Consider the following 72,089-nt stretch of genomic DNA (forward strand, 5'->3'; position numbering starts at 1 on the left):
GTGAACTGAGACCACAGAATATTTTACGATTTAAGAAGGCAATATGATTGATCCACCACAATCTAGTTAAGCCGACATGCATTCACTGCCCAACAACGTGATGTTCCTGGGTTTCCAGGATTTCGAGTCAACATAAAAAAAAAAAAAAACAAATAAATTAAACTTGCTGATTAATGGGTTCAAGGAACCAACCTTGTCTCAGCTCAAATTTTATTTTAAGCTCACGTTAAGATCTTTAAAATAGCCAAGGCTACTCAGTTTTTCTCCCCAATCACTCTTATCTTGCCTTATTTCTCCTCATTTCGAATGTTGCCTTTTAGGCTACTTATTTTATTTCACATTAAACATTAGGCCTAGGTCTACAATCTTCTTGAATTTCCCCTTGGGGATCAATAAAGTATCTATCTATCTATCTATCTATCTATCTATCTATCTACAACTAGGCTCCATCCATCCATCCTAATATTATATATACACAGTGGCGATTCTAGACATTTTTAACAAGGGTGGCACTAGTGAGGCACTGATTCAAGGGTGGCATGAGGCAAAACATCCAGATAAACAGAAACAGGCTCAAGATGTGAAATTAGCACAAATACATTAGGGAAACCAGATGCAAACACCATACTCATAAATTGAAGGACAAAAAAACACAAATACCTTACGCTCACATAAAATGTCTTTGTATTTGAATAAAATGTAATACAAACATATTAAAGTTAATTATCTAAGTCGTCTGTCACTGGGCTGTGCTGTTCTAAAACAAATTCCATCATGGGGACATTAAAATATAATCAATTTTATTATATTACTGTAAATGAAGATATACAAAATATACTCATCCAAGACATTTCCCCCACTATATGGCCATCTATTTTTGTAGCTGTTACAATAATTTGACCTGCTTTTTTGTCTATTTGTTTATTTTCTCAAGAAACTTGAGGTTGGTATGAAGGAGTCTATTGTGTATGTGAGCAATTTCATCTTCCTTAATCTCAATATTATGATAACAACAAGTCTGGGCAAATTATTAATTAAATTTTCACGTGGGGTAACTTGTTGCAGGGCAACCATAACCGGATCCATGTCTTCCGATTAGATGATTAATCATCAGTTTCTCAGAAACTTGAGGTTGGTATGAAGGAGTGTATTGTGGATGTGTGCAAACATTGTGCACGTTGCACATGGTGCAACTTCTTGCAGGGCAACCACATAACCGGTTCCATGTGTTTGAATTGGATGACTTTCATGTGTTTGAATTGGATGACTAAAGTTCTCAAGAAACTTATCTACCTTAATCTCAATATTCTGATCACAACAACTCTGGGCAAATTACAAGTCAGCACCAGTGATCATCATTAATCATCTAATCGGAAGCATTCATTGTTTTGCACTTTTATAATCACATCACCAAAAGTAGGTTATTGGTTTTACCAAAATAATTTGGCACTATTTTTAAACTACAAACCTATAAAGTATTTTGATACAAAATATGATGCCATTTTTTTCCAACTAAATAAAATAAAAATGACCACATACTATTTTGTATTTTACATACATGTATCAGACATACTGCCTATCCCTGGCTGTTGGCTGCAGCAACTCAAGCTAGGTAGTACTGATTGTTTTGTGTTTGTTTTGTGTTTACAGTGGGTCCCCGTTAAGTTTGGACGGGTTCCTTCATGAATCACGATCCCCATTTTCTCAGCAGAAATGGCACAAACTGCAGTTGACACAAACAACCACAAGGTGTCACTTGGGTGCCACTACTATTTTTGATGCGACTGACTTACTGCTTCCATGACGCAGCGGGGGCACGGGAACTTCAATTGATCACGGTAGTTTAAGCTTACACTTGACAAAACATTCTAATATGAAAATGTAGATGCAATTGTTGTAAAATGGTGCAGCTCCTTTAAGAAAGCACCGTGTGCAGGGATGGAGAGAGAGAAAGCGAGAGGGGATAGGCCTATGTGTGTTAGAACTAAGCGTGTGGGAAAAGTACGTGCTGTTGAGACTGGAGCGAGTCATATTCAAAATAATGCAAAAAAAAAGCAATTATCCTCATTCATTGCAACCAAAGCATGACTGCTTGCCGACGTTCAAACGAAAAATATATCAAAGCACCTTTTGCGTTTGAATGTAGCACGAAAAAATGTTTAAACAGCTGGACAAATGATTTAGCTAATTGATTATATAACCTGTACACCAGCAATTGTTGAACATTTACCTGTACAAGTACATTGACAGTAGCCCAGCCTAACAGCATGTTGTAGGCCTACTGTAGAAATTTCACTTAAATTGCAACCGCAACATGCCTGCTTGCCAACGTTCAAACGACAACGAAAAAGATAATAAAACAACAAGAGGGTTGAGTCTGAATGACACTGAGTTTTTAGACACTGAGTTTTTGTAGTTAAGAAATATTTTCGTATAAAAAAAATGGTCATTCTTCAATCTCCTTCACTGACGCCTATGGAAAAGGCTTAACGTCCCAAAACAACGATCAATGATCATCAAATTTCTCTCTCACATTGCTCCTCATAACCATCTATAAAAAAGTGTTTTTTCTTTTCTTTTTGAGCACATCCGAATCCCAGGACATAACGCACTGGACCTTATAATAGGCTCGAGATATAATTCCAAAGGGGGCAGATATGGGCCACTGCACTTAAAACTTAAAAAGATGAAGCTTTCCGAACTTTGAAATTGCGATCAGTGACTGGCATCGGGTGAACGAAGCTTTTCGAAGTTGAACAGGCTATTAAAAACTATTTGCGCACCTCCATGTCACAGGAGAGACTGGGCTCTCCCTTCTATGAAAAAGACGTTAGGCTACCTGCAAACTGGCCTATGATTTCATTGCTGAGTTTGCGGCAAAGCAAGAAAATGTTTTTTTTCCTGAGTCAGGATATGGCGAGTCAGTGTCATTTATTTGTCCAATGTTAGCCTATAGATACAGACCAGTACATCTTATCAATAGTTTGAATGTCGTGTGTGTTTCTGCTCATTGACAAATACCGTTCAGCACAATGATTCATGCCCAATGAATTCCCCCTGTTAAAGTGTTCGCCTTTGTTACACTATTTGGTTTCGTGATGTAGCCTATGATAAACACCATATGGCCAAATATGTGACTCAGCTAATGTTATAGGCTATACAATTGAATTTCCCCTCTTAAAGGCAAGCTGGTGTAGCTTATTAGACTAGGCTACTATTAAAATACACCGACGGTAGCCTTGGCTATGTGTAAAGTAAGCTATCGCATGATTTCATGCACGTAAGTGAAAAGGGCCTTGCATCTGTCAAGTTCGCACAGGGCCTCGCATCCCCTTGCGACGGCCCTGCAGCTCCTCCTAAGACAGCGAGGAAAAAGTTAAAATACGCGATAAACCCGGGAAAAGTTGACAGGTTTGTTTCGGTCCCGGTGATTATTTGTGAAATTGTGCAAACGACAGCCTTTTCAAGGCATTTCAAGGAAGGAGTCGTAGCATGCAAGCTCCCAAATTGACCCAGTAGCCTAAGGCATCAATACATTGTTGGGACTGGGGAGGATCATGCGTTTTTTCTCAATCACTTTGGAGGGTCATAGAAAAAATTCTTGCTGGCGAGGGAGGGTCACGTCTTTTTTGACTAACGCTCCCAAAACTCCTCCGGTAGCCCCTTAATTAAATAAATAACGAACAGTCCCTAACTGATTAATAGCCTAGGCCTACACCAGCAATTGTTGAACATTGACCTGTATAGGACATTGACAGTAGCCCAGCCTAACAAGCAAATGTTGCAACATACATCAAAAGACGCAATTAATCAGAAATAAATAATGTAATCTGCATCGCTTTATTTAACAAACTGCAAGCAACAAGAGCATTGAGTTCGCTGTAAGGCCAAACCCAAGAGCAAAGCCTATCTGTTAAGGCAGTCGATAGGCTTTATAACGAGCTGTGTGCCTGGAAAGACGATAGATGACGGCTCTGGTCATCCCATACCCTCCCCCCACTTCCTGTAGCCTACCATTATGAAGGCCTGTAGCCTAAAACGACTCGTTTCCGTTTTGTGACATTAAGCTTTTTCACGTTAAGCCCCCCTCCCCCATCCCCTTCTTTCACAAGTAGTGGGGGAGCCCGGGGCACAAAGTAACACTTTTTGGAAGACAAAGGAGGGTTCTCCGCGCTTCTGTCGTTTGGCCACAATCCGTTGCAACCAGGCCAGGACAGATATTTTAGAGAGGAGAGACGCCGGTGCAGCTCAGATGTCTTCTTAATTTTCTTTATTCTTCAGTAAAAGCTGCAGAACATTATTAAACTTTGACTAACATTTCGATGTGTCGCTGTTTTTGACTAACGAACATCGAAACGTTAGTCAAAGTTTAATAATGTTCTGCACCTTTTACTAAAGAATAAAGAAAATTAAGAAGACATCTGAGCTGCACCGGCGTCTCTCCTTCTCTTTTTGGCTTTGGCTAAATATTTCTAAAATCATTTGAGTTTCACTAGTCACATGTTTTAACAAGCAACACTTGTTATTGAACTAATAACAGACGTGTGTCGAAAATTGACTTTATTTTCCATACGGAGAAATAACATATGCAGAGTCTAACCAAGGTCAATCTTGCCAAAAAAGCCCTCAAACCTGAAAACACATGAGGCAAAAGTGCAAAACATCACAAAACTAACTAAACTAACACGCGCATATTTTTGTATTGCAATCATTGTAGCCTACAGTTGTAACAGCGCGTAACAGTCGTTTTACTCCCCGGATGCGCTCATTATAAAGAACGTTTAACGTGTCCCAAAAACAGCTATCAATTAATCACCAAACGTATTATAAACAAGTATTGCCAGGAGCAACACCTTGCAAAAAATTATAACAATAGGCCTAGGCCTTTATATGGCTCTGCTCCTGCCTAGATTCGAACTCAGAACTACCTGAAAGTTGCAGACCTGTTCTGGAAATACGTGCATTAACCCACTCGACCGTCAGACAACGCTATCTGCTTCGAGTAGGCCTATTGGGTAGGACTGTAGCCTACACTGGTTGCTGTGGCACAGTCTTGAGTGACCGAATTCGTTTTTCTTTGTCATATGAATGCTGTCATTTTGTTAACATTACTGTTAAGGAGATGCTGTAGGCAAAGTCTATATTTCAACCTCGTTAGTGTAGTAAAAAAAATCAGAACTATTCACAAGGTTTCTGGGCAGCATATTTATGTTCTGTTAGCAAGCAAACTTCTCATGACTACCAAAGTAGCCTACTGCCAGCTGACGAAGCTCTCATTTTAAAACATTACTGAGAGACAGACACTGTACAATCAAGAAATCTTGCCACTGAATCCAAAACTATGTTTAACATTATGTACAAGGCTTAGGCTACAGTGGACTAGCATGTTGCAGGGGCTGCTAAAAACACAGAGAAACGCACTGAAAACTCGGCCAATCACAGCCCTTGCTGTCGAATGCGCCGTCTGGTTCGACCGTGGAACTCCACAGCGGACTATGCTGCCCCCAAGCGGCTGCAGTTGTACTTACATTTCACCATTCACCATGATCGTGAATGAAGTGTCAATTTTTAACTGGGACCCACTGTATGTTAGTTTTGATCCAATTTGACAGCTTTGCTATGTTGCCCACCCAAAATTTCTACCAGCCCACCCAAATATAGTAGCCTAGCCTAGGTTAGAACCAGCCCTGCCCTGCATGGAGACATATTTTACGATAATAATGGAGAAAATGTTAGCAAAACTTTAGGTTTTTGTTAACGGAATCTCCCGACCCTCATTCATCTATTTGCGCAACAGCCCACATTCTGCCTTCAATCCAGCGAGACAAGTGAAATAAATGTTGTTGTTTTTTTAAAGCTGTCATCGTCATAGGCACGATATTTAGGCTACCTCTGTTAAGCCTAAACAAAGTTGCGTATTAAGGAGTATTTCCTGATCGGGGAAACCTTTCGTTCCGCAGTTCAATTGTGCCACAGGCCAATAAAGGCAAGTGTGTTTGCCACTTACATTTCTGACGTCTGACACTTCACACTGCTGCCAGTGCATCAAGAAAGGTCCCGCCTTACACCATGTTAATGGCCAATCGTAGACTAGGATTTGGGGTGGCACCTGGGGTGGCCAATCGAATCTCAAGGGTGGCCTGTGCCACCCGGAGCCACCCCTCTGGCTCCGCCCCTGTATATATATTATACATACATACATATACATAGCCTAAACATTATGATGCTCCGGACCTTTGCTTGAGGAAATTTTCTGTAACGACCTCGCTGAAGATTAATTGAATACCCCTGGTGTATACTGTATTTTCTGTATTTTGTTTTTGTTCTTGACAATTGTCAGTGTCTCTTGAGTGATCAGAGCTAAATGTTTTGGGCTAATTTAGATGTAATATTGAGTCATTGTCTTTGATTTACCGGATTGACCCTAAAGCACTCCTTGTTTACAAATCACTTAAAGGACGAATTGATCCATAGCTCTTGTTGGAAATCACTGTGTGCTGTTCATAGGGAAAAGAAAATGTGGCACAGCCAATTCTAGTATCAAACCATAGGGATTTCTATTGGCTGACGCCGTGGACGTCATCCAATCACAGTGCTCTATTTTGTTTGAGAGTCACAATGTTTGCACACATCCACAATACACTCCTTCATACCAACCTCAAGTTTCTCAAGAAACTGATGATTAATCATCTAATCGGAAGACATGGAACCGGTTATGGTTGCCCTGCAACAAGTTACCCCACGTGAAAATTTAATTAATAATTTGCCCAGACTTGTGATCATAATATTGAGATTCAGGAAGATGAAATTGCTCACATACACAATACACTCCTTCATACCAACCTCAAGTTTCTTGAGAAAATAAACAAATAGACAAAAAAGCAGGTCAAATTATTGTAACAGCTACAAAAATAGATGGCCATAGAGTGGGGGAAATGTCTTGGATGAGTATATTTTGTATATCTTCATTTACAGTAATATAATAAAATTGATTATATTTTAATGTCCCCATGATGGAATTTTTTTTAGAACAGCATAGCCCAGTGACAGACAACTTAGATAATTAACTTTAATATGTTTGTATTAAATTTTATTCAAGTACAATGACATTTTATGTGAGAGTAAGGTATTTGTGTTTTTTTGTCCTTCAATTTATGAGTATGGTGTTTGCATCTGGTTTCCCTAATGTATTTGTGCTAATTTCACATCTTGAGCCTGTTTCTGTTTATCTGGATGTTTTGCCTCATGCCACCCTTGAATCAGTGCCTCACTAGTGCCACCCTTGTTAAAAATGTCTAGAATCGCCACTGTGTATATATAATATTAGGATGGATGGATGGAGCCTAGTTGTAGATAGATAGATAGATAGATAGATAGATACTTTATTGATCCCCAAGGGGAAATTCAAGAAGATTGTAGGCCTAGGCCTAATGTTTAATGTGAAATAAAATAAGTAGCCTAAAAGGCAACATTCGAAATGAGGAGAAATAAGGCAAGATAAGAGTGATTGGGGAGAAAAACTGAGTAGCCTTGGCTATTTTAAAGATCTTAACGTGAGCTTAAAATAAAATTTGAGCTGAGACAAGGTTGGTTCCTTGAACCCATTAATCAGCAAGTTTAATTTATTTTTTTTTGTTTTTTTTTATGTTGACTCGAAATCCTGGAAACCCAGGAACATCACGTTGTTGGGCAGTGAATGCATGTCGGCTTAACTAGATTGTGGTGGATCAATCATATTGCCTTCTTAAATCGTAAAATATTCTGTGGTCTCAGTTCACTGTTGAATGGGCCTAGCCTACCCTATGCTTGCTCAATATGCTTTGTCTAGTAGAGGTGCTTCAAATTGGCGCTTTTAAAAATCGCCTGTCTCAGAATAGAAGAGGTCGAGGGCAATTCTGTGCAAAACTGTCACATCCATATTTAGCCTAGTTGGCGTTACGGACGTGACAGTTTTGCGTGGTATTGCCCCCGTATCGTTATATAAAGCTCTGTTCTCGCTGTCTAGCTTCCTCCTCTTTGAGCAATCGATGATTTGAAAATAACTTACTTATCGTTAACTTAGATATCCATCTGATTGTTTCTCGTCCCGTCTCCTCTCCTCGCTCGTTTCAGGCTATCAGTCTCTTCCCCATAGTAGACTACTTTACTCACTGACTCGACTTTATCAGAATTCACAGATTTCACTGGCTGAGTAGCAGCAAGCGAAATGATGGTTCCTGAAGCTCCTGAAGTAAATGCTGTTATCCTAACCAACGAAACATTTAGCGCAGCTTTGAAATCTTACGTGAAAATCTAAATTAGGCTATTATGGTCTGGGTCCGGATAGGATCACGTCACGGTCCGGACTCGGATCGCGGTCCACCATTTGGTGATCCCTGGTATACACCATACAACAAATATTGTTGGTGAGTTAATCATTTTGGCCATGTCATTTTTTTACTTTTGATGTATGTTCAGCCCATCTGTAAAATATCTTCATAAAACCTAGTGGAAATTTCGCCTCTATCATTTCTATGACAATGTGATTTTGTAGCTTTCGTAGCTACACAGTTTGATGTTAACTGTATAAAGGTTGAATAATTTTAGTGCAATAGAGGCCTACCCTTTATAAAAAGCCCACCAATAATGCTCACCACAATTGGAAATCATTTAAAATAAGAGAAAATTACCCCAGCTTCATGGATGTTTTGGAACCTCCAGCCCTCGTAACAAAAGCCTTCTTGACCTTTGCGGATTCCACAGCTGTCCATCCGCAGAGCGTTCCACAGTGCATAACGTAGGCTGCAAATAAAAAGCAAAATCAATCTATCAGTGTGGTAATAATAGCTCTGAAACTGACACTTGCAGTCATTGATTTTGATTAGCTGAAACGTGTTCCTTTCTGTTGTAATTCCCAAGTTACACAAAGTTACACAAGGTTACACATCCTTGTGTACACATCCCTACGCAAAGAATGGTAAAAAATGAAGTTGTTACAAGCTGTGGCCAATGTTCCATTGTGTGACAGTCTACAAGAACTATTTATTGGTGTAGGGGTGTCTTTATAAAACCATCAACTGTGCATAAGTTAAGACAACCAGAGGAATACAATAAATAATCTGTTGGAAATTGATCTTAATGCCTCAATTAAAAAATTAGGAAAAAATCCAACCTTTAAACACACCAATATTCTTTGTGAATGAACCAGGTATCGTAAATTAATAAATGTTATTCCTTAAAATACAGGGGGCATAAGTAAGGAACCCCCTATGTTAAAATCCCATAGAGGCAGGCAGATTTTTATTTTTAAAGGCCAGTTATTGAATGGACTCAGGATACTATGCATCCTGATAAAGTTCCCTTGGCCTTTGTCATTAAAAGATAGATAGATAACCCCACATCACATACCCTTCACCATACCTAGATATATCATGGTTTTATATTAGGCTAATAGCTGGTTTGATTTGCATGCTACAGATTCTATTAATTGCAAAATAAATGTTGACTGGTAAGTTATTCATGACTGCAGATGCTGACTTGCCTATTTCACGATCCCTGGACCGCAGCAACGCTACTTCCTAGTTTACCTGGGTTACAAGAATGCCCTTTCACTCCTGTTACAATATGCTGTAATTTATAGCAGGTTAAACAAAAGTGAGAACATATTGTGGGGAAAAATATACTTACCATTTTGGTACGCTGTTTGTTCAGCAATTTGATCTGATGGTCTAGCGTAGTCTTCCAGAGCTGCCGGCCTCTTTTCAGTGGAATTGAGCTGGAACCAGTTTAAACCAGTGGCAATAACGTTAGCTTCGTCATCTTGACTGACATCCCAAAGACATTTTAAAATTCCGTGCATTTTGGCTACAGCATGGCTTAACACCATTCAAAACATACAGACTAAAGCTGTATAAGGCAAAGTAAGCTAGCAACGTTAAATTGTCTAACGTTAGCTTTATATATAAGCGGCACAGCCAGTGATGTAACTTACAAGTAGCTAACATTAACTAGCTAGCTAACTTTCTGTGCTGCTTCGTCAGGTTGTTCAATGATATATTGAGTCTAAAAATATGCAAGAACGTTAGCAAATTACCAAAATGTTAATGTACCTTCTCTGAGTTTTCGTGGTGGCAAGTTCTGCACAATCCTTCATACCCACAGACCGTTTCAATTGGTTACACTGGGCGCCAAATCTAGACTGCATTTTCTGGTAGGAGTCTTCTGCACGCGAGTTTGTCACGTCCGACCATCATAGACCTCTGGAGTCTAACTTGATTTCTCTAACTTGCTAACAAGTCGCAAGTTAGCTCTGGGGTAGCAAAAATCAAATTGTGCCGCCTTCACGTACCATTGATTATAATATCTACTCGAAGGTTGAAGACAAAAGTGCGTTCAGGAAAACGTCTGCCTCTCCGATTTCGTCGTCTCCCTGGCCTGCGCGAGAATTTAACAGGTGATCTCCTTGTATGGGCATAGATGGTAGCTTTTTTGTAGGCGAACTTCAGAGGTCTGTCAGAGCATCGTCATGTGTGGTGGTCACATCACATGGTTAGGCCTACTGTTTGCAAATGTGAACTTGAAAATATGTGCAATTAAAACAAATAAGCCAATGAAAATCATTTGAGAATTGTTGTACAACAGCTAGCGCTCTTACAGATCAGACTAATTTATAAAACAAATAGTTCTGGATGAGCATTACATTAGTTCACTTAGAGAGCTCTCTGATGGATAAGCCTGAGTAAAATATGAGATATATAAATTGAGCAAGTCTGAGTATTGTATAAGCCTTTGCTGAGATCTCTTTTGTAAATCAAAAAAGGACTAAACTGAGATGACTAGAATGAGAACGGTTCAAGCTTGTGAAGAGATCTCTTTTACAGAACTGATGGAGCCTAATCTGAGATTTACCAAAATGATCTGAAATGAGAATTGCATGAGTTTACAGAGAGCTCTCTGGTGGATCAGCCTGAGTAAAATATGAGATGTATAAATTAGACAACACTGAGCATTATTTAAAAAATGGATGAGATCTCATTTGTATATTAAAGGGAGTCTACACTGAGATAACTTAACTCTTTTGCTCCAGAGACAAACCTGAGAAGCGGGAGACAAAAGCAATAATCTCATTTTTATATCACTGTGATCTCATTATTGTCTAGGAGAAACAACTGAGAAAGAGAGGAGCTCTCATTTTAACATTTTCTTTCCTCTGGGCTAGCAGCACACTTTATATCTATCCCCATTTACCACTAAACATATACAACTCTTACAAAGTTTATCTGATCCCCCATTATCCACAAAACACACATGTGGGTTTGGCGGCCAATATGGACGCCCAGGGGTATGACATCAGTCACATGACTGTCACATGACACTACATCCAATATGGATGTCAAGGGGGGCGTGGCATTGTTTGACAACAGACACATGACTTTACATCCAATATGGCTGCCCAGGGGTTTGACACCAGTCACATGACTGTCACATGACTCACAAAACAATAACAATAACAAACAACACGTGGTGACAACCACATGGCTAATGTGCATAAAAAGGAGGCGTGGTTATGACGTGATTTATGACATTTCAGGGGGCGGGGCTTATTTTTGACAGATAGTTCATGATAATATACTACTTCTGGGTTTTTTGCTTCCCTAAGCATGGGGTGACCCCTCAGGAAAACGATAATGGGGTTAAAAGTTAAAGTTCTCCTTTATACTTACCAAGCATGGGTGCGTTTCCCGTACAACTACGGAGGTTAGCTTTTTACTAACGTGGTACGATGCATCGTTCAACTAACCAACATGTAAGTTACGACTGTTTCCCAAAACCGTCGTACTTACATAGTACTTTGTTAGTTTGAACCATGTTGCTTTCAACCAACATGGTTCAGACTACAATAGTTGCAGATGTGTTCGGAGAATGTCGGGCTATGTCGGTTAGAGCCGAACGCATGAAGTCACGTAAAAGTAATGACATTTTACATTGCATGAAGTTTCCTGGGCCCAGCAGTTATAATATCATTAATAATAATAATAATAATAATAATAATAATAATAATACTTATTACAACAATAGGCAGTAATTTCAATAGGCCCTAGGCTATGTATGCTTTTTAAAAATATAGGCTATTAATAATAATAATAGGCATAATAATAATTTGAATAATAACGTCACAGTCTATTGAACGTAGCCTACTAATTAGCCTAATCAGTGAAGCATAAATCGCCAACCGCCGAGCAAATGTGAACAAATAAGTTACACATTTAATGAAACACACCGAATAGCCTACATATAAATACTGGCCAATATTTTCATTTGTTGTAGCGTGACAAGGTGGCGTGGAAGGATAGACCTCTGCATTTCGGATCTTGTAGTCGTAGGTTCGGGCTTGGATAATGATCAATTAACAATGGTGTTGGAATCTTGGATAGGCTCAATCACTAAATATTCCTATGATCGTTTAGAACCTGTAGTCCTAGTTTTAACTACTGATTGGAGACCATATGCTTACTAGCCTAGGCTTAGGATACATGTATATTATGTTCTATGAAAATTGGCATGGTTAGATTAGATTCAACATAGTATACAGTACTATACAGTTGGTTTGCAGAAGGTGGTTTAGAGTAATATAAATGAAATATAAATATGTGCAGTATCTCAGCACTTACCTTACAGTAAGAGCAGAATAAATATGGATATGTAATATGAACAATGTTGAACAACATGTTGTTGTGTAAGTGCTTTGGGTTTCACTCTGTTCTAAAAGCGCTATATAAATGAATACTTTACTTTATCATTGCCCTTCATTTCACTGGAATATTTTCATGCCTTTATGCAGCATTTGCCCAATGTTGCCCTTGTTATGTGTTTTCACTGTGACACTGAAAACTGAATACTGTTACCACACACAAGTATTTCATGATATTTTAAATGCACAGATACAGTTTTTTTTACCATTACTTTTCATCCATTGTAGTTATGAAGTTGTGTGTTGAATCACAACCACAAAATCACAGTTCACATAGCACAAATGTTTCAATGCTCAAATGGTTGAAGGATCTGCGCCAGCTGTACCAACATACACACACACACACACACACAGTGTTACTGTAGGTGCTGCTCATTTTGTTGCCTTCTGCTGCTGAGATAGTAGCAAAGTCTATACTGTTGTTTTCAAATGCATGTCTATATTCCCTGTGAGTGCACTGACATTTCAAGACCTACTTTATTCCATCAACCCCCTATGATAATACAAGCATGTCAACTGCTCCATCTAGGAGCCCAACAGCGAGGCAGAGGCGCGGTACAACAACGCCCATAGCCGGAATGCGTTGTTGTGGAGAGGGTCTTGGGCATGTGGAAAGGTGTGTGAGCAAATCCGCTGGTGGCCTGAAGCTCCATCCTGCAAAGGTGTGCAGTGTAGTTTTGGTGGCGGCGCTTCTGCAACATGGCCCTTCAGGATCACATCCCACTGCCGGCTGATGAGGAGCTGTTAGTGGAGGAGGTGGAAGAGGTAATTCCAGTGGCTGCTGCACACCTTCCTGCTGGCCTGGAAGCACACTGGGAATTAGTTGCACATATGTTTGGCCTAAACACCCAAACCCCACAATTCCCTGCCACATTACCTGTTTTTTCCCCCTTTGTTTATGTTTTTTACATTTCTTTTAGTTTGGTGGGGGTGAGGGGGTAAATGTACCATCACTTTCTCCCCATGATCCCTCCCACACACACACACACACACGTTCCCTATGAGCCATGACATCAAAATACATACACAGATTGAAAGGTCACAAAGCAAAGGCAACTTACCATTTTTCCGCCTCCCATGACAGGCCTACCCATACCTGGGCCATGAAGGACAAGTTAAATCAGTGAAAATCATGTCACATTTTGACACTGACCACAGCACTCTGCATGCTCACTTAAGTCCCAGAGGTCTTAAAGTTCTCCAAGCGAGAGGCTACTCAACTTCACAGCAGCATTCTCCAATGTCATTGTACCAACATAATTCAGCTATGTGTTCAAATATCAAGATCATATAATAACTGAGAGTAGCCTAACTTATACACCAACTAAACATAGCTTGTGATCAGACAAGATACAACACAAACCCCACTCCACAGGCATACTCACCTCACACCCATCGACTCAGTCTTGAACCCCTGACCTCTCTCATGTAAAGCACACACGCTACAGTCTCTGCCACAGCACAGTCACTTCACCACATCATAATGGGCTGTAGAGTCCATATACCGTTAGCTATGTGTATGATTAGCAGATGCTTCATCCAAACACACTTAACATACGACTACAATGTAACGTTATCCTTTTATAACAATTACAATGCTAGCCTCACATAACAATACCGTTGGCATTCAAAAGCTTTATCACCAGATAACTTAACTTAACGGGTGTTCGAAAGAATCTGCGCTGACACATTAGCATTAGGCTACATGTAAATTCACGAATAATAACAACACAGATGATTGCGGTCACCATAGCACTTCACCACAGGCCGCTCTGTTGTAGTGTAACGGTGTTAATAAAGTGCTCCATATAGTTATTGTTAAATCCCGCTAAATGGGTCAAGACTTTTATTTTGGAATTATTCTGTACAGTAGTTGCATTGTGGGTGTCCTGCAGCAGAAGAGAAGTTAACTGCTGCAGGTAAGCTGGGCAAATGAGGGTCCGCATTAAAAGTCATTAAAAGTGTTATAAATTGTATTATATATGTCCTATATCTATTGTTAAAATCATTATGTATGTTCATCCACATAACTCGCGTTTCAGCGATGTTTTGTATTGTCTTGTAAGTTTTATTTGGTTTTGTATTTTCGGTTGACCTTGAAGCACGATCGTATGGCTTTAGTGCAAATTTTAATATCACATTTATTTTGTTCAGGCGGACCAGATCTCACTGTATTCCCTCATGTTATATTTCCTGACCCATGCAGGTAACCGATTGTATTTGTTGTTTTGATTTTATGTTTCGTGAATGTTTTATGTTTCACTCGTAGCATGGCTAGCATTCGCGAGCTAGAATGACTAGCCATTAACGTCTTTGTAGCGTTCTAAATGCAGTACCGCTGTATCACCACAAGAGTGGAGTGTTTACCTTTTTATGAGCGCTGTTTTGCGTGTTTACTAATGAAAATAGATGAAGTAGTGTTTGTATTTGTATGTGGTATATCGAATTCACTCTCTGATTGAATGTTTGCATATTCTACTGTTTATATTTATTTTATCATACTGGATGATCACCCCCATGTAAGAATATAATTAGATCTAATTAGAAATATAACAGATTTCAACAGATTAGATATATAAGTAGTTTACTTATACAGTTACATACATTTACACATTCACACTCATGTTTTTATGCCACATTATTCCCTTTTGGAATTTATTTTGTATTATTTTATTGACACACCTCACCTCATACTGGACCTGAAATGAAATAACCATATGCTTAGATACTTAGTGTAGTAGCCTAATAGAATTGTGTCTGAGAGCAGAAGAGAAGTTAACTGCTGCAGGCGGACCAGATCTCACTGTATTCCCTCATGTTATATTTCCTGACCCATGCAGACCAATAAACCTGCTTCATCTACCATCATCGTTTCCGAGTGTATCACCAGTAAAACACAACGCAAGTTACAGTAGTGCCGTGATCCCGTGTTCTCCAGTTGGTCGCAGATCAACGCCTCTTCGGACCGGTGGGCCTGTTGTCCTCTTTTGGCTTAACATCTGTTGAGTGCATATGGTTCAGTATACCTGCAGCATGTGAATTATGTAATTATATGATTGTGATGTGAGATGGTAGTATTTGTATTATAGTGTACATAGGTTTTCTGCTTTCTACTTTTCTACTTTCTACTTTTCTATATTACTCTTTCATTGTAATGGATAGCTCACAGTTTACCAGATCTCAGTACTTCCAGACTCCGGGTAGTGTTAGTCGGGGTAGGGGTTTATTGGGGGCGCCTCTCCCTTTTCCAGAGCTTAGCTCAGATGTAGGTTGTAGCGTAGGGATGGCAGCCCATGCTTTACCTCCTCTCATTAGGGATTCACCACACACTGCTCCCACACAACAGGATAGCTCCTCCGCACACCAGCTCCCGTACACGTCCACTCCTCTTGACCTTGTAGGTCAGATGGGTAACATTGTGCAACACATAGGTCAGCAGCTCGCAGACAGTATTCTCACACACTTGAGCAGGCCTAGCCCAACAGCAGCTACAGCTAGTACACACACACAGGACAGTCACACTCCAGCTCAGGAAGACCCCTATGACTACTGGCTGCGCCTCAACCGTGCTGCTGATGTCACTGCGGAATGTCTCAAAGAACAGGGTAAGCAGCAAGACAATCTGTCCATTGAGGTCACACGAATGTTCATTCGGAACTGCCCGAACTCTGATTTGGCCCTCACATTTCGTTCTAAGACTATTGATAAGTGGTCTGCTTCTGAGGTGCAGGAAGTCTTGAATGAATACCACTCAGAGAAATTCATCAGAGCAGCAGGGAAGAGGAAAGATAAGACGGTCCTGGAGAGGGAGGTGGCTGTGAACAGAATAGAGGTGGCTACTAGCCCAGCGCCCCTGTGTAACCCGCGGTCTCCACAACAGTCTGCACCCACAGATCACTCTTCTCTGGAGAGGATGATTAGTATGCTGGAGAAAGTTCTCATGAGCAATGCCCAGTCCAGACCGACTAGTAGGAAGCCCAGTGGCCTACCTCGGATTCAAGGCCTTAACGACACACCTTGCTTAGTCTGTAAAGACTCCTCTCATTCTGCTCTGTCACACTGTAGGGAAAACAGACTGTGTTTCCAGTGTTTCTCACCTGATCACCCACGTAACAAATGTCCACACAGAGGCGGGAGTGCAGCACCCATCAGCCAGCCGTCAAACTGACTGATCTGCGTGTAGGGGAGGACCACGTAGATCTTGAGAGTGAGCCTCCCACCTCTAGTTTCGAAGCTTTTTCAGATTATGAATCCTTAAGTCAGCTGTACAGTAGTGATATTTCTTCAGACAAGACAGTAATTTTTCAGAGTTTACAGACAGTTCCAAGATCAGATAGTCTGTTCTACACATCAGTTTCAATTAAGAATGGCCCCACTTTTAAAGCCCTTATCGATAGTGGATCCATGGCATGTACTCTTAGCGAGTTTGCTGAAGCTAGTTTATTGAGATGCAGTCCAGATATAACAAAGCAGTCAGCGCACAACATTGTAATTGTTGGCTGTGGAGGCCATCGTGTCAGTCCCACAGCGATTTATGACCTTCAAGTGTCGATGTATGGTTGTTCCATGACGGTCCCTACTCTAGTTGTGCCAGGTCAGACTGAGGAGATGATCCTGGGCACCAACGCCATCAAGAGGCTCTTGAGACAGCTGAAAGGGACGACCGGCTACTGGAGACTTATGTCCACGCCCAGCCATATCCAGAGTGATGAGTGTCACGAGTTTTTGTCCCTTTTCTCCAACACTGAGAGGTGGAGAGGTGAGTCTGTGCCAGAGAGAGTAGGCACTGTGAAGCTCCAGAGAAGTGTGACATTAGAGCCGCAGACAGAACACCTGGTTTGGGGAAAGCTACCCGTGTCTTCAGTGTTGTCGGTGGGCAGCACAGTCATCGTTGAGCCGACAAAGTCAAGGTCAAGACCAAAGCAGATAATGGTTGGCAGAGTAATCACACCGCTTTGGGGAGATGGTTCTGTTCCGCTGAAAGTCATCAATCCAACCAACCACAGAGTCGTGTTGAGAAAGAACACCAAGATAGCTGATGTGTCCCCTTGTATCGCTGTGGAAGAACTACCACAACCAGAACAGATCAAGTCAAATGTGCAGTGCGCTGAGAATGCCTGTCCCGCTTCAACGCCCAGATCCAGTGACGAGATTAAACATGTCCTGAGCAACCTGAATCTTCCTGACGTCGACTTGGAGTCTTGTGAGGTGTCAGCACACTGGAAAGACGAGCTGCTTCAAGTCATTGAGAGATATGAGTCAATCTTCTCAAGAGACAAAATGGACTGTGGAGAAGCCAGAGACGTTGTCCATCGCATCCATTTGACCGATGACCGACCCTTTCGTTTGCCGTACAGGCGAATACCACCAAGCCAGTATGCTTCACTAAGAACAGCTTTGAACGAGATGGAGGAGAAAGGAATCATCAGTAAGTCACACAGTGATTATGCATCTCCACTTGTGTTGGTCTGGAAGAAGAATGGCGATTTAAGGATCTGCACTGACTTCAGGTGGCTTAATGCACGAACTGTCAGAGACGCTTACCCGCTGCCGCACCAGTCTGACGTGTTAGCTGCTCTGGGTGGAAACGTCTTCTTCTCCACTATGGACCTGACGTCAGGCTATTATAATGTGCCTCTACAGGAAGAGCACAAGAAATACACCGCTTTTTCTTCTCCCTTTGGCCTGCACGAGTACAACAGACTCCCTCAGGGTCTCTCCAACAGTCCAGCCACATTCATGAGAATGATGATGTCTATCTTTGGAGATGAGAACTTCAGTAGTGTTCTGTGCTACCTGGACGATCTGATGGTGTTTGCGCCGTCTGAGTCTGTGGCCCTCCAACGCCTTGAAATGGTCTTCTCCCGTCTGTCCAGTCATAACCTGAAGCTGGCCCCTAAGAAGTGTTTCTTCTTGAGACGATCCGTAAAGTTCCTTGGCCACATCATCTGTGAGGATGGAATCCAGACAGACCCTGGCAAAGTCGAGGCCATCAGCAAAGTCCAGAGAACTGATCTTATGGAGATTGATGGACAAACCCCGTGTCCAAAGAAGATCAGGTCGTTCCTCGGTATGGTGATGTATTACCAACACTTTATCCAGGGATGTTCTGCCAAAGCCAAGCCGCTCTTCCAGTTGACTGCAGGTTCCAGCAAGCAGACTAATGTGAGAAAGGGAAGAAAACCTAGGAGGAGAATCAGCTATGCCAAACTTGCTCCCTCTGACTGGACATCTGCGTGTCAGACCGCTTTTGATACCTTGAAGTCAGACCTGATGCAGAATGTAACTTTGGCTCATCCCACCTTTGACCAACCTTTCATTCTGGCCATAGATGCGTCCTTTGATGGAGTCGGGGCAGTTCTATCTCAAGTCCCTCCTGGTGAAGATGTGGCAAGACCAGTAGCCTTTGCCAGCAGAACACTTTCCCGCTCTCAGGTGAACTACCCTGCTCACAGACTGGAATTCTTTGCTTTGAAGTGGGCTGTTTGCGAAAAGTTCAGCCATTGGCTAAAAGGACGTCACTTCACAGCCTGGACGGACAACAATCCTTTGACGTACATCTTGACAAAGCCTAGGCTAGACGCTTGTGAGCAGCGATGGGTGGCTAAACTCGCATCATACAGTTTTGATCTGAAGTATGTTCCAGGCCCCAGAAATGTTGTCGCTGATGCTTTGAGCAGAGAGCCATTTGTCCAGTCTTGCATAAGTCACCGTCTCGTCACAGAGCCATACTTGTCTCTTTTGAAGAATGTCAGTGGTGTTGTTGATGACACTGTTCAACATGCTTTCAAGTACACCACCAACCATCAGATGGTCCTGAGATCAGGAAATGGTCCGCAGGACGCACACAGTGATGAAGCCTCAGCCAGTGGTTCAGTCGGAGCTCCAGAAGTTTCAGCTGTTTTAGACGCACACTCTACAGGTGGCCTGTGTGAAGTCATGGGGGCGAGCCCAGCTGTTCCTCAATTGCAGCATGTTGACTCCATTCCCCACAGCAGTCTTGTGAACCAGCAGGGACAAGATGGAACCATCAACCGAGTTCTCTACTACATCGAGAGACGTCGAAAGCCTTCTAAGAGCGAAAGAGCAGATGAGCCCTCCAGTGTACGTCAGCTCCTGAAGTACTGGGACAAGCTGGTTATCCGTGATGGTGTGCTGTCCAAGGTTAGAAGAGACCACAACATGAACAGACGACTTTTCCTCTTTGTGGTGCCGAACTCTCTCAAAGCACAAGTCCTCACAGGGCTTCATGATACAGCTGGTCACCAGGGGAAAAGCCGAACGTTGTCTCTTGCAAGACAGAGATTCTTCTGGGATGGCATGAAGAGAGACATTGACGATCATGTGAAGAACTGTCATCGTTGTGTTGTTGGGAAGACACCAGAGCCCAATGCTCGTGCTCCGCTGGAGAGTATTCGTACATCAGAGCCGATGGAGTTGATCTGCATCGACTTTTGGTCTGCGGAGGTCAATGATGGGAAGTCCATGGATGTGCTCGTCGTGACTGATCACTTCTCTAAGATGGCCCATGCATTCCCATGCAAAAATCAATCTGCCAAGCAAGTAGCTCGGAGACTCTGGAATGACTTCTTTCTCGTTTACGGCTTTCCCAAGAGAATTCACTCTGACCAAGGTGCAAATTTCGAGAGCAAATTGATCAAGGAACTGTTGACTCTGTCAGGTGTCGAGAAGTCACACACGACTCCATACCACCCCATGGGCAACGGCGTTGTTGAAAGATTCAACAGGACCCTTGGATCTATGATCAGAACTTTGCCGCCTAAGTCAAAAGCCAGATGGCCTCAGATGTTACAGCTGCTCACCTTCTGTTACAACTGCACAGAGCATGAGACAACAGGATTTGCACCTTTCTATCTCATGTTTGGTAGAGTCCCTCGTCTCCCAGTTGACATCCTGTTTCAAACTGTCCTTTCTGATGGTGTAGTGGTGGACCACAATGAGTTTGTGTCTCGCCTGAAGAAAGACCTGCGTGAGGCGGTGCAGATAGCACAGAAGCACAGTCAGAAAGAACAGACTCGACACGCCAGGCTCTACAACAGGAAAGTCAAGGGCTCCCCACTTGCCATCGGTGACAGAGTGCTCATCGCGAACAGAGGTGAAAGAGGAAAGAGGAAGGTAGCAGACAAATGGGAGTCTTTTCCATATGAGGTCGTGGCTGTGAATCCCAACATCAATGTCTACAAGATCAGAGAAGTCAACTCAGACAGAGTGAAGGTAGTCCACAGAAATCTTCTGCTTCCTGTGAACTTTTTGCCTGTTGGAGATATGCGAGAACTCCCTTCCAGTGACAGTGGTGAGGCGGTCCCTGAGATAATCTCTCCAGATGAGGACGATGGCTGTGTTGACCGGACCTCACAGTGGGTGCTCACTAGCCCTGCTGACTTCGAGGTGGAGGATTGTCAAACTCCCAACACAGACTCGCCGGGTGTGTCTGATTGTTTGTCAGAACTAGTTGACTCAGCTAGTGACGTCGCAGGTGAAGAGAGAAAACAGGATGTTCTCCCTGCAGGCAATGGCTTTGGTTCACACGATGCTGAGCTCCAACCAGTAGTATCCACTCATGAAGACACCATCACAGATGAGCCTGCGGTATGCACTCAACCCCAGGGTTTTGACGACACAGTTACTCATACCAGACGAGGCAGGGCTGTCAAACCTCCTATAAGACTCATTTGTGAGATGAATGAACAACTTCTTGACACTCCTGAGTCCACAGTAAATTCTTTCATTTCTCTAGTTAAAAGTTTGTTTTAGGCTGAACTCTTAGTATTAGATTTAGTCAGTCTGAGAGTACACAAGACACGAATAGAGAGAAGTATCAGATATATGTAGTGTTATAGCAGAATTTGAGGTGTAGCAGGCATCTCTAGAGTCTACTTTCAGTCTGGGGTAAGGCGCCATCCCATTCTTTAGGTACTCCCTAGTTGGAGGATTTCTTGATCGACAGCTTTTGATACTCTTTAGTGAAATACTAGTTTCTTCTTCTCTTCATACAGGCGAATGACCACATTTTTTTTTCTCTCTCTTCTCTCTCTCTTTTTTTTTCTTGATATTCTCTTTATGGTACGTCCCCAATTTAGCAGTATTTAAGGGGGGTGTATGTAACGGTGTTAATAAAGTGCTCCATATAGTTATTGTTAAATCCTGCTAAATGGGTCAAGACTTTTATTTTGGAATTATTCTGTACAGTAGTTGCATTGTGGGTGTCCTGCAGCAGAAGAGAAGTTAACTGCTGCAGGTAAGCTGGGCAAATGAGGGTCCGCATTAAAAGTCATTAAAAGTGTTATAAATTGTATTATATATGTCCTATATCTATTGTTAAAATCATTATGTATGTTCATCCACATAACTCGCGTTTCAGCGATGTTTTGTATTGTCTTGTAAGTTTTATTTGGTTTTGTATTTTCGGTTGACCTTGAAGCACGATCGTATGGCTTTAGTGCAAATTTTAATATCACATTTATTTTGTTCAGGCGGACCAGATCTCACTGTATTCCCTCATGTTATATTTCCTGACCCATGCAGGTAACCGATTGTATTTGTTGTTTTGATTTTATGTTTCGTGAATGTTTTATGTTTCACTCGTAGCATGGCTAGCATTCGCGAGCTAGAATGACTAGCCATTAACGTCTTTGTAGCGTTCTAAATGCAGTACCGCTGTATCACCACAAGAGTGGAGTGTTTACCTTTTTATGAGCGCTGTTTTGCGTGTTTACTAATGAAAATAGATGAAGTAGTGTTTGTATTTGTATGTGGTATATCGAATTCACTCTCTGATTGAATGTTTGCATATTCTACTGTTTATATTTATTTTATCATACTGGATGATCACCCCCATGTAAGAATATAATTAGATCTAATTAGAAATATAACAGATTTCAACAGATTAGATATATAAGTAGTTTACTTATACAGTTACATACATTTACACATTCACACTCATGTTTTTATGCCACATTATTCCCTTTTGGAATTTATTTTGTATTATTTTATTGACACACCTCACCTCATACTGGACCTGAAATGAAATAACCATATGCTTAGATACTTAGTGTAGTAGCCTAATAGAATTGTGTCTGAGAGCAGAAGAGAAGTTAACTGCTGCAGGCGGACCAGATCTCACTGTATTCCCTCATGTTATATTTCCTGACCCATGCAGACCAATAAACCTGCTTCATCTACCATCATCGTTTCCGAGTGTATCACCAGTAAAACACAACGCAAGTTACAGTAGGCTAACTCCATAACACTTCACTTTCCACTGTACCACAGTAATGTGCAATTGTAGATTCCAGCAATGCTATGGTATGGTATCCCACAGCAATGTTATGGGATCGTTTAATGGCTACCTCTCATCCATCTGTCCTCTGCGTGTTCCGTCATCAGGGTTACGTCGTCTACTATGGTTCTTACTACATACTACAGGTCGAGAGGTGTAGCTGTAACTACACAACTTTACGATAGTGGTTGCGAACGTTAGTTGCTACTATGGTTTTGGGAAACACTGACGCAGTGTCACGATGCATCGTACTATGTAAGTTCCACCACCATAGTTCACACTATCGTTTTGGGGAACAGTTGTGTCGTACTTACATAGTTGCAACCATGTTAGTTGCTACCGTAGTTAGCAACGATGCTTTTGGGAAACGCACCCCATGTTGTTAGAATCTTCTCTGCTCCGTAGTCTTTCAGGAACAATGGAAGCCCTCGGAGTGCCACGGTCTTTCTGTGCATGGAAATGTCCGATGTCTGAAAAAAGCAAACATTACAAAAAAAAAAATCCTTAAGAACTTTCATTTCCACAAAACAAATATTGATTTCTGTTGTGGTCATTCTATTACTTCTCAACAAGCAACTTAGGCAATCAAAAATACCATAAAACACCATTTAGACCACAGCAGTAGATTTACAGTATCTACTACATCTACATGTCTTTCTTATCACCTGCTTATCCAATGAGTCAAGGAGTGTCTGCATCTCTTCACCCAAATGTGCTCTTCTGTTTCTAAACATCTGCAGGAGTCTTGGGGTGTGTGTGTCAACAGCTTCCAGGAATGTTCTCTTGAGGTTAATCATCGTTAATCTGTGAAATTCACAGTTCACCTATAGAAGAAAAGTGCTTAAAGGTTTATAAAAGCTATTAGAAAGCAAATAAACACAAGAATACATTAGTGAAATTATGAGAGACGGAAATCAGAGAGTGTGTCACCAAAGAAGCAAGCTGAAGAAAAGGTTTTGGAAGAAAAAAGCAGACAGAGTAAGAGTTAGAATGACTTGAGAAGTACACCAACCTGATACTCCAGGAAGAGAGCTGGCCATCTGTTTTTCACCAATACAACATGGGGTTCCTGTTCAACTATTTCTTTCCTTCGCAAGGAGAATGTGCGATCCATAGCTCCACTGACAAAAGTCATGTTAGGATTCCTTTTTTCCATCTCAATGGTTATTGAATCTCGATCCTTTTCCAAGGAGTCTTCACTCTGTCCAGCGGGGTGGTTAGGAAGGAAATTGACCTCGGCTCTTCTTGCTTTTTTGAAAGGTCTTCCATGGGTTCCCCGCCTTTCATTCACCTTCACTTCTTCGCAGCCTGCATTGCGCAGCTTCTGACGGTAGTTTCCAATTTTGAATGCAATACTGATATTCCATCCATTCCACCCATTTCCGCTTCCTGGTTCACGAAGGCAGGGATGTTTATTGACAAGAGCTATTGCTATAGACTCTCTTTCTTTTGGTTCTGGATATGCAGTAATCTCAAACACAGCTTGCGCAATTTTATCTACAATGTCACTTTTCATGTCTCTAGTGGCTTCTAACAGGATGCCCTTCTCTTTGTAGGCATCATTTCCTTTTTGGAGGCGCAATTCGATATCATAGGCAAAGGTTGGTATCGGAAAAGGAGTTGGCCATGCAGAAACCCGTCTAGATGTACCAGGAGAGCTACATGAACTTGGAGGTGATGCTGTATCCAGTGACGACAGTGACACATCTGATCCATCAGGGTCAGGAACATCTGATCCATCAGGGTCAGGGCTTGCCTCATAAATCACCTTCAGGGTAGCTTTCTCAGGTGGTAGCTCTGAAATAGCTGTTAAGTTGCAGAGTTCATTTCCAAACTCTGGGTCCTCAAATTGGAGAATGAATCCTTTGTTCAGCTGCAGTTGATCTTGTAGAATTTCTTTTAAGCTTTGTAATGAGCTGGGGAGATCTGGCATACTTATTTTTTTTATGTTGTTCGGCGATATTATGACACGCAGCAACATTTTCTAAATTTCTGCAGAACAAAAAGAATTGTAGCGATTATTTGAATGACTTAACATGAAAGCAAGATAAAGCATTAGTCTCTGACAAAGATATTGGAATTGCAGTGCTCATGAATCACAAATGCATTAAATCATATCAGTGATCACAGACCACCTCAGTGCAACAGAAATTTCTTCGGTGACACTAGAAGCTTTCCCCTGACAGAGTAGGCTATCAAAGGATAAAAGTCATTTAAGTCATCAAATGTCAAGATGTCAGTCTCAGCATAACTTGTCTCATCCAACTCATACGATCTAAGATGTTCTATATACCAAGACGGGAGCTTTATGCAAAGGAACCCCAAGTCTTCTGCAACGAGAATTCTATGTATTCTGTGGAATTCTGGTAGGCCACCACACTGACCTGCAGAAATGATCATGCCCTCTCTGTATCTAATTCCATCCACTTGAACATCGGATGACAAAGACACAGACTCGAGGTGGGAAAACCTTCTCTCTAAAGCCCTTTTCCACGATGCATCTAAAGATGCAGCCTGAACAACGTTCACTTTCTCAACATGGATACGGTGGCTTAGTAGATGTGAATCAAGATGATATGCAACCATTAACTGGTGTTTGGTTGCCAAGGTGACTAGAATGTTCTTGAAATTCTTGGTATCATGGACAACCGTTTTGAAAAAACTGTGTTTTGCCTCAAAACGCATTGTCCATAACTCAACCAAGGGACCAAAACATCTAATAAGATGTGCATAGTGCTCAAAAAAATGATGTTTGGGCCGTAAACGCAGTTCAGGAAAAGTCTTAAGTAGCAAGCAGAAGAAAAAAAAAAATCACCTGCCCCTAGACTTGAGGTAACGTTAGCTAGCTAATGTTCGCTAGCGGTTAGCTAAGCGCGCCAAAACATTTTGTTTATTTTTAAACACAACGGTCTTACGTATAATATCAGCCTTAGTCTACATACAGAGATACTAAACGATATTACAGACGTATTAGTCGGCAGAACTAAGGGGGGCCTTACATTTGAACACGAACCCTGTTGTCTGTGTGTGAACTTACCAAAGTCGTTGTGCCCATAGGTTGTGCCTCGCGCGCCTCTCCTCTCCATTAGCGGTGGAATCCGACTGCGCATGCGTGGTCTTGTTCCCAAAAAGTTGGCTGAACTTTGCCCTGCGATTAACTTACATTTTGAATTTCTCCAAACTTTACCACTCAAGTTCTCCTAATGTTAATAAAAAACAGTCATATAACACACGATTGCAAGTTAAGACAACGGTCACTTGTAAGAATGTTCTTTCTTAATTAGTTTTTCAAGTTGTGGCCACTATTTCCCAAGTTTGATTTTTTACAGTGCAGTGAGGTGAAGCACACACTAATCCCGGTGCAGTGAGCTGCCTGCAACAACAACGGCGCTCGGGGAGCAGTGAGGGGTTAGGTGCCTTGCTCAAGGACACTTCAGTCGCGCCTACTGGTCGGGGCTCAAACCGGCAACCCTCCGGTAACAGGTCCGAAGCGCTAACCAGTAGGCCACGGCTGCCCCAGATCTGCCTTTAGACCCAAAGACCCAAAACTATCACAGGAACGGAGAGCACTGGGCAACTCATTCCACCAACATGGAACCATTGAGGAAAAAAGTCTTGAATTTGACCAAGCGTTTATGACTGGTCGATACAACCAGGCACGTGCAGAGAAGGGGGGCTACAGGGGCTCTAGCACCTGCCCTTTTGCCCCTTTGATGTCCAAGTGCCTTTTTGACAAGACCCGTTTTTTACTTTTTAAAATTTGTAATACTTCCGCTAGTTCCAACCTGAATATTCGCTAAAATGTCTCATTAATAGTTTGTGAAATTAGAAATGTACAAAAATAACAATTTTCTGTGTTAATTGAAATGCCTTGCGGCCACCAATCCGTGACGTCATACATTCAGTGAACTCTCAGAAGGTGCACGCAGGCACAGTGCTGCAGGAGACGTTTGGGAGCACGGTAAGGTCACTAGGCAGCAGGGGCGTGCAGAGACCTTTGAAAGGGCAGGGGCTCAAATTTAAAAAAAGGGCACATGGAACAAAATTTTCAGAAAACGTGTTAACTTTATTTAAAACTTAATTTTGATTACAACCCAATAGAGAATACAGTCTCCTTGGTTCTGAAAATTCAATAGGAGTGCATGTACTGTAGGCCTACTGTAGCCAGGGCACAGACAGATAGGTCTTTTCAGTTTTCATTAGGCTATTGTCTACACAGAGATTAGGCTATAAGGCTACATCCTATTGAATAAATTCAAAGCTAATTTTAATAGCCTAGAAATCTAGACGCACCCTAGCGGCAGCAAAAATGTTATTGCCTAGTCTGGCTTGTCAGGCTATAATTTTAATGTTTATCACAGTGAACTACCACCATTAGCAAGCTGGTGTCTTGCAGATTCACGTGCTGTGCGTGTGGCCACTGAGTGAAATGACGCATAGCTTACTGTAAACAGAGAACGACATGTGGAGTTGGGTTAGTTAAACAACTACAGTAGCCTATGTCGTCGGCTTATGACGATTTAGAAAAGGTTTGTCTACTCTGTTTTATGAACTAGGTCTACTAACCTAAGCTACTATATCATAGTAACCTAAACAGAATATGTAGATTTTCGAAGCTGCCAGGTTATTGAAATGGATGGACCACAAGGGCGTAGGTTTGGTCTCAGCTTTGGTGGGGACATATCCCCAACTCCTGTTGTCACAATACCAACATTATTGTTTCAATAACAATACTAAGAATCTCGAATCGATACTTTTGCGATATTTAAAAAATTAGATTTGGTTTGTGTGATTTGTGAGATCATTCACATCAGTGGCAATCATAGAATTTGATTGACCCTCCACACACACACACACACATACACACACATAGAAAGTGCTGGTTGTCATCAGTGTTGGGCAAGTTACTTCAAAATCGTAATGTATTATGTATTACTCATTCCTATCATTTCAAAGTAATCTGTATCTGAATTGTAAGGCATTACACTACTATTGTATTCCTTTTAAGTTACTTTTACCAAAATATGTAGAAATATGGATTTGGAATTCTAAATGCAGTTTATTATGCTCAATGCAGCTCATTGCACTTCTAATGGAGGGCTAACATAATGACTGAGCTAGGCTTAAGGCTAACAACAGTAGAATGCAATAGGCGCAGTGATGGCTCATGATGCAATACAAGGAAAAATCATAGCCAGAATTTTGTTAAAAGCAGACCAAAGGTCGAAGTCTGGTCAATTGTGATAGAAATGCTGTAACTTTAGGCTTAGGCCTACTCATTAAAATCAACAGAGAGCCCACTACCTGTATATTGTAACCAAAAACTTAGACATGTCAAGATAGGCTACACAGTGCTGGCCATTTTGGTGCCCTAACTGGTGAAATACAGTATTAACCTAAGTATGTCATCATATGGCCAACTATAAAGATGTAATCTGCCTGTTCTCAGGGATGGGTAGTATTTCTGAAACATGTAATATGTATTTCAAATACAAAATAGCAATTTGTCATTTGTATTTTATTGGGTTGAAGGAAATGGCTCTGTATTTTGTATTTTTGTTTTTTACAAATATTGCAAAATACTATATGTGACACTAAAAAGTAGATACTACACAATGTAATGAATAATTGGTAATTAGGCAACAATGGTTTATGTTTATCGCAATCAGCTAATGTGAGAACAGCTGTGTTCAACGACACTCACAGCTTTTCAGTGACGGCTATTAGTATAAGTATAAGTATATACTCTTTGATCCCGAAAATTTAATCTCTGCATTTATCCCAATCTGTGAATTAGTGAAACACACTCAGTACACAGTGAACACACTAATCCCGGTCGCAGTGAGCTGCCTGCAACAACAGCAGTGCTCGGGGAGCAGTGAGGGGTTAGGTGCCTTGCTCAAGGCCACTTCAGCCGTGCCTACAGGTTGGGGTTTGAACCTGCAACCCTTCGGTTACAAGTCCGAAGCGCTAACCAGTAGGCCACGGCTGCTGAATCTGTCAGTTGTTTTGGATAAGCATCAGCTAGATGACTAAATGTAAATGTAAATTCTTGAATTATTCTTAATTCTGATCACACTACATGAACTTGCATACGGTATACTATTTGGTATAACAGGGGCCAATTTTTATTGTTTTTTACTATATAGTTTTAATAGGCTAAATGTTTGGGATAAAAAACGTTTTTTTGCAGTGCTTCCATACTTCCTTGAAAAAAGTATTTTGAGTATTTTCTAAATACAAAAATACAGTATTTTAGATACATTAAAAATTAGGGTAGGCCTATTAGGTATTTTATTTTGAAATATATTCTGATGTATTTTTGTCCATCCCTGTCTGTTCCCAGCATTAGCACAACACTTTGCGATGGTTAGCTTGTCACCTGTGACGATATGCTAGGCCATGACCTATCTGGGTGCGTTTGGAGATGCCTGATGAAATCAGACGTTGTTGAATAGGTATAATTTATCCTGGTGCCACACACCTTGCATGTAACTGTTCGCTTATTTCCTCTTTGCACGAAGTTATTGTAACCGAAAGTAATGATAAAAGGCACAACTCCGGGAGGACTTCTTGTCGCATGCATTTCTTTTTTTACTTCTGTGAGTGCGCACATGCGTTACGTTGCACATTATGGCAAATGGGCCATACCGCTCGTTATACGTTTTCCAAAGTATTCTGTATGTAGCAATAAAATAAAATAGAAATACATGAATACATTTAGAATAATTGCATGAAATACAGCTTGTTCAGGAGTCTCGAAGCTCGAGTCCGAGTCAAGTCTGAAGTCTTCTGAGTGGAGTCGCAAGTCAAGTGTGAAGTCATTGTTTTTGCGACCTCATTGTTTTAGGCTAGTGAAAAATAGTTTTCGCAAGTGCAAGGATATGTGGATTCAATTCATCATGTTTGCTATGTCATTAGATAAAATAAATGTTCAAAAAACTAAGTCAAAGAAAAGCTTTATGGGATGAGATCATAGAAGAAATATCTGGTGTCTCGCAATGTTAATTTCTAAGGAAATGCACCTAGTTTCTCTTTTATTACTTTGCATCAGGCTACATTCACAAATACACTCATGGGCGTAGATTTAGGGTGGGACGCTAAGGACTAGTCCTAATCAAAATTTTAAGATGACAAAATTGTCCCCACTAATATTTTAGCGAACTTATTTGTGCTGATGATCATTCCGACAGCCAGCACGACAGTACAAGAAGAAACGTCATTTGATTGGCTGATCGAGGGGTATGGGGAAGGGTTATCTGTGTGTGTGTTTCTGTGTGTGTCTGTGTGGAGGATCAATCAAATTCTATGATTGGCACTGATGTGAATGATCACACAATATTCAATCTTACTGATGGCATCAAGGTGGTGGGGGCCCCCAAACCAAATCAAATTTTAATCGAAATCGAGATTCTTCACTTGGTATTGGTGTTGAAATTGTTGGTATCGTGACAACAGGAGTTGGGGATGTGCCCCCATCAAAGCTGAGACCAAACCTACGCCCTTGTGTCAACTCCCTCTCATTTTTTGAGTTGTCAATTTAATGATAGGTCACAGGTGGTGTCCCATTCCTGTTATTAGTGCTTTGAAACCTTACACCCTCGCTAACATGATCACTTATGACAGATAAAACTACTGACAGATGTCAGTATTTGAGGGTTCAGGGCTTTGACCTTAGGGATGAGATCGGGATTCAGTCAAAGGAGTTCAAATTATGCTCCCCATTTCCTTCTCTTCTCTTATTCTAACCTGGTGAGTGCAGTGACCTGGCAACACACCATTGCTCCCTAGTGGACTGGAGTTGACCCAGAATGGTTTACGACATTTACCAAGTACCAGTTTATCAAATACATTCATGAAGAATGACAGCACAGTATCAAAGCGGGAAATGGGAGTTAGTTCACGCATAAACAGCTATATTTCCAAATACCAATGTCACCATAAGGAGCATCAATAATATACTACAGCAACTGTTTATAAAATGCTGTTTAATTCATTTAGACCCTTGTAAACACACACAATACTTATTATGATATGAGTCAGCACAACAGCAGCACAAACAAAAGGCAATAGTTTTATTTTATATATATCTTCTGTGTATTCATGTCATGGGGGCAGGCTTCACAGTGATCAGGCCTGATTCCTTCAGTGCTTGATCAGTCCTGGGTATTAGCATTTTTGCAAACTGCCAGAGTTTCTTGTCCACAAGCAGCTGTTTTTTGGGAAGATATCTTTGCTTTGGCACCCTGGTGTGGATAGTCAGGCATATGTCGAATGGGACGGTGACCACACGTCCGAAGTACTTAATCACGTAGTGGACTGATGTTTGCTCCACTCTCCGGGGGTTGATAATCAGCTTGGTGGGGTCGAACACGCTCAACCTGTACGGCTCTCTGTAGATGTGCTCCAGAATGTTCACACCAGGCACGCTGCTCCACTGAGGCAGGCGAAATCGGCCGCTGTCTTCAAACTGCGTTTTGGGGAAGACATAGTTTTTGATCTTGAAGACTCCTGCATCAGGATGTTGCAGCTGTAGTGAGTCCATCAGCTCCTCCAGGTTGGCATGGTCGTAAGGCATCATGATCTCATCAATGTCATTCAGCAGGAGGTACTTTGACTGGTACATGTATCTATATATACATTCATTCAGAGTGGTCAGCTGTCCGTAATAATGGACTTCCCCAGGGTGCACATCAATCCTCCACCCAATAGAAGGCTTTAGGAACTTGTCTATTGGCCAAGGCACAATCTCCAGCATACCCTGTCTCCTGTAATACATGAGGACTTTCTCAATATCTGGGCCACTGCTGGTGTAGTAGATGACAACCCTCTGAACCCCAATCAGCTTGTACACCTCCATGGTCTGTGCAAACTGGAGGGCATTATTGTACTCCCCAAACAGGTTGGATATGCACATGGTGAAGTTATACCTAAATGATTCTTTTACCTTCTGGTTTTGGATTAGTAAAAATGTCACATTGTGGATGGCGGTTTGGTTAGTTGTTATGCTAACATGTGTGGCTTGCTGTGATGATGGACTCGTGCAAAACACATCTGACATGTGACAAGCAAAGCCAAAGTGGTCCCTGTGCACGTCAACTTTTGCCTGTGAAGTTGTGCATCGATTCAGAGCATTAGCATCTGTGCTAGCATCAGCATTGGCGTTAACATCATTGTTGGCACATAGGACGCAGTAGAGCGGCTGCAGCTCCTGCCTGCAGATGATGCTGATGACCCGGATGGCCCCGCCCAGTCTGTGGTCCTTGAAGGCAGACACCATGAGGTGTCTGGAGCCTGGGATGGGGGTGATGGTCTCAGTGGGTGCCCGTTGCCATGGTGGCAGTGTAGGCTCTGCTGATGGCTGGTCTGGCTGCAGTGTGGGTTCTTCTGTCCATGGGCCAGACTCAGCTGAGGGTCTTTCTTCTCTCATCAGGTTCACCGGGTGTATCATGTGGCCCAGTCTCAGTATGAGCAGGACAGTCAGTGTGAAGATGCCAACCAGCAGCGCCAGCTTCCTCTGCCTCATCTCTGTTCACTCCACTGGGATACAGCATCTACAGTCTACACTGACAAGCATAATAATGGCACACAAAATTACTGACAAATATTTTTTGCAAAAAATAAATTTTTGTACTGTCAAAAGCTAAGTAGCTTAGCAAACATCAAATGAATAGTACCCACTGTAAAATCTCATATATTAGTCCTTCGAGACCTAGGCTATTTTCGGTGTAATTTTTAAATGCCCCCTATGCAACATTTTCAATGCAAAACAAAACATTTTCAATTTTCAACATAACGCTTCCGATTTTAGTTTAATGCAATTTTCTGAATTTGAGAAGTCTCATTCAAGGGTCTCAAGGTGGACTTTGGTCTGTAGCCTCCCCAAGGTGATGTAATGCATTGCATTGTGGGGGAAAGGAGAATCACTGCAAACCGCTGTGAAATAGTAACTCCTTTTTCATATTATATTCCGGTTTTTTGATACCCAACAACATCAAATACAATGGATAAGAGTTTATATGTTTATTAATAACAAGCAAATTCGTTGGAAAATGAACCCTGCAACACAGCTTTTAAGCTATTGATATTTGACTTAATGCCTACATGGTTTAGGCTGTATTATACCGGACTTTGTGGTAAATTAAAAACAAAATGTAAATGTTGTCATATCAAGCTATTATTTGCCTTATGTGTGGGTTGACAAGGTAACTGACTATGACCATACATTTTAGCAGATGCATAGCAATGAACTATATCCAATAATTATGATCGCCGTGCAGCGAAGCGGCGGCTATATAGGTTTAGTCACAGTTTTTTTCTTCCATTTTTTTTCTTTCATTTTCTTTTTTCGCATGTGTACATTTCTGTCAAGGATTCCCGGGACACTGAAAGACCGGGGTGCACGAAACTTGGCGGGCATGTAGCCCCACAATGATAATATGGAACCATTGTTTTTCGTTTTGATCCGTCGCCCCCCGCCGGACTGGACCCTCACAGTTTTCTGTGAATATCTCGAATTGTAGGGCCTAGGACAGGGGTGGGCAAACTTTTTGGCTCAAGGGCCACACTGGGTTTTGAAAATTGGCCAGCGGGCCGCACAACAACCCCCCCCCCCCCCCCCCCCACGACACACACATAAAAAAAATGCTGTTGCATATGCTGTTTAACAAATGTATAAATTGTGCACTGTCGCTTTAATTCACGTTTATTTCTCAATTATCTTCTGCCTGCTACGGTATGGCCCTCTTACACTTTTTAAATGGTCAGTAGTGGGAACTACTGCTGCCTTCATGATTTCCTTTTAAAAGTTTCTTATAAGAAGGAGATATCAATTATCAACAATGACAAGCCAGCTGGAACCTGCGGCTGTCTCTCCCTCTCGTGAGTGCAGACGCGTTCCCAATTAAATGGATCGCATGTTCACGTTAGATCTGCTGCAAAGGAGATAACTAAGAGTTAACTTAGTTTAACATGATGTTATCTCTATTTAACATGATGTTTTGACATTGACATTGTAAACGTTCTCTAAGGAGAGTGAAAAGCAGTTTGCAATAAAGCTAACCAACGTCGTCTCTATCGCAGGAAAAAAATAGCGAGCAGCCTGATAACCAAATGAAATGCTCAGCGGGCCGGATGAAAGTGCTTGGCGGGCCGGATCCGGCCCGCGGGCCGCAGTTTGCCCACCCCTGGCCTAGGACCTTTATTTTGTATGTTGGTCTTACGGGGCCTGACATGGTCAAAACTCCACTCACTTGGAAGTGTATAGGATCATTATGACACCCTCTGAATGCACGCCAAGTTTTTTGGAATTCCGTTCATGGGGGGCCATACAATAAATTTATTTATGTTACTGTACACCAAGTGGCCTGTAGGTGGCCGGACACAGTTTTCTATGAATATCTCGAGAACCGTAGGGCCTAGGAGGACCACCTTTTTTTGTATGTTGGTCTTAAAGGGCCATGTCAACCCATCCCATAACCATTAATTTCATGTATAGCGCCACCTAGTTAAAAATGAAAAAGCAAAAATTAGGTGTTGTAATCACAATATCTCTGGCTGAAATGGTCAAAACTGCACAAAAGTGTAGGATCATTATGACACCCTCTGAATGCATGCAAAGTTTCGTGGACTTTCGGTCATTGTCAACCACTCATTTCACCTTCCTACCACCTAGTACCTTTCACCACCTAGTTAGAAATGAAAAAGCAAAAATGAGATGTTTTTGTGGAAAGAATGTGCTGGACTGGGCAGTGGTCATATTTTGAACCACTCAGCAGTACATCTAGTTTATCTTGTCGTCACAGAAGAAAAAGCCTTGTGTCAAGCAGTCTGTTTTTTTTATAATCTTGTCTTTACTTCACATCTGAACACAATTTGATCCACATCTTTTTCCATTTAAGATAACCGAAAGAGCTGGTCTGGTGAGTGTTTTTGTGTGTGTGTGAGAGAGTCTGTGTTTGTGTGTGTGAGAGTCTGTGTTTGTGTATGTGTGTAAGTCTGTGTGTGTGTGTATGTGTGTGCGTGTGAGTCTGTGTGTGTGTGTGTGTGTGTGCGCGCAGGCGCGCCTGCAGGTGTACGTCCGTACACACTGTGCGTACCATCAGGCTACTCAACAGCGAGAGAAAATTTCCCTTGTGTGTGTGTGTATTCACACCAAATTGGCCTACCATACCTTCCCAACTATGCACAGTATCCCATTAGCTGCATGCCATCAGGCTATTTACCATTTTCTATTACGTAAAGTTAGTGAACACGTTATCAAAATTAACGTGCACACATTTTGTTTGAGCAGGAGAGAGAATACGCACGCAGGCACACAATAGGCTACTTGTTGTTTTCTTTTACTCGGCTATCTATATATGGTTATCAGCACACAATGTTGAGCTAATTCACTAACTCAATACTCATTATGGATATCACAAGTTTAAACAACGCTAGAACAAAACTAAAGGTAACTTTAGCCTGTATAGGGCTGTATCAAGTTGACCAAACGAATAGGTCATTGTAGACGTTGTCGTTGTATTATTGCATGTGGATGTTGTTATGCTATGTAGGCTACTTTTTTGCTGACTGACCAATGCACGGACCTAAAACGGACAAATATTGTTCACGAGTGAAATCTTTTTTTGCGGGGGGGGGGGGGGGGGTGGGCGTACCATAGCCATTAATTCCTGCAGGCGCCCATGTGTGTGCGTGTGAGTCTGTGTGTATGAGTGTGTGTGTGTGTGTGAGAGAGAGAGAGGGGGTGTGTGACAGAGTTAGTCACTCACCCACTCACTCACCTCACTCACACACACACACACACACACACTTAATTGCCAGCACGCTCGACTCCCGATCTGAGGTGCTGCTGTTTGCGGGTTCGAGTCCGGGCATGTGCAGGGTTGAATGGTAATTCCAGCATATAAATGTATGTTTGGTATATCTACTAGTTTATTGACGCAAATAAAACCCCTTCTAACTTGTTTGAAACTGAAAGCAGCACAAATTCAATGGTATGGAAACGCAGATAGAAATAAAAGAAAGTAAAAATTTTCCAGACAAGGAAATATTTCTTAATATATGTACTCTTTTAAATCCTATGAGTGAAATTTTGGTCTCTGCTTTTATCCCAATGCCTGAATTAGTGAAACACACACAGCACACAGTGAACACACAGTGAGGTGAAGCACACACTAAGGGCCGTTTGACACCGGGTGCGTGGCGTGGAGCGTGTCAGCTGCGTGGCGTGTCCGTTTTTATTTCGGCTCCCATGGTAACAGGTTAGAGCTTGCGCGCCCGCCTGCGTGACACGCACGTCTCAGGCACAGCTCGTGCCGCGCTGAAACGTGTGCAATTGAGCAGTTAGTCCACACTTCATCAACCCACAAACATGAAATCTACTTCTGTCAAACTTTTGAAAGGGAGAAACTCTAAATTAAGTTTTCAGTGTAGTGCAGTAAGCACAGAGCAAGTGCATTCTAACGTCTGGTACAGATTACAATCTAATGCAGACGAAGCTAAAGGTGAAGATATCTATCTCCTGTTACTGGATCAGCAGGTAAGACAGTTGAGAGTACCATCCGTATCGCCAGACTCAGGGGCGCCTGCAGGAATGAATGCTACGGTATGTACACCCATCCACAGACCCCCCCTCCCCGTGTGCGCAATGGCACATTCAAAGCGTTGATCATATTTGTCCGTTTCCCGGTTTCGTTCGTGCATTGGTCACCTAAAAAGTAGCCTACAACATCCACATGCAATATCTTTACAACAACAACGCCTAATAACAACCTAATCATTTGGACAACTTTATACAGCCCTATAACCACCGATGGGCTGCTAAGAAAGACTCTGTTTCTAGATGATGGCATACACACACAACATTCATTTCTGTCAATTAAACCTCTTATCAGTACAGATTATTTATGGGTATCCTCATTTATTGTGATGTCCAAGTTCCATGATAGTGTTTGTTTTACGCATGCAGTGTGTGGTTTGGATGAGCCAGACAGGCAGCTTGCCTGTCTTCAGCTTAAAGTTTATATCCTAAATTGCATGAAAAACGTCCAATTAGCTGCCAATTTTTATTTTGTTTTAAATCCCCGGGGAGAAAGCCCCAAAACCCCAAATTTGTGTAGCTTACCCTACTAAGCCTACAATCCCTAGGCTATACTCATCAGCTCAAGATGTCATTTTAGCTAATGTGGTTAGCGGTTTCTTGGACGCAATTGAGCAGTTAGTCCACACTTCATCAACCCACAAACATGAAATCTACTTCTGTCAAAACTTTTGAAAGGGAGAAACTCTAAATTATGTTTTCAGTGTAGTGCAGTAAGCACACGCATAATTTAGTGGCTTTACGCACAGAGCAAGCGCATTCGGGAGGTACCTTTACGCACAAAGCAAGGGCATTGCGGAGGTACCTTTACGCACAGAGCAAACGTATTCAGGAGGTACCTTTACGCACAGAGCAAGCGTATTCGGCACCTATGCTCCCGGGGCCTATGTTCCCCACTTTGTATGGGACCGGGGAACAAAAGGGTCCTATGTTCCCCGCTTTCCCCAAAAAGGGTGCTATGTTCCCCGCTTTGTATGGGACCGGGGAACATAGGACCCATTTTAAAAAAAAAGGTCCTATGTTCCCCGATCTGTTATTTTTTCCAACGTCAGTGCTAAATTCCAGGGCAAATAGGCTACAGGCCATTTGACGGGCATGTCCAAATAGGCCTGCCGTAGAGGAGGAGAGATTAGGCTGTAAATTGTGTTTGTCTTTTGTTTTTGTTGGACAGTTTAAAGGTCCCCTGTGTAATGTTTTCAGTTGTTTGTTAACAAAATCAACATTTCCCATACATAAATTTGGCCCAATTCATGTTTAATTACCACAACCACCAATTCGATGCATGAAAGATGTAAATGAAATTCTCATTTACATCTACATAGCGCGATGGGCGACTCTCCATGTACTGTACACGCGCCATTTTAAAATAACGGTGGCCAGCAAGGGACATATGCAAAAGCTCAGCCTTTGCCGTCTGCATAGAAAAAACATTTGCTTAGATGCATTGGCAGAATTTCAGCAATGTAAGTTACGAACCCTTTTTCTACAAGCCACATGTCTTCCTAACATTCTGACATTGAAATTGTATTTTTCAACAAAATAAATAAATAATATATATGTTATTACCATTATGGCAAGCAATTTGTACCTCATTTGTAAGTTGCTACCTGCAAATCATGAGCAAGTGAAATGACCTGATAATAACGTTATGAGCACATGAGAGAGAGACTGACTGCTATTATACTTTCTTGCCCTCTACATCATAGCGATCCTATTAACAACTTTAGCCTACTGTAGCTGTAGCTTTTGAACGGGTAGTCTATCCTTTTTTCACTAGGCCTACACCAGGGCCGGAGTGGGGCCACTTTTCAGCCCGGGAGTTTCAGGCCCAAGACCGGCCCACTTTTTTAGTGGTGGTGGAAATTGGATAAATAAGGCAACATTTCAGCTCTTACTATCCTGTAGTTTTTATTATAGGCTAATATTCCACTATTCCACGTGAAGCATAGGTTGATAAGTTAACAAAAACAGGAAGGAAGAAATAAAGCATTTGAAATGTATCCCACAATTTCACTAAGAGGCATATTGAAGTACTGTATTGTTTACATGTTTTTTTCTGCATGGGTCAGCTATCATGTTGTTGTTTGGTGATTTGCTCCTTTACTACACCCACTTCTGAGCAAACAAGCCATATAGGTTGATCATGTAGCCTACTGCTGTCATAGCCTACTGTTCTTTCTTCCATAAAATAACCTTAATTCATATGGTTAAGTCTATTATCCTTTCTTCTTGTCCCTATAGTCATAGTTAATTTCGGGCTCATCATTTTCAGCGGGGGACTGGCTGATCTGCTGCTCAGGCTACTTTTGTTTTTAGGCCTATAGGCTACTGCATACACAGATCAAGCTTGAGTTTTGTTATCAATATTTGCATAATATTTGCAAAGTCTATGAATAGCCATATTGGATGATACCAAAATGCTGATATTTTAATTCATTTAATATGTTACTTGCGAATAGGTTGACAACGCTACAACGTCCAGTAGGTTATTAGCCCAATTACGCCGTTATAATCATGGCTATCTCTCTTTACCAGTTGCCACTTATGTCTGTCCGCTTCAAAAAAAATTGGAAGCATGGCACATTTGGCAGCATTTCCCTCCAATACTTTTCGTCTTTTTTACCTGGCCTTTTCAGTCCCTCATGGCATCTTTCTACCATCCATCCTCCCTGACGCTTATCACTACATAGGGCCGGCCCGGCTGTATCTGAGGAAACTTTTTAGGAAAGACGGGCTATCTGGACCCAACCAATTAACTCTTCTTGGGAGGGGAGAACAACCCATGCACAGGCTGCGGTGTTAGGCATAGAATGCGAACGCGTGTAGCCAACTTTAAAGGAGAATTCCGGTGTGATATTGACCTAAAGTGTATTGAAACATGATACCGAGTGTGAACGTATGTCTCATAGCCCATCTCGGCTTGTCCCCTGCACTCCAAAATCTGGCGCTAGTTAGCCGATGCTACCAACAGCTTTTTCAATAGTGGTGCTTCGGCATCGGGCTAGCCATGCAAATAAATCACTGTTTTGAATCACTGTTCAAAAATTATTCAGTGGAAATGCATGGATTCCAGTTGCTGCTACTGGAAGAAACTGGAATCCATGCATTTCCACTGAATTATTTTTGGAATCTGATCCCTTATCATACCTGTTCATTCTTACTCGTTGCTCGACTTATCGTGACTAAATTCAAGATGGCTGCAAACGCTAAACTTCGTGAAGATACTGTCTGTATAAATCGTCTTGTAAGTAAACTACCAGTGCTTTTTCAAAGTTCTCAATGTCTCGTTTTAAATGTCAGGGCCCTCAGAAGTCTACCAATGAAGTGTGGAGATACATTGAGCCTCGTAAATGGGTGTAAAACAGTGATTTATTTGCATGGCTAGCCCGATGCCGAAGCACCACTATTGAATAAGCTGTTGGTAGCATCGGCTAACTAGCGCCAGATTTTGGAGTGCAGGGGACAAGCCGAGATGGGCAATGAGACATACGTTCACACTCGGTATCATGTTTCAATACACTTTAGGTCAATATCACACCGGAATTCTCCTTTAAGAGAAGATAGATTAACGTCACATATCCCAATATTTTTCTCCAATCCCTCGACCGGCCCAAAAGTGAAGCGGCCCACCGGGAATTCTCCCGATTCTCCCGATTACCCACTCCGGGCCTGGCCTACACTTAGATTAGTTGCCTGATACGTGAAGAGAACAAGAAATGGAGAAACATCTAGGTGGTGCCTTGATAACATTATTAGGATGGATTTTCTACTGCAAATTTAACACCCTTGTTTCTATAAAACTGGAAAACAGGAGACTTTGTTAAAAGACAAAACAGAACAGATGTCTCAAAGCCCATTAGATGTTATTGTGGTTTAGCTTTGTATAGCAACGTTAACGTTATAGCCAAATATTTGTTTACCTACGGTTAGACTATAGCTAGCTAATGTTACACTGACACAACGTAATGCTCTGAATTCGCGGCCAACATCAAATCCATTACATTTTGATCACCAAGTCCAAATTTCCAGGTCAAGCACAAACAATTCCACTACTTTTTAAGATCAATGCTGATTTATTGCTTTGCCTACTTACCACTTCAACACCATTAACTGTAACTGTTCAAACTGTAGCCTAACTGTAACAGTTCAACACAAGCAAAAGATCAGAGCTCAATATGCGTGTGAGTTGCTATGGGAGCATGTAGGCTATACACGGACACCAATTTTAGGAAAGGGGCTGATGCTCCAGAAGAATACATTTGAGTCGTTATAGGCTCTGGCTTATTATGGAGCATTATAGGAACAAAGTTGTGATTAAAAAAATTATCAGGGAGGAAAAATCCGAGGGGGCACGTGCTCCCTTTATTTTTAATGGGCAGGACACCACTGGTGGGGAACATAGGCCTACTGTTGAACCCATAGGACCCTTTTGGGGGAAAACGGGGAACTTAGGGACTGTTCGTTATTTATTCCATTATGCCACCGGAGGAGTTTTGGGAGCGTTAGTCAAAAAAGACGTGACCCTCCCTCGCCAGCAAGAAATTTTTCTATGACCCTCCAAAGTAGTAACCTGGCAATAGCCAGATGAATTTCGCTCCGCCTAGCTCCACTCATCCATCTGGAACCGATCCATTGAAGTGTTGCTTCAGAAGGCTGGGCCTAATCAAAAAATGCTTGCATATGATTGAATAAGCCACTTGTCCGTCATCTATTGACGTGCTACTTCAACCACTCATATCGAAGCCAACCCGTGACGCTAATAACAGACTCACAGTCGCTTCTACGCTATGTCACATCTATGAAACTCCCGCCCTGCGTCCTGATTGGCTAAACCATAAAGTTGGTTGGAGAAATCACTCTCAATGGAAGAGGTCCCAGATGGATGTGAGTGAAGCTAGGCGGAGCTAAGTGGAACGACATTCATCTGGCTAGGGTCAGGTTACCAAAGTAGGCCTAATTGAGAAAAAAACGCATGACCCTCCCCAACAATTTATTGATGCCTTCTGTACTGGGTCAATTAGGGAGCTTGCATGCTACCACTCCTTGAAATGCCTTGAAAAGGCTGTCGTTGCACAATTTCACAAATAATCACTTCACCGGGACCGAAACATACCTGACAACTTTTTCCAGGTTTATCACGTATTTGAACTTTTTTCCCGCTGTGTTTTCACTTACGTGCATGCATGAAATCATGCGATAGCCTACTACACGTAGCCTACCTGTCGGTGCATTTTATAGGCTACACCAGCTTGTCTAAGAGGGGGAATTTTATAGCCTATAACATTAGCTGAGTCACATAGGCTATTTGGCCATAAGCCGTTTATCATAGGCTACATCACGAAACCAAACTAGTGTAACAAAGCACTTTAACAGGGGGAATTAATTGGGATGAATCATTGTGCTGAACGCAATGAACAGAAACACACTCGACATTCAAACTATTGATAAGATGTGCTCTATGGAAACTGGTCTGTAGGCTAACATTGGATAAACTAGATGTACCGCAGAGCGGTACAAAATATGACCGCCGCCCAGTCCAGCACATTTCTTCCACAAAAATAAATAACGCTGAAAGGCCTATATGATTCTAACTGTCTCACTAAATTGCATTATCCACACTCAATTCTCACTGGTATCTGCTAGACAACAAGTACCAAACATGATTAGTTCATAGATTTCACATGTAAAATTCATTTTATACAACCCCACCCTCATCTTGCTTGTTCATAATTCTGAGAAATTCTTGAATTGTGTGCATGTGTGCGTGTACACGTTTATGTGTGTGTGTGTGTGTGCTTGTGTGTTTGCCTGCGTATGTGTGTTTGTGCATGTGCATGCATGCATATGTCTACTGTGTGAGTATGTGTCATACGTATGATTACTGTGAATGTATGTGTGTGCGTGTGTATCTGTTTATGCACATGTGTGCACATGGAATGGGTTAACATGACCCCTGGAGGCAAACATACGGAAAAAATTGGTCATCCTAGGCCCTACGGTTCTCAAGATATTCACAGAAAACTGTGTCTGCCCTACCCTCCTTTCGGGGGGTCCAGTACAGTGGGGGGGCTACAGATCAAAATGAAAAACAATGGTTCCATGCTATCCATGTGGGGTTACATGCCCACCAAGTTTCGTGTACCCCGGTCTTTCAGTGTCCCGGGAATCCTTGTTGGTGTACAGTCACTAAATGTACACATAAATTATTTTATTGTAAGGCCCCCCATGAACGAAAGTTCACAAAACTTGGCATGCATTCGGAGGGTGTCATAATGATCCTACACTTTCAATTTCGTGCAGTTTTGACCATGTCAGCCAGAGATATTGTGATGAAAACACCTAATTTTTTGCTTTTTAATTTTTAACTAGGTGGCGCTATACATGAAATAAGTGGTAATGGGATGGGTTGACATGCCCCCTTAAGACCAACATACAAAAAAAAGGTGGACCTCCTAGGCCCTACGGTTTCTCGAGATATTCAACTGTCTCCGGCCACCTACAGGCCAGTTGGTGTATAGTAACATAAATTAATTTATTGTGTGGCCCCCCATGAACGGAATTCCACGAAACTTGGCGTGCATTCAGAGGGCGTCATAATGATCCTACACTCCCAATTTCGTGTAGTTTTGACTATGTTAGGTCACAGATACCTGCGATTACATCACCTCATTTTTACTTTTTTGTGTTTAACTAGGTGGCGCTATACATGAAATGAGTGGTTATGGAATGGGTTGACATTGCCCTTTGAGATCAACATACAAAAAAAAATGGTCCTCCTAAACCCTACGGTTCTCGAGATATTCACAGAAAACTGTGTCTGCCCTACCCTCCTTTCGGGGGGTGCAGTCCAGCGGGGGGGCTACAGATCAAAACGAAAAACGATGGTTCCATGCTATCCATATGGGGTTACATGCCCACCAAGTTTAGTGTACCCCGGTCTTTCAGTGTCCCGGGAATCCTTGTCATTTATTATGACCGCTTCGCTGCTAACGCTAATATCTTGACTCTTGAATAAAAAACATTTTCTTGCTTACTTTGCTGCAAACTCAGCCATGAAACGTTTTTTTGAATTCATAGAAGGATGAGCCCACTAGTCTCTCCTGTGACATGGAGGTGCGCAAATAGTTTTTAAAAGCCTGTTCAACTTCGAAAAGATTCGTTCACCCGATGCCAGTCACTGATCGCAATTTAAAATTTCGGGAAGGTTCATCTTTTTAAGTTTTAAATGCAGTAGCCTAGGCCTATCTGTCCCCTTTTAAATTATATCTCGAGCCTATTATGAGGTAGCCTACAGTGCGTTATGTCCTGCTACGGACGTGCTCCAAAAGAAAGAAAAAACTTCGGGATAGATTTTTTATAGATGGTTATGAGGAGCAATGTGAGAAAGAAATGATCATTGATCGTTGTTTTGGGACGTTAAGGCTTCCATATGTGTCAGTAAAGGAGATTGAAGAAACATGCTGTCACGTGCAGGTAACCTAAAGATTCTAGTGATTATGAGGAACAATATGAGAGACATCTGGTGATCACTGATTGTCGTTTTAGGAAATTAAGCCACGTTAAGCTTTTTGCTTAGGCTACAATAGGCGTTAATAAAGAATAAACGCTTAATGTCATCTTTGGCAGGTGCGAGGCCCATCAGACGTGAGGCCATGGGCGACGGCCCAAATATTGCTGTTTTCATGAATACTAAAGTTGGGTGACCCTCCCTCCTAGAATAAAAAAAAATGTGTGACCCTCCCCTCAACAAAGAATAAAAAGACATGACCCTCCCCTATTTTCCTCCGGTGGTCCATTCCATAAATACTGAACGGTCCCTTAGGAGCCTTTTTCTGAAAAAGGGTCCAATGTTCCCCGCACATTTTAATGCCTGGTACAGATTACAATCCAATGCAGACAAGGCTTACATGCTATGAATATGACACACATTTTGACCAGAGACAAAGCTAAAGGTGAAGATATCTATCTCCTGTTACTGGATCAGCAGGTAAGACAGTTGAGAGTGCCATCCGTATCGCCAGACTCAGGGGCGCCTGCAGGAATGAATGCTACGATAAAAAACGTTTCATATCCATGATGAACTCTATCATTTTTTTCTTTCTAAAAAGGGATATCCTATATACACTTTTCCACAATTGTTAAAACATATTTTTTAAAACCTTTCACCCTTTTCTCCATTCTCAAATTACATTCACAGAATCGACAGTTCTTGCAAAATAAAACACTCGCCTCAAAACTTGTGCTCAGAACCAAACAGAGTACCGATCCAGTGTATGATTGAAGTGTTCCCTTAACTTTTTTGAGCAGTAGGCTATATATATATATTTATTTGTTATGTCCTCACAACGATCGTTCAACAACATGTTGCATGTTCATAACCATCCAGACTGTTTGCGACGATTATGACCAGCTGTTGCAAAAAAAAAAAAAAAGGTTTTCTAGTTCAACAGAATAATTCACTTAACAAATAGGCTACATAGGCTTACAATAACCTATAGCTTAGGCCTATTAGGCTATTTCAGTCAATATTCTGACATTTCGATTATATAGCCTATTTCTGACATTATTTTCATTTGGACTATTCAGACTTTCACTCAATATTCTGAAGTTTCGTTCACAGAGGTCTATTCAGACATTAAATATTCTCCGGATTTCAATATAGCCTTCCAATATAGCCTAGGCCTATTGCATTTTAAATTTTGTTCAGTGTTCTCGAGTTTCGTTCCATTCTGACCTCCATCGATATCCTCAAATTCTATCCAGTGTTCTCAGACTTTATTCCAAATGTTCAGACTTTAATTCGGCCTACTAAGCTTAAATTTCATGTTTATTCCTAGGTTTTGTTCCTATGTAATGCAGGGAACACTCCACATAGGCTATTTGACAGAGATTATGTTAGGCCTACTCAAAAATATTTTCAGTCATAATTCACACAAATGTGCATCTCGCAAGACATTCATTTTGTGTTGTCTTGCATGCACATTTGTGTGTGAAAGTGACTTGTGCTCGTGCGCATCTTGAAGTGCATCTCTGTCATCCAGCTGATCCCTGCTCCACGTCAGTAGATGGCGGTCCTTTGCAAATAAAGATGAAAACAAACCCAACTGTGTGCAGACATTCGCGCTTCGTTTGCGCGCGTGCTGCAAACTTTTGGGTAGAGTCAAGACAAGACAAACTGTCAGTTACATGTTGGCAACTGAGCACCATCCAAACATCAAACGTAGCCTTAGGAAGTCGACTTTCTCCAAGCAGGAAATATATGGTTATTGTCGAGGTGAGTATCCGTGTAACCTTTCAGAACTTTTTTCCCTGAGTGACGGGTCTTGTAGACTAGAAATTGTATTAATGTTGTATTGCAACTGGTTGCATATGGATGAGGTTTTATCCTCACAATTGAGTCTGTTGATGGGCATTATCTTGATTCTGCACATTGTAGCCCGGTTGAGATGTGGTCGTTCTTGTCAGCTGTCTGCTATAATAGCTGCTTGCTAAATACTGTGTTTTGGCATAAGCCCCCAGGTTTAAGAGGTTTCCCTTTCCTTTTATATTTTTTACATTTCTACTGTTCTTTTACAGGACTTGGTAGGCCTACCACTTCTTTATTTAAGGTTTTCAAATCTACCTAAGTATGAAGAAAGAATTTGAAGCAGCAGGGGCATTCCTGAAAAATCTGGTTAAAAGGTCTGACAAGTTGAATTCGGAACAAGCAGATGTCTTTGTAGAACATCTCATAGATATTTTGCAAGAGAAGTACAAAGCTCATTGGTACCCAGAAAACCCCACAAAAGGTCAAGCATTTAGGTGAGAGGTTATTTTAACTAGATTTTACTTTTGCCATAATCAATAGTTTTGGTAGCCTATCTCCCATTGCTAAAGAAATGTTCCTAGAAGTAGGCCTACAGTATTTTTGTTGGTTTGTTTACACATAAACACAGTCTAGGCTTTGTTTCAGGTGTGTTTTGATCACCTTCCTTTATTGTGCCAGAGTGCATAATGGGGAAACACTGATAAAGAATAATATGCATAGTGCAAAGCATGTGAAATATGGTTATGGTTAATATGTCCAGAATTACATACTTGTTGCATTGTTGCTTATCTTTTGAATTATTTTATTACTGCATGCATTTTTTGATTATGCAGGTGTATTCGTGTCAATGGTCACCATAGCAAGGATGCAGAATTGCTTTTGGCATGCCAGAAAAGTGGTGTACAGTACTGCTACTTAGGCTTGCCTTTAGAACTCACCCTCTGGGTGGATCCAGGAGAGGTCAGTTGCAGGTGAGTCTCAAACGTTAAGCTTGTCTTTTGAGCCTGTAGAGGTTAGACATTCATGTTTATTTTTTATCATGATAACACCATTGTGCAAATAAATACAATACTGTCTTTTAAATATTCGCTACTGGCAATATTCATTGGCCTACATCAAAGAGCACTGCATTACACTGCGATCTTCCTTGTCAAAAACATAGCCTCCTATGCGCCCATCGTTCAACAACCATTGGTATTCCACGCCATCATTAGGTTTACTCAGAAAATTAACAAAAGTTTCAGGTCTCCTCCTTTGCGGTGCATAAGTCATTTCAGGATTCGATAGCTTAGCGCTAACAGGCGTGAGTGTAATCCGTCTCTTTGATTTTGCCGATTCAATCATGTCAGCCATGGTAAGTTCTGTTCAAAATCACTGCTGACAATGATAGCTATACATCACCCACAGCTTTTATAATCTCAATCCTAGAGACATGCCGGGGCAAAACACACCCACTACAAAAGGGTTTATAGATAACCAGGTGTCTGCATACAGACGTCACTACTCATAAACAGATATTTTACAATGTTATCAGCACTAGTGTACGTAGGTAGTAGGCAGACCCCCCACATGAAAGGGGGCTCAAACAACACACTCAGAGACATGCCCGGACAAAGCCGTGGCCTACTGGTTAGCACTTGTAACTTATAGCTAACACATTTTTTCAACCAGAACCTCTAACAACATGCTAAACAGGTTAACGGCTATGCAGCACACTTTATATCTATCCCCATTTACCACTAAACATATACAACTCTTACAAAGTTTATCTGACCCCCCAATATCCACAAAACACACATGGGGGGTTTGGGGGCCAATATGGCCGCCCAGGGGTATGACATCAGTCACATGTCTGTCACATGACTCTACATCCAATATGGATGCCAAGGGGGGGCGTGGCATTGTTTGACAACAGACACATGACTGTCACATGACTTTACATCCAATATGGCTGCCCAGGGGTTTGACACCAGTCACATGACTGTCACATGACTCACAAAACAATAACAATAACAAACAACATGTGGTGACAACCACATGGCTAATTTGCATAAAAGGAGGCGTGGTTATGGTGTGGTTTGTGACGTTTCAGGGGGCGGGGCTAATTTTGACAGTTCATGATAAGAACTACTCATGATCATTAGGGTGGTTGTCAAGCTGATTTTCAAGCTGCAATTGTCAAGCTGCAATTTCAGTCCAATCTGTTGGTTTCCTGCTCAACATGACATACCAACACTAAATGTTGAATATCTCCACAACCACAAGGACCTTATACATAGAAATGGTATCAAATGAAAGCCAACACTCATGGGCTGTCTGCTGCTCAGAATGAATATGTATTATACAGTGTAAGAGAACAGAACTAGAACATGAAAAAAACAATCTTCACCTAAAGAGAACCAGTTTTCAAAGTGAATATCAGCTTGGAAACATAACATAACCCAAAACCTCTATCAATCAGTACCCCTATCTATGGGAATGAGTCAAGCCAAGTTTAAAACTTGTAGAGAGAGACAGTGCAATGCTGCACAAGTTGTAATTCTTTAATGTCAAGGCAGCAATGTAGAACTGTAGATGGTGGTCTATGGTGCTATTTGACTTCATTAATACCAGGTTGTAACACAAATTATATTTAATTGACATATCACTATAGTTATTAATTCCATCCTAACATAACTGCTCTCTCACTTCTTTAGGGTAAGGGGTTAGTAACTAGTTAGTAGTAATAACTAGTCTTGCTGATCCTAGCACTTACCACCTGACTAGAACTGACTCTCGATTGTTTAAAAAACAGCACTCACTGATGCACTTATTGTACTAGAGTACTTATTGTTCATGTGCCAATCACAACTGGTTGGTAAGGGCAACTGTGGATGGGTCACTGGTGACTGTTTCCACTGAGTTGGTGGTAAAGTATCCACATTGGCTTTCACTTTCAAAAACAGGGCACAGCGAACATCATGGATTGAAGTGCTGTTTGTTTTTGGATCATACAGTTTGCAGACAAACTGTTTTTCTGAGGATAGAATAGCTGGACTTGCTACTTCATCCTCACCAAAGTTGTGGAGAAGATGAGGGCACTGCTGGAACATTTTCCACGCTGTCCTTTTTCCTATTCCAGTGAACTGACTGGTAGTGTCACGTCCAGTGATGGCATGAAATGCCAACAGACCATCCAGAATCTCATTTGACATTTTAATATCATGCACTTTAATGTTGCGTGGTTTCTTGGCAGTTCCTGCTTTCATCCAAATGTCTGGGCTCAGCAGGTTGCAAACACAAGATGCAACAACAGTACATCTGTGTCACTGCACTGAATGATGAGCCTCTCATACCCTTTGGTTGTGGCATCATGAGGTTGTGCCTTCATCTTCTCCACAACTTTGGTGAGGATGAAGTACCAAGTCCAGCTATTCTATAAGTACAAGTACATATACTTTTTTGATCCCGTGAGGGAAATTTGACCTGAGAGTCACTGCTTGGATGGGGAAAAACATACCATTGCCATACGACTATTATATAGTTATTACTACTAACTAGTTACTAACCCCTAACCCTAAAGAAGTGAGGGAGCAGTTATGTTAGGATGGAATTAATAACTATAGTGATATGTTAATTAAATATAATTTGTGTTACAACCTGGTACATTAATGAAGTCAAATAGCACCATAGACCACCATCTACAGTTCTACATTTCCGCCTTGACATTAAAGAATTATAACTTGTGCAGTATTGCACTGTCTCTCCCTACAAGTTTTAAACTTGGCTTGACTCATTCCCATAGATAGGGGTACTGATTGATAGAGGTTTTGGGATACTATGTTATGTTTCCAAGCTGATACTCACTTAGAAAACTGGTTCTCTTTACTGTAGGCGGAGATTGTTTTTTTCATGTTCTAGTTCTGTTGTCTCTTACACTGTACAATACATGTAAATTCTGACACTTCTGCAGACAGCCCATGAGTGTTAGCTTTCATTTGATACCTTTTTTATGTATATGGTCCTTTTGGTTGTGGAGATATTCAACATTTATTGCTGGCATGTCGCGTTGAGCAGGAAACCAAAAAAATGGCCTGAAATTGCTTGTACAAGTCACACAAAAAAAAATTCAGCTTGACAACCACCCTAATATCTTACCTATGGGTGACTTCTACCTAAAAAAAATAGGGTGGCAGCTTGTACCAAAACATGTCCGCAAAAGTATTAACGGAAGCCCTTTTCAGAATTGGCCCCCTTACTATTATCGGCCGTCGGACGTCGTCGGACCGGCGGGCGAGGTCGGTGACTCGAGTCGGTTCGGTGTGTCCCGTGCCATCGGCAGTTGGAGTCAGTGGTCATTTTGGCCGATTTGACATGTTGAATCGGCCTCAATGACCAATCTGGGGCTCGTTTCTAGAAAGAGTCGTTTGCTAACTTGCGTCGCAACCTTGGGAGTTCGCTCCGTCGAATTGGTGTTTCTAGAAATGGTAGTTTGAACTCTCAATCGCAAACAAGGACGCAAAGTTTGGTCGTTTCAACTACTGCCCCTGGGCAGTCGCACTTGTGTCGTTTCTTGGTAGTTCCAGTTGGTGTCTGGAGCGCCTATCACAACTGCCTAACCAAAAATTACGAAGTGGATGTTTATCTCGTGACTCAATGATTGATCTATCCTGTAGCTTAATTTTGATTAAGAGACTGACTCCCCTACTGGGCTCATTCTTGCTATTTATGTTAATTTGAGTATTGACTTGCTTTTTGATAAGCTAGTACTATAATCTTCACAGACTCTTAAAATCAGCACAGTGATAAATGGTGTAGTGGCTAAAGCAGGTGACTTGTTATCCCAGGGTTGTAGGTTTGATTTTCTTATGACATGAGATTGTCCTCTTGCTTCTCGCTATCTGCAGGTAAACTGACACGTAGATTCAATTGTTTTTGACTGATGTCTTGTACCTATTGGACTCTCGATGTATAATAACTATATACATAAATATGTATGTTCAAAACCTATTGTTGTGTCTAGGCCTAGTCTTACTCAGAGGTGAAAAGAAGAGACAGGATGCAAACTCCGGCCCAGCGCGCAGCGCACTGACGCGTTGTCCTTAAGCCACGAGCCAGTTGATAGCGATACCCAGAAATTCGGCAATGGCAATGCCTGCATTAATCACTCGGTTTAAATTAGAAAAATGTCGACATAGGCCATGACAGAAAATTTCTATGGGGTGGGGTATTACATGTTGCCACTGTTTCCACGAATGATATGTATCGCTGCATCATCAACAATGTTGTTGGAACTACAGTGTTCGAATGTAGGAGGTAGCGAATTGCGACACAGGTACGATGCTTTCTGGAAACAGGTGTAACAATGTTGTTTGGTCGCAAGTTGCGTCGTACCATGGTGGTTGAGCAACGTCGTTGCTAACTTTTCTAGAAACCCCTGATTGGTGGAGTGCTAGCCCTTGACTAAACATTCTCGCACCATTAGCCCTACATTCACTAATGCAAATTATGAACCCACTTGTATAAACTATCCTAACATATTTTTGCTATAACTAGTAGACTACCACACAGTTGCTGAATGGATGTTATTTCAGGTTAGTTTGCACCAACATACAAATTTAACCAAAATCCTTAGTTTCTACCTAGCTAGCGAACATTACCTGTGGTGGATTCAGACACTCTGTGTTCTATTATGTATGTCTAGTTACCATCACCGCCAGGGTGATTGATTACTCATGTCTGCATTCTATGGTTGGATGTTCAGTAAAAGCCTGAGAGAAGATGTAAGATTCGTTTGTCCGGTCGTTTCACTTATTATATAGTGTATAAGTGTTTATTCAGTTGAATCAAATAGCCACCCTCCACTCAGGTCGTAAGTATTTACTAAGAGAACATAACATGGTGTCAGAATAGCGTAACTGAGACACTTACACCGAAATATTTGAGTTTCTCAAAAGAGTTTCTGACTAGAATAGTGGCAGGAACGGCTAGTTGACGGCTCGCGGAAGATGGAGCAATTCAAGCCACCGTCACCTCTTCTTCTGACTGGCAATCTGGCTGAAAATTGGCGTCGATGGGAACAGAGATTCCAACTGTACATGACAGCAACAGGTTCGTTGGACAAGCCCGAAGAAGTCAAAATCGCCATTCTACTTCACAATATAGGCGAAGATGCGTTAGAAGTGTACAACACACTCACCGTTAGCCTGGTGGATGGAGAGAACGAGACAATGGAGGACGTGCTAATGGCATTCCGGGACTACTGTAGCCCACAGAAAAACATCGTTTTCGAGCGGCACCAATTCTGGATACATCCAATGACAGAAGGTATTTCAGTTGACAAGTTTGTGACTGAGCTGAAACAGAAAAGTAAAGACTGCGAGTTTGGCATAAGTGAACAGGATATGCTTAGAGACAAGTTAGTGTTTAGCATACAGAACTGTCATCTCAAGGAAAGACTTTTGCGGGAAACTAACTTGACGTTAACTCGAGCTTTAGAATTGTGTAGGGCTACGGAATTAGCCAAGACACACATACAGGCGATGCAAGGGACTGCGGCTCACAGTCACGATAGCCAAATAGATGCCATACACTGCAAGAGGGGCACAGGGCAGAAGCGATCAAGTGACAACAAGAGCGAGAAGAAAAAGGGCAACGGGAGACTGTCGTAGGTGCGGGAGAAGACATGATCCACGTCAGTGCCCAGCGTATGGAGCGGTGTGTAACAGCTGTGGAAAGGCTAACCACTTCGCCAAAGTTTGTCGAGCTAACAGCGCCGGCACCAGCAGAAAGACCAAAACAAAGACAGTACACAACATAGAGACTGAGCTTGAGTCCATATACATCGGGACGATTGCAAGTGCGGGTGTACACGCCATAGGCAGCAAGGCTGAAGAAAACGCCTGGTACACAAACGCCACGGTTGGCGGCGCAGCAGTAAAATTCAAACTGGACACAGGGGCAGAGGCAAACGTGTTACCTTTGTCAGTGGGGAAGAAGATGCCGAATCCACCGCCTGTCAAGCCTACGTCCACCGTGTTGGTCGCGTTCGGGGGCGCTCGTCTCATCCCAGCAGGTGTCATGTCGGTGAAGTGCTGGACTGCCAAGACAGAAGCCACCCTGCAGTTCCTCGTGTCACCTCAATCAGACATGCCCATCCTCGGCAGTGCAGTGTGTGAAGATCTACAGCTGGTGAGGAGGATTGAGACAGTCGCCACAAAGCCTGCAGTCACCAGAGAAGAGCTGCTAGAGATGCATCCAGACATCCAGCTAGGTGAGTTCCCCGGCGTCCATCACATCCACATTGATTCATCAGTCACGCCAGTAGTCCACGAGTGAAGAAACATTCCCCTCGCCATTTGTGACAAGCCGAAAGAGACATTACAAGACCTGGTACAACGTTCAGTAATAACACCTGTAACAGAGCCAACAGAGTGGGTGAACAGTTTAGTCGTCACAGAGAAGAAGAACGGTGCGCTGAGGGTGTGTTTGGACCCTCGTGACCTCAACATGGCGATAAAGCGGCAGCACTACTCCATCCCCACTCCTGAAGACGTGCGCAGCAACCTGACAGGAAAGACCATCTTCAGCATCCTGGATGAAAAGGACGGCTACTGGCGGATCAAGCTGGATGAACCATCGTCGAAGCTGTGTACATTCAACACACCATGGGGCCGATATCGCTTCCTTCGGCTCCCATTTGGCATCAAGTCGGCGAGCGAGGTGTTCCAGCAGAAGAACCATGAGACTTTCGGTGACATCCCAGGTGTACACGTGATCGCAGACGACATGATCATCGCTGCATCATCAGAAAAGGAACACGACGAGATCCTGAGCAAAGTCATGGCGAGAGCACGAGAGGCCAATGTGAGATTCACCGGCGACAAGATCCAGTAAGTTCCACAGCGCACATGCGCACACGGCGTGGTTGGGAACCTGCTCTTGTGCTACACAAGAGGTCTGAGCCACGGTCTTACACCGTGCAAACACAGACAGGACAGATCTTCAGAAGGAATAGGCGTCACCTACGGAAGATCCACCAGAGTCTGTTCAGAGACACAGACCCTGATGAACATTCAGAGGACACACCACCCCAGCGACTGCCAGCTGACCCGCCATCGCAAGATCCTCTGGCTGAAGCAGACGACTCCTCTGTGCGCCACACCAGAAGTGGTAGAGCAGTGGTATGCCCTACCAGGTTCAAGGACTTTGTGATGGAGGTATCAAAAAAGACTAACATTTCAGTCTTAAACGTGTGTCCCAAAAAAAAAAAAGAGTGAAAGAAAGAAATGAGACAATGAAAAAAAAAAGAGTGAAAGAAAGAAATGAGACAATGAAAAAAAAAGAGTGAAAGAAAGAAATGAGACAATGAAAAAAAAAGAGTGAAAGAAAGAAATTAGACAATGAAAAAAAAAGAGGGAAACAAAAAGAATACAGAGGCACATGTGTTACACTGAATGTTTCTACACATGTTTTACACTGAATGTTTCTACACATGTGTTACACTGAATGTTTCTACACATGTGTTACACTGAATGTTTCTACACATGTTTTACACTGAATGTTTCTACACATGTGTTACACTGAATGATTTAATGTTATTGTTGTATTATTGAATGTTTTGATGTTTTACTTGCAGGATGCAGAGAAATGTTTTAATTGCCTAGTAAGTTTCACTGGAGGCCGATGAATGTTTGAAATGAGTAACCCTTGATTCCAGTTGCTGCTACTGGAAGAAACTGGAATCCATGCATTTCCACTGAATTTATTTTTGGAATCTGATCCCTTATCATACCTGTTCATTCTTACTCGTTGCTCGACTTATCGTGACTAAATTCAAGATGGCTGCAAACGTTAAACTTCGTGAAGATACTGTCTGTATCTTCGTCTTGTAAGTAAACTACCAGTGCTTTTTCAAAGTTCTCAATGTCTCGTTTTAAATGTCAGGGCCCTAGGAAGTCTACCAATGAAGTGTGGAGATACATTGAGCCTCGTAAATGGGTGTAAAACAGTGATTTATTTGCATGGCTAGCCCGATGCCGAAGCACCACTACTGAAAAAGTTGTTGGTAGCATCGGCTAACTAGCGCCAGATTTTGGAGTGCAGGGGACAAGTCGAGATGGGCTATGAGACATACGTTCACACTCGGTATCATGTTTCAATACACTTTAGGTCAATATCACACCGGAATTCTCCTTTAAGGCAAGTCAAGTTTCTCACTTACTGGAAGTTCAAGATATACAGCCTTATGATTTTCTTATTCACTGGACTTGCATTACGAAATTCGGCACAGATACACAATTACGATTTTGGCCAATTGATTATAATGTGGTTAATTGTAAGTATAAGTATATTTTAATCTCTGCATTTAAGAAAATAGAATCTCTGCATTTATCCCAATCCGTGAATTAGTGAAACACTCAGCACACAGTGAACACACAGTGAGGTGAAGCACACACTAATCCCGGCGCAGTGAGCTGCCTGCATCAACAGCAGCACACGGGTAGCAATGAGGGGTCGGGGTTCGAACCGGCAACCCTCTGGTTACAAGTCCGAAGCGCTAACCAGTAGGCCACGGCTGCCGAATTGAAAGCTCTGTCAGTCGTTTTGGATAAGCATCAGCTAGATGACTAAATGGAAATGTAAATTCTTGAATTATTCTTAATTCTGATCACACTACATGAACTTGCATACGGTATACTATTTGGCATGACAGGGGCCAAATTGTATTGTTTTTTACTGTATAGTTTATAGGCTCAATGTTTGGGATAAAAAAAAAGCTTTTTTTGCAGTGCTTTCATACTTCCTTGAAAAAAGTATTTTGAGTATTTTCTAAATACAAAAATACAGTATTTTATTTTGATACATTAAAAATGAGGGTAGGCCTATTAGGTATTTTATTTTGAAATACATTCTGATGTATTTTTTCCCCATCCCTGCCTGTTCCCAGCATTAGCACAACACTTTGCTATGGTTAGCTTGTCACCTGTGACGATATATGCTAGGCCTAAGTGACTGACCTATATGGGTGCGTTTGGAGATGCCTGATGGAATCAGACGCTGTTGCCACACACCTTGCATGTAGCTGTTCGCTTATTTCCTCTGTGCACGAAGTTATTGTAACCGAAAGTAATGATAAAAGGCACTCCGGGAGGTCAATGCATTTTTTATCTGTGAGTGTGCGCACATGCGTTACGTTGCACATTATGGCAAAGGGGCCATGCCGCTCGTTATACGTTTTCCAAAGTATACTGTATGTTGCAATAAAATAGAAATACATGAATACATTTAGATTAAAACAAAAAGCAATAATTGCATGAAATACAGCTTGTTCAGGAGTCTCGAAGCGTCCAAGTCTGAAGTCTTTTGAGTGGAGTCGCAAGTCAAGTCTGAAGTCATTGTTTTTGCGACCTCATTGTTTTAGGCTAGTGAAAAATAGTTTCGCAAGTGCAAGGATATGTGGATTCAATTAATCATGTTTGCTATGTCATTAGATAAAATAGATGTTCAAAAAACTAACAAGTCAAAGAAAAGCTTTATGGGATGAGATCATAGAAGAAATATCTGGTGTCTCGCAATGTTTTTTAATTTCTATGGAAATGCACCTAGTTTATCTTTTATTTCTTTGCATTGTGCAGGCTACATTCACAAATACACTGCAAGATTGGCAGCTTAGTGACTTCTTTTCTGTGCTATAGCCTATGCGACTCTCCGCACGGCACACCCATATTCAACATGACTCCTAACTTTGGTTGAAAGATTACAGAAGCTAGGTTTAGCTGTGACAATATCCTGGGTACTCCTAACAGCTAATGTTATTTTACACAGTATGCTAAAATCCGAATTTTAAAGCCTGGTCACTAGTCGCCAGTTTGTATGGCTAGTTTGCCTACTTAAACTCTGCATAATGAAAAAGCTTTGTATGTCCCCTTTCTTCTTCTTGGGGGCATAGCTGATCTACAAACCACAAAAAGGGGCAAACATGTACATGCTTAAGGGCAAAGTGAATATCAAAATGTTTTACTTTGGCCTTTTATGGGGTATGTATTGGCAGACAGCCCTGGTAACTTACCGTTGTCGTTGACACACCTGCTCGCCTGACTGTGCGTGAAGTAGCCTGTGCATTGGCATTCTCCATGCGTGTAGCCTGCGTGTCAGATAACCCTGACGTTTCTTGTATTGTCGTGCTGGCTGTCGGAATGATCAGCAGTACAAATAAGTTCGCTAAAATATTGGTGAGGACAATTTTGTCATCTTAAAATTTTGATTAGGACTAGTCCTTAGCGTCCCACCCTAAATCTACGCCCATGGTCTTCTCAAAGGCTGTTGTAAGTTAAACGTTTAAATGGACATAAGTGACGACTTGTTGTGACAGAGGTAAATGTCGTAGCAAATAGCCTATGGTGAAATCGCTTTTTTAAACATTTATTTCACTCTCGCTGGAGTGAACGCACAGCATGCTGTTGCTATAGATGTTCATTCACTTGAGTCAGACAGAACACGGGCGCTGCTTTCTCTGTTATTTCTGTTTTTGTCCCTCCGAAAACTGCGTTTAAATGGTGTTTTTAGTATTTTAGCCGTCAGATTTGGTTTTCGTGGGAGAAACATCCGGACCCCCCGCCAATATCATCCGCCCCACCTCTCAGAAAATATTTCCAACTGTTGCGCAGTTATGTGCGTCTGTCGGTGTCGGAGGTAGGCTACTGTCGATTTGTAGTGGTTTTCATGGTGAGAGTTAAAATGTAAACAGATGACAGACACTTTTAAGAAGATGGTTGTTGACATCATCTTACCATGTATTGCATTAGGCCTATTTCATGATCGTTAAACGTTTTATTCATTGTAATGTTGTCACAGGTTGTTTAGCTGATGAAGTAAAAACGTATTTGAAGGCACAGCGTTCGCTTTCTGCGGACATAACTTCATAACAATTCGATTTTTATTTTATATCTTCAACAATGCCGTTCTATTAAAAAAAAACACATTTGTAACAACACATTTTAGCTTATCACAGCTCAGCAGGTAGTGTCTAGATATCCACATATCCTAATATAGGCTATATTTGATTCATGAAGTAATGAACAATAAGGTTTAATGACTTACCGAAATATTACAACAGTCAAAAATATCACTTGGAAGACGATAACCCTTGACTATTAAGTGGGTCACACAAGATTCCCAAAATGGGTCACACAAGATTCCCAAGAGCGTCTGCGCTTTCTGCGCACACTGTTGAAACTGTTGAACTGTTGAAAAACAAAGCATGTAAATATGTTCCATGTACTTTTATATGACTTCGCCAGGAGTAGGCCTACCTGGTGGACCTTTTGGGAGGCGTTTACTGTGACCAGGGGCGTAGATTTGCGTGGGGACCGAAGGACGTGTCCACACCAATGTCAAATTACGACTGAAATGTCCCCACCAATATTCCGGTTGAAATGAGGGAAAAAAACGCTCTGGAACAGCTAACTATACACGGGAATGCATTACACCTTTGTGTTAGGTAAGGTCTGCTGTTTATTCTGATATATGGTTTGTCATGTGTTGCGTGAAGAGTGTGTAGGCCTACGATATTCCACCGAGACGAATGGATGTGGAGATGGGCGCAGAGAATAATTATTAAATCTCTTTAAGTTATTTTTCTCGCGAACTGTTTATCACAGGAAACTGTGGCTAGCTAGCACCGTTTAAAATCTGAGAAAAGGCTCTTTCATGTGACACATGTGTGATGAGTAGCCTACTTCTCGAGGAGTTCAACAGAGAAGAATGGGTGAATTTGGACGCACTTCATGCTTGTAGTGAAGTAAAGCTGAAGCGCTGCATGCTGCGGCTCACTGGTAGTTATTATAGGTAACTTCAAATCAGCGCGATTTACCCTTATAGGCTGGTGCACATTACAAGATCTGTAGCCTACGAGATGATCCGCAGCACTGAAGTGAGAAATGATTTAACTCTTTGTGTAGCGCATGCGAGCGCTTTTTTCCCTCATTTCAACCTGAATATTGGTGGGGACATTTCAGTCGTAATTTGACATTGGTGTGGACACGTCCTTCGGTCCCCACGCAAATATACGCCCCTGGGAGAAGTTCACCTTGTTATAATTAAATAACAATTCTGTTTCCTTATTAGCTGCATACTTGAGGTTGGAGATATTAAGGCAAGTCAAGTTTCTCACATACTGGAAGTTCAAGATATACAGCCTTATGATTTTCTTATTCAGTTCTACACTGGACTTGAATTACGAAATTCGGCACAGATACACAATCATGATTTTGGCCTATTGATTATAATGTGGTTAATTGTAAGTATAAGTATATTTTAATCTCTGCATTTAAGAAAATATAATCTCTGCATTTATCCCAATCCGTGAATTAGTGAAACACTCAGCACACAGTGAGGTGAAGCACACACTAATCTCGGCGCAGTGAGCTGCCTGCAACAACAGCAGCGCTCGGGTAGCAATGAGGGGTCGGGGTTCGAATCGGCAACCCTCCGGTTACAAGTCCGAAGCGCTAACCAGTAGGCCACGGCTGCCGAATTGAAAGCTCTGTCAGTTGTTTTGGATAAACATCAGCTAGATGACTAAATGGAAATGTAAATTCTTGAATTATTCTTAATTCTGATCACACTACATGAACTTGCATACGGTATATCCAAAATGGCATCACAGGGGCCAAATTGTATTGTTTTTTACTGTATAGTTTATAGGCTCAATGTTTGGGATAACACTTTTTTGCAGTACTTTCATACTTCCTTGAAAAAAGTATTTTGAGTATTTTCTAAATACAAAAATACAGTATTTTATTTTGATACATTAAAAATGAGGGTAGGCCTATTAGGTATTTTATTTTGAAATACATTCTGATGTATTTTTTCCCCATCCCTGCCTGTTCCCAGCATTAGCACAACACTTTGCTATGGTTAGCTTGTCACCTGTGACGATATATGCTAGGCCTAAGTGACTGACCTATATGGGTGCGTTTGGAGATGCCTGATGGAATCAGACGCTGTTGCCACACACCTTGCATGTAGCTGTTCGCTTATTTCCTCTGTGCACGAAGTTATTGTAACCGAAAGTAATGATAAAAGGCACTCCGGGAGGTCAATGCATTTTTTATCTGTGAGTGTGCGCACATGCGTTACGTTGCACATTATGGCAAAGGGGCCATGCCGCTCGTTATACGTTTTCCAAAGTATACTGTATGTTGCAATAAAATAGAAATACATGAATACATTTAGATTAAAACAAAAAGCAATAATTGCATGAAATACAGCTTGTTCAGGAGTCTCGAAGCGTCCAAGTCTGAAGTCTTTTGAGTGGAGTCGCAAGTCAAGTCTGAAGTCATTGTTTTTGCGACCTCATTGTTTTAGGCTAGTGAAAAATAGTTTCGCAAGTGCAAGGATATGTGGATTCAATTAATCATGTTTGCTATGTCATTAGATAAAATAGATGTTCAAAAAACTAACAAGTCAAAGAAAAGCTTTATGGGATGAGATCATAGAAGAAATATCTGGTGTCTCGCAATGTTTTTTAATTTCTATGGAAATGCACCTAGTTTATCTTTTATTTCTTTGCATTGTGCAGGCTACATTCACAAATACACTGCAAGATTGGCAGCTTAGTGACTTCTTTTCTGTGCTATAGCCTATGCGACTCTCCGCACGGCACACCCATATTCAACATGACTCCTAACTTTGGTTGAAAGATTACAGAAGCTAGGTTTAGCTGTGACAATATCCTGGGTACTCCTAACAGCTAATGTTATTTTACACAGTATGCTAAAATCCGAATTTTAAAGCCTGGTCACTAGTCGCCAGTTTGTATGGCTAGTTTGCCTACTTAAACTCTGCATAATGAAAAAGCTTTGTATGTCCCCTTTCTTCTTCTTGGGGGCATAGCTGATCTACAAACCACAAAAAGGGGCAAACATGTACATGCTTAAGGGCAAAGTGAATATCAAAATGTTTTACTTTGGCCTTTTATGGGGTATGTATTGGCAGACAGCCCTGGTAACTTACCGTTGTCGTTGACACACCTGCTCGCCTGACTGTGCGTGAAGTAGCCTGTGCATTGGCATTCTCCATGCGTGTAGCCTGCGTGTCAGATAACCCTGACGTTTCTTGTATTGTCGTGCTGGCTGTCGGAATGATCAGCAGTACAAATAAGTTCGCTAAAATATTGGTGAGGACAATTTTGTCATCTTAAAATTTTGATTAGGACTAGTCCTTAGCGTCCCACCCTAAATCTACGCCCATGGTCTTCTCAAAGGCTGTTGTAAGTTAAACGTTTAAATGGACATAAGTGACGACTTGTTGTGACAGAGGTAAATGTCGTAGCAAATAGCCTATGGTGAAATCGCTTTTTTAAACATTTATTTCACTCTCGCTGGAGTGAACGCACAGCATGCTGTTGCTATAGATGTTCATTCACTTGAGTCAGACAGAACACGGGCGCTGCTTTCTCTGTTATTTCTGTTTTTGTCCCTCCGAAAACTGCGTTTAAATGGTGTTTTTAGTATTTTAGCCGTCAGATTTGGTTTTCGTGGGAGAAACATCCGGACCCCCCGCCAATATCATCCGCCCCACCTCTCAGAAAATATTTCCAACTGTTGCGCAGTTATGTGCGTCTGTCGGTGTCGGAGGTAGGCTACTGTCGATTTGTAGTGGTTTTCATGGTGAGAGTTAAAATGTAAACAGATGACAGACACTTTTAAGAAGATGGTTGTTGACATCATCTTACCATGTATTGCATTAGGCCTATTTCATGATCGTTAAACGTTTTATTCATTGTAATGTTGTCACAGGTTGTTTAGCTGATGAAGTAAAAACGTATTTGAAGGCACAGCGTTCGCTTTCTGCGGACATAACTTCATAACAATTCGATTTTTATTTTATATCTTCAACAATGCCGTTCTATTAAAAAAAAACACATTTGTAACAACACATTTTAGCTTATCACAGCTCAGCAGGTAGTGTCTAGATATCCACATATCCTAATATAGGCTATATTTGATTCATGAAGTAATGAACAATAAGGTTTAATGACTTACCGAAATATTACAACAGTCAAAAATATCACTTGGAAGACGATAACCCTTGACTATTAAGTGGGTCACACAAGATTCCCAAAATGGGTCACACAAGATTCCCAAGAGCGTCTGCGCTTTCTGCGCACACTGTTGAAACTGTTGAACTGTTGAAAAACAAAGCATGTAAATATGTTCCATGTACTTTTATATGACTTCGCCAGGAGTAGGCCTACCTGGTGGACCTTTTGGGAGGCGTTTACTGTGACCAGGGGCGTAGATTTGCGTGGGGACCGAAGGACGTGTCCACACCAATGTCAAATTACGACTGAAATGTCCCCACCAATATTCCGGTTGAAATGAGGGAAAAAAACGCTCTGGAACAGCTAACTATACACGGGAATGCATTACACCTTTGTGTTAGGTAAGGTCTGCTGTTTATTCTGATATATGGTTTGTCATGTGTTGCGTGAAGAGTGTGTAGGCCTACGATATTCCACCGAGACGAATGGATGTGGAGATGGGCGCAGAGAATAATTATTAAATCTCTTTAAGTTATTTTTCTCGCGAACTGTTTATCACAGGAAACTGTGGCTAGCTAGCACCGTTTAAAAGCTGAGAAAAGGCTCTTTCATGTGACACATGTGTGATGAGTAGCCTACTTCTCGAGGAGTTCAACAGAGAAGAATGGGTGAATTTGGACGCACTTCATGCTTGTAGTGAAGTAAAGCTGAAGCGCTGCATGCTGCGGCTCACTGGTAGTTATTATAGGTAACTTCAAATCAGCGCGATTTACCCTTATAGGCTGGTGCACATTACAAGATCTGTAGCCTACGAGATGATCCGCAGCACTGAAGTGAGAAATGATTTAACTCTTTGTGTAGCGCATGCGAGCGCTTTTTTCCCTCATTTCAACCTGAATATTGGTGGGGACATTTCAGTCGTAATTTGACATTGGTGTGGACACGTCCTTCGGTCCCCACGCAAATATACGCCCCTGGGAGAAGTTCACCTTGTTATAATTAAATAACAATTCTGTTTCCTTATTAGCTGCATACTTGAGGTTGGAGATATTAAGGCAAGTCAAGTTTCTCACATACTGGAAGTTCAAGATATACAGCCTTATGATTTTCTTATTCAGTTCTACACTGGACTTGAATTACGAAATTCGGCACAGATACACAATCATGATTTTGGCCTATTGATTATAATGTGGTTAATTGTAAGTATAAGTATATTTTAATCTCTGCATTTAAGAAAATATAATCTCTGCATTTATCCCAATCCGTGAATTAGTGAAACACTCAGCACACAGTGAGGTGAAGCACACACTAATCTCGGCGCAGTGAGCTGCCTGCAACAACAGCAGCGCTCGGGTAGCAATGAGGGGTCGGGGTTCGAATCGGCAACCCTCCGGTTACAAGTCCGAAGCGCTAACCAGTAGGCCACGGCTGCCGAATTGAAAGCTCTGTCAGTTGTTTTGGATAAACATCAGCTAGATGACTAAATGGAAATGTAAATTCTTGAATTATTCTTAATTCTGATCACACTACATGAACTTGCATACGGTATATCCAAAATGGCATCACAGGGGCCAAATTGTATTGTTTTTTACTGTATAGTTTATAGGCTCAATGTTTGGGATAACACTTTTTTGCAGTACTTTCATACTTCCTTGAAAAAAGTATTTTGAGTATTTTCTAAATACAAAAATACAGTATTTTATTTTGATACATTAAAAATGAGGGTAGGCCTATTAGGTATTTTATTTTGAAATACATTCTGATGTATTTTTTCCCCATCCCTGCCTGTTCCCAGCATTAGCACAACACTTTGCTATGGTTAGCTTGTCACCTGTGACGATATATGCTAGGCCTAAGTGACTGACCTATATGGGTGCGTTTGGAGATGCCTGATGGAATCAGACGCTGTTGCCACACACCTTGCATGTAGCTGTTCGCTTATTTCCTCTGTGCACGAAGTTATTGTAACCGAAAGTAATGATAAAAGGCACTCCGGGAGGTCAATGCATTTTTTATCTGTGAGTGTGCGCACATGCGTTACGTTGCACATTATGGCAAAGGGGCCATGCCGCTCGTTATACGATCTGTTTCGACCTCACTCTGACCGTCACTACGGTCTAAAAAAGGGAATGATCACCTTCGTTCTGCCTATCACCGAGACCATATGTCAACAAAGTCATGCCCATGACCTCCGGAAGCAGAATGACTCGAGCTTGTAAATAGTGGAGATTGCTCCCGGTTCAGTCTCTCACCTTGATTGCCTCATCTGAGACCTGTGATACGTGAGTACGTACTTTCACTGCTTTCTTGCTTTGACTGTGTTTGTTAGTCTGCATGTGGCAGTAACCTGTGTTTTTTTTCAGGAAACTTCGTTTAACTTTGTTTAACTTGTTGACGCCTTTCCTGAGTTCACCCCATACCGCACGGCGGAGGGGCTACTAGTGTGAGCCTGCTGCCTGCGTTCGCGCACTGCTGCGGGCCGCCGTTTCAGTGTTATTTTCCTTTTGTGTGTGCCAGGTTTCCGGGTTGTTGTTTGTTAACTACTGTGTACCTTATCTGGCTGTTCGCGGCTAGTTGGGCTTGGTGTGAGCCTGCTGGGTGCGTTCGCGCACCGGCGTGGGCCACCGTTATTATTTCTGTTTACTGCTCTGGCAGCCGGAACCTGTGTGGGCCTGATCAGCGCGTATGTGCTCGGCCGCTTAGGCGCTAATGTTACTGTGTGCTTCTTGTTAGCTTTGTTGTTGTGTGCTAGGCTACTTGCAAAAGGTAAGTTTAGCTGTTTGTGTCTGCTAGGTGCAGTCTTGCACGAGGTGCGGGCTGCTGTGTGTCTTTTCTCCAGTTGTCCACTGGTGTACGTCGGCGCGTGCGTTCGCGCACTGGTGGCCGCCTTCTTTGTGTATCTGTTGTGTACCCCGTCGCTGCTGTCCGCAGCTAGCTGGGCCAGTGTGAGCCTGCTAAGCGTGTCCGCACGCTGCTTCAGGCCACCCGTGTACTGTATTACACCACTGCTGTATCTCTTTACGGGCTGCTGCTTGCAGACCCAGTGCGTTGTACGGCCAAGGTAAGTGCCTTATTGTATTGTATTGTGTTGTATTGCATTGTGTTTTTCTGTGGTAGGCAATGGCGGCACACTACTGCAGAGTCTGTAGGGCCACGATGGCCCCCAATGACGGGCATAGAGAGTGTCCCGCTTGCCTTGGGGCCGCCCACCTCCTGGAGGATGTCGACAGCCCCTGCAGCGCAGCCTGTGACCTTCCTAGGGAGGAACGGCTCCGCCGGGCTGACCAGGCATGTGGCCACGTGCGTGGACGGGACAGGCGGCGCTCACCCGACCGACCATCCCACTCTCATAGGCATGGCCGTAAGCATACGCACAAGCGTAAACGGCAACATGAGTCCCCTTCCAGGCATGATCAGGTGGAGGTCCCTGGACCTGCTAAGCGCTCGGCTCCAGCTGCCGTGACCGAGGGTAATGGCACGGAGTCACTTCAGATTCTCTCAGCTCTCCAGGCTCTGGCTAGGAGGATGGACCGGCTGGAGGGTCTCCAGGGCACGTCATCCCCTTCTCTGCCCCCTGGCCAGGAAGGTCTCTCCCCATCTAGGCCTGAGAGCCATGGTGCGGATGTTGATCTGGGTGATGTGGATGTGCTGTCGCTCCATGCCCCTCGTTCTACGATCGATGACGTAAGCGGGGACGGCCTCCTGGATGAGCTACATTCAGACATGGTGCAGCCAACTGATGAATCCACGGTGCCAGGGGAGGTCCCCGTCGGCTCCTTGATGTCACGGGTGTTGAGTGCCTCCAAGATCCTGGGTCTTCAGGCCCCTATGCCAGACATGGCTTCCCTTGGGGGCGTCTGGGAAGGCGTCTCGCACAGCAGCCCACCACCCTGTATACCCGTGGCAGTGGATTACACGAAGGTGCTGCAGACGGCATGGGGTAAGTCGCTACAGCGCCCCCAATTCAATCCAGGTTGCCGTCAGCTGGCAAAGGCTGCCTATCCGGCCGACTCAGGGCTAGGGGATATGCCACCGGTCGAGCAGTCCATCGCTGCCTGGACTTCCCTGGAGCCTGCCAATGCATCTCCCAATCCACGCTGCCCGCGTAAGGAGTGTGCCAAGACGGACCGTCTCATCAGTCACTGCTTTGACGCATCAGCACGGGCAGCCCGTATGGGCAACGCCCTGGCCATCACTCTGGCGGCTCTGCGAAAAACGATGAGCCCGGAGGACCATGATGCAAGGGCCCTGGTGGATGCCGCACTGTCAGCCCACTCCCAGCTGACGCGTGATGTGGGGAGTGCTATGGCCTCTGCGGTGCTGTGCCGTAGACAGGTGTGGCTTGCCCAAACCTCTCTCCCTGATGCCATCAGGACAGACCTGTTAGGTCTCCCCGTGGTGCCTGGGCATGTGTTCCATCCAGACTCCCAGGGGGTGCTGGACAGAGTGGAACAGGCTGGCGCTTCTAGAGAAACTGGTCAGTGTGTGTGCCACAGGCGGGCTCCGGTTCCCCACAGGGCAGCATCAGGTAAGTATGGGCGGTGGCAGCCCGCCCGAACACCACAGGTAAGTATCAACTATGCTGCCCCACGGGACCGGCGCTTTCGTGCACCAGACCAGAGCTCAGCCCCAACTCCCTGGCCCAGAGGACAGCAAAGACCTCGACCGCGGTGGCGGTCCTGCCTAGGGATCCGGGGCTGCCCGTTGATTGCCCTTCCCAGCTGTCCAGGACCTCCTGGGAAGGGATTGTGCCAGACTCTTGGGTTGTGGCTACGGTGACTCACGGTTACCGCCTACAGTTTCGACGGCGGCCCCCTACGTTTTCAGGGGTCAAGATGACGTCTGTGAAAGACCCCCTTTTAAATTCCGTGCTTGTCAAGGAGGTCCAGGAGTTGCTTCTGAAAGGGGCTATCTCAGAAGTACCGCTGCACGCACGGCACACTGGGTTTTATTCCAAATATTTTATTGTGCCCAAAAAAGACGGAGGTTACCGGCCGGTCCTCGACCTCAGGCCCTTGAACCAGTACCTCAAGGTGCTGCCATTCAAAATGGTCCACGTTGGAATAGTGATTTGTTCCATCCAGGAAGGGGAGTGGTTTATGTCTCTGGATCTAAAAGACGCGTACTTCTACGTCCCTATCTGCCCAGCACACAGGTCCTTCCTCCGCTTCGCCTTCCAAGGCAGGGTGTTCCAGTTTCAGGTCCTCCCATTTGGCCTTTCACTGGCCCCCAGAATTTTTACTCGCGTGGTGGCAGCCGCGCTAGCCCCCCTGCAGGTCCAGGGCCTAAAGATCCTACCGTACCTGGACGACTGGCTAATTTGTGCCCCATCTCAGGTGCAGGTGGTGCACGACACCAACACGGTTCTGACCCATATCCAGGCCCTGGGTTTCACGGTCAACTGGAAAAAGAGCAACTTGCAGCCCCGCCAGCAGACGGATTTCCTTGGTGTCCTCCTCGACTCGGTCAGCATGACGGCGTCTCTCACTCCACAGAGGGCAGACAGCTTGACCGAGGCTCTGACAGGCTTTCGGCTGGGCAGACTGGTCACCGCCCACAAAGTCCAGAGGCTGTTGGGCTTAATCGCCGCGGCAGCTGCGGTACTGCCATTGGGCCTGCTGAAGGCACGTCCCCTGCAGTGTTGGTTCAATGCCTTTCAGCTCCACCCGAGAGACAACAGGCATGTGAAGTTGCGGGTGTCTCCTGCTTGCATCCGAGCCCTGCGTCCTTGGACGGACAGGAGGTTCTTACTCCAGGGTGTTCCACTGGGGGGCCTTCCTCACAAGAGGCAAGTCATCTCGACAGACGCTTCTCTGACAGGCTGGGGAGCTGTCTGGGAAGGGCTGTCAGCGAGGGGCGTGTGGCCTCCCTCCTGGACGTCAGAGCACATCAACGTCCTTGAGCTGAAGGCCATCCATCTCGCCCTGCAGAGGTTCCTGCCAGGGTTGCGAAGCCAACATGTTCTGGTGAGGTCAGACAGCACCTCGGCGGTGTATCATGTCAATCACCAAGGCGGCACGAGGTCCTGGCGGTGCCTCCAGGTGGCGGAGGAGTTGCTGTCATGGGCATGGCTTCAGTGAGGGCAGTACACGTTCCAAGTGTGGAGAACAGGGCGGCCGACATTCTCTCCAGGACCGGGCCACTCCCGGGGGAATGGAGATTGAACCCAGAGGTGGTCAGCCAGGTCTGGGCTCAGTATGGGACTGCACAAGTGGACCTGTTTGCGTCGGCAGAAACGACTCACTGCCCAGAGTGGTACTCTCTCGTGGGACAGGGAGGCAGTTTGGGCCTGGATGCTCTGTCACAAGACTGGCCGACAGGCTTGTTGTACGCTTTTCCTCCATCCCCTCTTGTACCTCAGGTCCTGCGGAGGATCAGGGAGGGCCAACACACAGTTCTGCTGGTTGCTCCACGGTGGCCGGCGAGGCCTTGGTTTCCAGACCTTCTCCGGCTCCTGCGGGGTCAGCCATGGCAGTTACCCTGCCGGGCGGATCTTCTGTCACAAGCAGACGGGCAGATCTGGCATCCGAACCCAGGTGCCCTGCGCCTGTGGGTTTGGCCCCTGCAGAGTCAGTCATTGAACAGCTAGCTGAGTCTGTGCAGGAGACTCTGAACAACGCCAGGGCTCCTTCTACTAGAGCTTGCTATGCACTCGTGGAGGATCTTTTCGGATTGGTGTGCCAGCTTGGGTCTTGAGCCAGCGGTTTGCCCTGTGCCACAAGTTTTGCGCTTCTTGCAGTCCTATTTGGATCAAGGCAAGGCGGTCAGTACGTTGAAGGTTTATGCCTCGGCCATTTCAGCCTTTCACCAGGGTGCGGATAACAGGCCCTTGGGTAGGCATCCACTGATTGGTCAGTTTTTAAAAGGGGCCCGCCGGTTGCGTCCAGTTCGCACTTTGCGGGCACCAAACTGGGATTTGCCCACCGTTTTAATGTCTCTTACTGAAGGCCCGTATGAGCCCATTTTAGATGCAGATCTGCGATCTTTGTCTCTGAAAACTAGCTTTCTCCTGGCTCTTTGTTCAGCCAGGCGCGTCGGGGAGCTGTGCGCCCTCTCAGTCAGCGAAGACTGCCTGAGGTGGCAGGCAGGGGGCACTGGCGTGTCACTTTGGCCTAATCCAGCCTTCCTGCCTAAGGTTCTAAGTCAGCAGTCTATCAACCAGGTTCTGGAGCTGACCCAATTCCAGCCGTCTGCTGCCTCACAGACAGAGCGCGACAAGTTGCTCACTCTGTGCCCAGTCAGGGCTTTGAGAGCTTATCTGGCCCGTACGCAGTCGTTGAGGAGGGAACACCCTCAACTTTTTGTCTGTTATGGGGCGGCGAAGCAGGGACTACCGCTTTCCAAACAGCGGCTGTCGCATTGGTTGGTTGAGGTTATTTCCCATGCCTACCAGGCTCTGGGAATGCCGGTCCCTTCGGGTACAAGGGCTCACTCCACCAGGAGTATGGCTACGTCTTGGGCTGCCCTTAAGGGGGTACCAGCAAGCGATATCTGTGCAGCGGCTTCATGGGCGACGCCTTGCACTTTTACCAGGTTTTATAAGGTGGACGTCACTCGCCCAGCTCCGGTTGGCGACGCTGCCCTCATGTCCGTGACCGAGCGAGGTTTTAATGGTTAGCTTAGAGCTCCTCGCGACTTTTTTGGTATGTGTCATCCCTTTTTTAGACCGTAGTGACGGTCAGAGTGAGGTCGAAACAGATCGTAAGTTACGCATGTAACTATGGATCTGTGAGACCGAGGGATGACCGTCACTATCCTTGTCGCTCGGACCATCCTGAGGCGCTCAAGGTAGGAGACTGAACCGGGAGCAATCTCCGCTATTTACAAGCTCGAGTCGTTCTGCTTCCGGAGGTCATGGGCATGACTTTGTTGACAGATGGTCTCGGTGATAGGCAGAACGAAGGTGATCATTCCCTTTTTTAGACCGTAGTGACAGTCATCCCTCGGTCTCACAGATCCATAGTTACATGCGTAACTTACGTTTTCCAAAGTATACTGTATGTTGCAATAAAATAGAAATACATGAATACATTTAGATAAAAAAAAAGCAATAATTGCATGAAATACAGCTCGTTCAGGAGTCTCGAAGCGTGAATATCAAAATGTTTTACTTTGGCCTTTTATGGGGTATGTATTGGCAGACAGCCCTGGTAACTTACCGTTGTCGTTGACACATCTGCTCGCTTGACTGCCACTGCAAAGTAGCCTGTGCATTGGCATTCTCCATGCGTGTAGCCTGCGTGTCAGATAACCCTGACGTTTCTTGTATTGTCGTGCTGGCTGTCGGAATGATCAGCAGTACAAATAAGTTCGCAGTATGAAAGCACTGCAAAAAAAGCTTTTTTTTTATCCCAAACATTGAGCCTATAAACTATACAGTAAAAAACAATACAATTTGGCCCCTGTAAAGGATGCTACAAGGAAGGAAATTCAAACACACTTACCAGGAATGTCAACACCTTACCATCTATTGATGTCATTGTGGTTCATTGAGATATGACATTTTTTCTGTTAATTGGCTTGGATACAAAAGGACATTGTTGCCTTTGTCGGTGTCCTTATGTGAACTTGCACAGGTAACCTTGCTCATCTGCACTAGCGTACGACTTCACACCAGTGCTTCAGGGCAGCCGTGACCTACTGGTTAGCGCTTCGGACTTGTGACCGGAGGGTTGCCGGTTCGAACCCCGACCAGTAGGCACGGCTGAAGTGCCCTTGAGCAAGGCCCCTCACTGCTCCCCGAGCGCCGCTGTTGTTGCAGGCAGCTCACTGCGCCGTGATTAGTGGGTACCTCACTGTGTGTTTACTGTGTGCTGAGTGTGTTTCACTAATTCACAGATTGGGATTAATGCAGAGACCAAATTTCTCTCACGGGATCAAAAGAGTATTATACTTCAGACCAGAGCTGATGCTTCAGCAAAGGTCGTCACTGAAAAGCTGTGAATGTCGTTGAACACAGCTGTTCTCACATTAGCTAATTGCGATAAACATTAACCATTGTTGCCTAATTACCAATTATTCATTACACCTGTGTGTAGTACAGTGTTTCCCCTACAGTGTATTTAACAGCGGCGCAGCGCCACCGCTGGATTTTCAGCACCGCTGCAACATAATATCACGAGATTCACTTAACACACTGTAAAAGCACAACGGCCAACGTCATCTCGAAATTGTTTTCTGAAAGTCTTGAGTAAGTTAAGTGCATCAAATCCGCACTTAGCCTCTCATTATTCAGGACATATATGCGGCATGATGTGTCAGGTGATTACAAGCCCAAAGACAAGTCTGCAGCCCATATGGCTAGCCTACGTTCTGAACACGGTTACATTGTTTAGCTATCCGACTGATGGGGTCTTGCTCCGCCACAGTGTAGCCTATGGTGTCATCGTTCACTTGTAGGTTACACAATAAATAGCCTACTTATAGGCCTGGTGCAATAAAAAATGATATTAGTTATATTTCATCACGAAGCTGTTTGTATGCCGTGAATTCGCTTGTAGCCTATGCCATATGTTAAGCTTGAGCAATTCCTTTGATCCAAAGCCTGCTTTGACACATTGACACTAATGTGAAACATGCATCCTCCTCTCCTAGCCTACATCAAATAAAAGAAACCAATTCATGATTACCGAAATGAATTTAACATGGGGGGAAAAAAGTTTGTTGCGATTTAGCCTACTGTTGTGATGCGGTTCTTTCTGCTGATTGGATTTACGTCCGGTGTCGTCAACTCTGAGAACTCTTGCTCCGGCTGACAATTTTATCCAGAGAGCTGATTTCCCAAAGATGAGCCTCCATCAACATTCAACGACAAATTATTAAAACGTAAGTAATGCAATAGAGTAAACCAATGTGCTACAAGGTGTATGGTCTTAACGTTAATTGTAGCCTAGACTTGTAACGTTAGCGTAGGGCTATATGTAATGTTTGCATGGGAAAGCTAGGCGAACACAGTCTAGGCCTGTTTAAACTGTCTGATAGTTAAAGGAAATATGAGCATATGTTGGCATATACGTATAGCCTAAATTCTGTCCACTTAGTTATAATAGGCTATCACAAACAGACCTTTTCTACGTTTGCGGCATTAGACATAGGAGCCTACATTCTCTTATCAGAAAGACGTGT

At 43.0% G+C, this 72,089-nt stretch overlaps 2 protein-coding genes and 2 long non-coding RNA genes across 5 annotated transcripts; 2 read left to right on the forward strand and 2 right to left on the reverse strand.

Moving 5' to 3' along the window:
• The first annotated feature begins 14,425 nt into the window (after window positions 1–14,425).
• LOC121715721 lies at window positions 14,426–23,107 on the forward strand. The gene is made up of 3 exons (XR_006033671.1): window positions 14,426–14,507; window positions 16,538–16,541; window positions 22,986–23,107. It is a non-coding gene; the product is annotated as an uncharacterized LOC121715721 (long non-coding RNA).
• Window positions 23,108–23,406: 299 nt separating this feature from the next.
• LOC121715717 lies at window positions 23,407–24,454 on the reverse strand. The gene is made up of 3 exons (XR_006033667.1): window positions 24,043–24,454; window positions 23,696–23,854; window positions 23,407–23,500 (listed from the first exon to the last, which is right to left on the reverse strand). It is a non-coding gene; the product is annotated as an uncharacterized LOC121715717 (long non-coding RNA).
• Window positions 24,455–31,003: 6,549 nt separating this feature from the next.
• LOC121715712 lies at window positions 31,004–58,186 on the reverse strand. 2 transcript variants are annotated; one of them, XM_042101602.1, is made up of 2 exons: window positions 58,019–58,186; window positions 31,004–32,591 (listed from the first exon to the last, which is right to left on the reverse strand). In XM_042101602.1, the coding sequence occupies exon 2, from the start codon at window positions 32,554–32,556 to the stop codon at window positions 31,132–31,134; it is 1,425 nt and encodes a 474-aa protein (XP_041957536.1). In that variant the 5' UTR covers window positions 32,557–32,591; window positions 58,019–58,186; the 3' UTR covers window positions 31,004–31,131. The 2 variants fall into 2 exon arrangements, with proteins under 2 accessions (XP_041957536.1, XP_041957537.1); XM_042101603.1 differs by having other exon boundaries at window positions 31,004–32,596.
• On the forward strand, window positions 45,727–46,916 carry LOC121715716 (protein BTG3-like). The gene is made up of 3 exons (XM_042101620.1): window positions 45,727–45,904; window positions 46,207–46,431; window positions 46,771–46,916. Exons 2-3 carry the CDS (start codon window positions 46,259–46,261, stop codon window positions 46,910–46,912), a joined length of 315 nt encoding a protein of 104 aa, XP_041957554.1. The 5' UTR covers window positions 45,727–45,904; window positions 46,207–46,258; the 3' UTR covers window positions 46,913–46,916.
• Window positions 58,187–72,089: the final 13,903 nt, after the last annotated feature.

This window comes from Alosa sapidissima, chromosome 8 (assembly GCF_018492685.1).
Source record: "Alosa sapidissima isolate fAloSap1 chromosome 8, fAloSap1.pri, whole genome shotgun sequence".
Classification (NCBI taxonomy): Eukaryota; Metazoa; Chordata; class Actinopteri; order Clupeiformes; family Clupeidae; genus Alosa; species Alosa sapidissima.

Coding starts and splice junctions, on each gene's coding strand:
- LOC121715712 (XM_042101602.1), bottom strand. CDS start 32,556: ATGAGGCAGAGGAAGCTGGCGCTGCTGGTTGGCATCTTCACACTGACT.
- LOC121715716 (XM_042101620.1), top strand. CDS start 46,259: ATGAAGAAAGAATTTGAAGCAGCAGGGGCATTCCTGAAAAATCTGGTT. Junction 46,432..46,770: donor ACAAAAGGTCAAGCATTTAG/GTGAGAGGTTAT, acceptor TTGATTATGCAG/GTGTATTCGTGTCAATGGTC.